Source organism: Arachis hypogaea, chromosome 7 (assembly GCF_003086295.3).
Source record: "Arachis hypogaea cultivar Tifrunner chromosome 7, arahy.Tifrunner.gnm2.J5K5, whole genome shotgun sequence".
Taxonomy (NCBI): Eukaryota; Viridiplantae; Streptophyta; class Magnoliopsida; order Fabales; family Fabaceae; genus Arachis; species Arachis hypogaea.
In genome coordinates, this window is record NC_092042.1 from 3684559 (window position 1) to 3755046 (window position 70488).

Genomic DNA, 70488 nt, shown 5'->3' on the forward strand with positions numbered 1-70488 from the left:
TGCGCTAGTGTCAGATACCACGCTCTGGGGGCTTGCTTAAGACCATAGAGGGCCTTGTGTAGCTTGCACACTCTTGTAGAACTCTTTGAGTTTTGTAGCCCGGAGGTTGCTGCATAAACACTTTATCTTCTAATTTGCCATTGAGAAAGGCATTATCAAAGTCAAATTGTCTCATAACCCAGCCTTGTGTTAATGCTATGGTTATGATTATTCGAATTGTGATAGGCCGTACAACAGGACTATAGACTTCTTCATAGTCAATGCCTTCAATTTGGTGAAATCCTTTGGCAACTAATCTAGCTTTGTACCTAAGGATTTCACCATGTTGATTTTTCTTTACTGCAAAAACCCACTTACAACCCACTATTGTTGCATTTGGTGGTGGATCTATTAGTGTCCAAGTATTACACTTGTAGAGAGCCTTGATTTTATTGTCCATGGCCTCCTTCCAATGAGGGCATTGTAATGCCTGTTGAACTGTAATTGGGGTTTCTTTTGTTAAATCAATATTGTTTACTATTTTGGCCAGAAAGGTTTTTGGCTTTGATATACCAGATTTTGATCTAGTGATCATTTGGTGGGTATTACGCTCTTTTGTGGTTGGTGGTGGTAATTGTGGAATGGGGGGAATGTTTGTTTCAAATTCAGAGTTTGAAATTGTCGTGGACTGGTGGTGTGTTTGTTGGTTAGCAGCAGAAGCTTGTGGATGTATAGTATTTAAATCAAAAATCATAGGTGGTGTATGTTGACTACTAGAAGTAATATCAGCACTGGTTGTAGGGGTTGTAGTATAGATGATATTGTTGAAATTAGTAGAAGTGCTCGATGAAGGCATTGTACTTCTTCTAAAGACAGGAAAGTATGAACTTGAAGCATTGTCAATGACATGCTTGGGAGGAGCTGTTGCATTTGAAAGATTAGTACTAATAATTGGGAACAAAGTGTGATAAGGAAACAAAAACTCATTAAACACTACATTTCTTGCAAGATAGATTCTGCCTTCTTTAGATAAACATTTGTAACCACTATGATTAGAATCATATCCTAAGAAAATACACATTTGAGATTTAAAATCAAATTTTCTTTTGTTATAAGGTGTCAATAAAGGATAGCAAGCACACCCAAAGACTTTAAAAGTAGAGTAATCTGGTTTGTTCTTAAATAGAACCTCAAAAGGACTTTTAGAGTCCAAAACTGGAGTAGGTAAGCGATTGATGACATAGACTGCAGTAAGAAAGGCCGAGTCCCAATGTTTAAGAGGCATTGAAGCAGTGGCCAAGAGAGATAAGCCACACTCTGTAATGTGTCTATGTTTTCTCTCTATAGATCCTTGTTGTTGGTGTGTATATGGACATGACAATCTATGGAATATACCATTGTTAGAGAGAAATGCAGAAAATGTTTTAGATAGAAATTCTTGGCCATGGTCACTTTGCAAGGCCTTGATTCGACAACCTGTATGATTTTCAATAAAAGATTTATATTTTTGAAAAGCTTCTAGAGCCTGACTCTTGTTGAATAAGAGAAAAATGCAAGTATATTTACTAAATGCATCTAAAAAACTAATATAATATTTGTAGCCATGATGAGAAGGAAAGGGAGCTGGACCCCAAATGTCAACATATACTAATTCTAAGGGTTGTGTATAAACAGATTCTGATGTCTTAAATGGTAATTGATGCATTTTTGCAATGGTACAAAACTCACACACTTTATGACTTTCATCAATTGGGGAGGTCTGTATGCCACACTGGTGCATGACTTGAGCTACTGTCCTAAGAGAGCTATGGGCAAGTCTTTTATGCCAGAGCTCTAAGTCATCAATTTTCTTATTATAAGTATAATAAGCCACATGATAATTCGTAGAAGGTGTTAATGATGTTCCTGTAGAAGAAGTAACAAAATTAGCATTAGATCCTAATGAATCAGGTATAGAAAAGTGAGAATTAGGTGTAGTATAATTGGATGGAAAGATAGAATCAAAGGTACTCTTTACTGCATTATTATTCAAGAAAGAACCACTATTAGTGTCAATATTGCTATTGATAGAGGAATTATTACAATCAGTAGCATTAATAGGATCTTCATTGCACAAACGTGATTTTTTATGATCTTTTGTACTAGCAAATTTACAATGTGAAACAAAATTAGACAAATTGCTTGTAGTAGGATTCAGATGAGATGTTGTTGGCACCACTAGATTATCAAAAGAGTAAATGCCTCCTCTAGCTATTCCTTGTAGGAGAATGTCCTTGGACACCTGATCACGAACCATACAAGATTTAGGCCATAATTCAAAATAGACTTTATTATCCTCAGCGAATTTGGACACACTCAAAAGATTTTGTGTAATAGAAGGGACATGCAGTAAATTATTCAATTTAAATGAAATATTTTGATATTTATCATAAAGAATTGTAGATCCATGATGTAAAATAGGTACTCCCTGACCATTACCAACAAAGAGTTGCTCAGGGCCTTGTGATGAATCGGTGGAATTCAGGAAATTGGCATGTTCAGCAGTAATATGATGTGAAGCACCATAATCTGGGTACCATGCACTGTCATTCATGGTGGAAGAGGTGGTCATGTATGCCCGAGGTTGATGAAAGGATGCTGGAGGAGGTGGTGGAAGTGAATTTGCATATGGAACTGCAGTCTGAGAAGATGTTGAAGATGATGGATTTTGAAATTGAGCATCAAACCTGTGATAACAATTTTGTACTACATGACCCATTCTACCACATAATTGGCATTGGGGTCTTGAATTCATAAATCTAACACCCCCTCTCATAGGTCTCCCAGCACGGCCCCTTCTTCCATTGTTGCCTCTTCCAAAGTTTGGTGGTGAAAATGGAGAAGCTTGAACCAAATTTGCTAAAACAATCCCTTGTTCAGGCTTTTTAAACCTCTCGAGCATATCTTCATAGGCAAGCAGAAATGATTCAGCTTCATGAATTGTGAAATTTGTCATTCGAGACATCACTGATGTGATGTAACCTTGATATTCTTCTGTGAGACCATCCAAGATAGCTTGGATGTGATCATCTTCTTGAAATGAGTAACCTATAGCAATGAGGGAGTCTACAATCTTGCGAATTGTAGAGAGATATTCAGCAATTGTTGTAGTTTTCCTGCAAGCTCTAAGCTGAGTCTTTAAACTTTGAATACGAGTTCTTGAAGAAACTGTAAAGATGTGATTAATCTTTTCCCACATTTAAGCAAAAGTAACGCAGTGTACCATCTTGTTCTTGTATGTACCGTTCATGGAGGACACAACCCACGTCATGAGTGCAAGGTCATTTTGCCTCCATTCTTTGTATTTGGATGAGTCCTTTTGAAATGTTGATGTAGGTGTGGATTTCGATGTTGCAGGGACCTCATCTTTTGTAACAGAGGGGGTTGGAGTTTGTTGTGCAGAATCTGAGCTTTTACTTTCTTCAACAATTGTAACTGATTCTTGCTGTGATGGGATTTTTGACGGATCGAGATGATCCTCAAGCTCTAGCGTCTGAATTGTTAGAAGGATGCTGTGCCTCCATGTTGAGAAGTTATTTTCTTCAAGTTTGTCTGCCAGAGGAACCAGTGCGTTCTTGAGATTTGTTGATGAAGTTGCAAGGGGTAGAGCCATGATCGTTTTCAACGTGCTCTTGATACCATGTAAGTGATCTTGCACCTATTGAGAAAGAACACTTATGCCAAAAAAGGAGAGAATGATGCAGAGAAAGTAATGACCAAAATCGATTAAGATCAGAATGAGAAAAAATGTGTTATTAGAGAGTTCTTATACAAAGCCACTTAGCTCCTATTTTATAGCTTAATAAAAACTGCACTAATACCCTCTAACAACCTCTAACAGCCACTCTAACTGAATTCTTCTCATAACAGAATTTTACTGACTTCATGTAATCTGTTACTTAAGTTGTTACTTAAGTTTTGACTTCTTCTCCCTTAACAATTATAAACATCAATAGAATAATTAAAGTTAAAATTATTTATTTCTAAAACTAGGAGAAGACATATACCGGTTACATATTTAATAATATATGAAAGAAAAAATATGTATACTATGTATATTACTTATAAAGTATGGACACTTCGTTAAGTTGTCGTATTTATGTGTTGGACACATTTTGAACACGACACTCATCGACATTCGTCTGATACGCGTATCTGTTGTGTCCAACCGTGTCTTAATAAAAAAATAAAAAAATTTTCTTTAGACACACTTGGACACCTAAATACTATCACGTGTCAACATATTCAGTTTTATTCTTAACATATATTTTTGAAATAAATTTAGTTATAGTATATATTATTATTTTTTAAAACAAAAAAATATTTTAAATACTTGATATATTTAAAATAAGACATTAAAAATAATTAAAAAAATAATTTATATTTTAATATCAATAAAATATTAAAATATCAATAAAATATTAAAATATCATTACGATTTATCTAAAAAAATACTTTATATTTCATATGTATGTGTATCCACGTGTCTTATAAAATTTTAAAATTTGTATATCAACATATCTCGTATCGTATTGTGTCTCGTGTCCGTGTTAATATCCGTAAATCATAGTATACTACTGAGTACTAACCGTTATGCACTGAGTATGATTAATGGGAGAAAACATAACAATTAGCTTTAGTTAACGTTCGTCCAAGCACTGATTATTACAAAGGGACCACTATACTCGATCTTGATTATATATATCGACTCTTTTTTATAATTATTTACCAAATTAAAGTGAGGAACAATTGAATTAATATAATGCAAATGCAAATTGTATAGAAATGAAACTAAACGAATATATAAATTAAAAGATATGAATATGATGACTGAATACTTAGTTATGTATATATGAATGATTTGATTTTCAATAATTTTCATAAACATCATCATTAATTCTTTGTAATCACATCATTATAATGATTTCTCACTACAAAAAATTAAATTACTGGAATAACGAAGAAAATTGGTCACTGAACTCTTAACGACCGATTATGGTAATTGTTAAAATTTTGGTCATTAATTAAAAAATAACGACCAACTCTTATCACTAACTACTAGTAATTTATTTTCACCTAATACTATCAAATTAATACAAAATGATATTTGTATAAAAAATAGTGATCGATTTAGCGACCAACTTTATTCTAGTTGTATATAAAATTTATTGATCGCTAGTTTAGTTGCAATTAGTAACTGATTTAGCAACTAATTTTTTCTTGATCCTAAAAATTATATATCAGTTGCTAAATTAATCGCTATTAGCAACCAATTTTTTCAGTCGCTAAAATCGGTCGTTATTTTGGTAATTTTTTATAGTGTCTAATTTATATATCTCTCTCTTCAATCTACTTTAATTTGTTTAATAATTAAGTGTATATAAATTTTATGTTTATAAAAATAGTAAGATACCATTAATATTAATTATTAGCACATACCACATAAAGGTTTAATAATAGTATAATTAAAAAATTTTAGATTAATTTGACATTAAAATGAGCTCAAAAGATATTTCACTAGATATTTATTTTTTTCTTAAGAAAAAGATATTAAAGTGGATTGTTTCTCTGGAATTAGATATTTTCTGAAAAACCAATTCCTTTTCATTCTAGTAATATTATTTTCCAATTGATAACCTAGTTTTTGTTGACTAGTACCTTAACGGATAATTACATAGTAATCGTTTTAATGAAAATTGTCGTTTTGTAAGTTTGTATAGTCACCAATTTTGGAACATACTATATGTATATATGTAACTGGAGATGTATAAGATAAGGACTGAATAAACTGAACGTAATAAAAACTTGATGGAATTAATTATTTATATTATTAACTCCGTTATATACACACCATTAATTAGAAAATATTCATTTATTATTTAATATTAGTTTTGAAAGTAAAGCACAATATATATTTATATGGCTATATAAATGCAATCAATATAAACACTTTTCAGTTCTCATTTTTATAATATAGTTTTTTATTCCAAAAATGAAGTGGTACCAAATGTAAAAATAACGATGATGAAATAAGATTCGGGTATAAATTGAATAGTTGCTGTATGCCTGTATGAAAATAACATAAACGAATGCAAATGCTTGAGAGTATACTTTACTTTTTCTTTCGTATATTATTGACGGAAAATATTTGATAATAAAAAAATTATTTTATTTAATATTATTAATTATTAAAATAAAATAAATTGTGATTATTTTTTATTTTTCTAATATTATTAATTATTCACAGGAAAATAAAAAAACCCTTTATTGATACGAAAATATTTAATAACAAAAAATAACCAAAATTTATTTTATTTAATATTTATTAATTATTATTAGAATTATAAATATTAAATATAATAAATTTAACTTTCTTTTACGTCTTCCTAGCATTATCAATTTTGATAATGGTCTTTCATATTATGATGTATGTAGTGCCATTTTCTCACACCAAAATTATTAAGCCTTGATTCATGACATTGTCCAAAAAAAAAAAATAACACTAATTAAGGTAAAGTCTCAATCAGCATGCAAGACAACATTGCGTGAAAATAGGTGATGGTCAAAGAACATTTCTCTAGTGAATTCACTTATTATTGATTTTGGATACACACATAATTAATAAATCATCATTAATTAAGCTTTGCAAAATATGTTTGGTAACCAAAGGAAATCAGCCAAAAACAGTCATAATTTGTCTTATTTAGTATTCATTAATTATTACGACAATTAATGAATGTTAAATAAAGTAAGTTCTGCCTATTTTTTTTTTTGTCTTCCTAGTATTACTTATTATTTGTTGCGAGACATGAATTTCAAAATAAAGGACATGCTGATATAAATAATTATATACAAAATATATGTATTTAGTATATTGTTAAAAAGTTATTATAATACAAATGTTAGATATGAGACATATAATTTTTTTTTTACTACATTTTGTTCCTTTAAAATTTTTAAAATTTTCTTTCTATCCTCATCACCTTTATCACTAACAACAATAGGAATAAAATTGGGTTTTAAAAACAAATGTTTTTATATTCTTTTATTTTTGCCTTAATTAACAATCAAATAAAATACATATGTGTATATATATGTCTTCATTGCTTTAAGACAGAAAATAAATGTAATCTTAGGTAAATGGAGTAGGAAAATATAAGACAAGAATAACAGTACATAGTATCGATCAGTGTAAGAAAATATGTATGCAAATTGAGACAATAAAATGAGAGAAATATACATATGTTTATGTGAATGATAATGGTTTAATAAGTAATACTTGCATTAAAGAAAATATAGTAATGCATGTAATGTGTTGCCATCCCTCTAACTAATTAATTAAACGAAAAGAATCTCAACAAATCAATCGATCAATTAATTAAGGTTATCCTTATTAATTATGACCCATAGGATAGGTTTTATAAAATGTACATTTAATTAGTTAATAAGCATAGTTGGAGGTGAGGTTAAGGTTAGGTGCTAATATATTTAATGTTTATTGAGAGAGGAAGAGCATCAAAGAAACATGACAAAGAAAAGTTAGGCAAAATAACTTGAACCCTCAAATCCAAAAAGTTAGCCAGGAAAATCTAAGATTATATTCTCTACCATGGTAATCTTTTCTTTTTATTTTTTTTCCTTCCCCAATAAAGCTTCCAAAGTTTTAAACTCTTAATAACTTTGCAGATATTTTTTTTTTCGAGATTCAGTCACTTTTTATTTTTATTGGTTTTAGAAAAATAATAAAATCTTAAAAATAGAAAATATTAAATTTAAAAATTAAAATAAAAAATAAAAATACAAACCAAATAAATTATTAACTTTCCAAAATTTATAATAACATTTTATTTAGCTAATTTAAGTTAGTCGAAATGATTTGTTCACTCGTCTACTTAAATAAGTATAAAAAATTTAAATTATATCTTAACACTTTTAAATAAAACTCAGATCCTTAACGAATTAATAGCATAGAAAATCAAAAAATAAAATGACATCTCAATAAAAAAATTATTATTTGAAAAAAAATCATAAAAAAAGGGTGGTATATGATATAAAATGGTATATATGTTATGTAATAAGTTATAGAAAAGCTTTTAAATATATTGGTATACCGGTATTTTAATAAATTTTAATAGTTAATCTTAGTTATATATATTATATATTTTTTTTATAATTAAGATCAACATTTAAAAATTATTGAAATATCAGTATATTGATACATTTAAAAGTTTTCCCAAGTTATAAACTTAAGAAAAATTTTAAGTGTACTGAAAATATTAATGTTCCAATTATTTTAACCGTTGATTTTAATTAATATATATTATATATATTTTTTATTATTCAAATCAACGGTTAAAACAACTGGAACACTAATATTTGTGATACACTTGAAACTCTTCCATAAACCTATTCTATGGGTTCGTTATTAATTATTATTATGAAGTGGTAGACAGCAAGAAAATCCTTGTATGTGAAGCATCCAAAGCAAGCATCCTCCATTTTATTCTATATATAAACCACACCTCTCATGCACCCTTCTTCATTGTTCATCATTCTAGCTCTCCAATCCCCATATATAACATAGAGAACAATAATGGAGGATTCCAAGAACAAGAACAAGAAAATAAGCAGCAGTAGTAGTAAGAAGTTGTGGTTGAAGAAGCTTGTGAAGAAGGAGTTATGGCAATTCACTAGATTATTCTCTTGTGCTTCCTTTAGAGGCTGGAAGCGCCTTGATATTCAAACCACCCTCGTCGACACCGTCGTCTTTAAGATCCTCTCTGCCGTGGAGGCCGTCGTGCTTGTCTCTACCCTCTGCTTCTTCTACCTTTGTTGTGGTTGTAACTTCTGAGTTTATTGTATTTGTATCATCATCATTCACTTTTTTGACCCCCTACCTTAATTCGTAGAAATTCAAGTGCAGTTAACTTCATATAAAGTTGATAGATAAGAATCGTTAGATGATAAGTAAGTCAAATATGTCAAATCTTATCTATCAACTTCACATCAAGTTAACTGCACCTTTGAGTTTCATTACACTTAGTTTGGTTCATTCTTTTTACATAGTCAATAAGGTTAACTTCTTGTCCCTTTCTTTGGTTTCTTGTTTTGAGAACAATAACACATTTTTTTATATATATAAAATTAAGTTGTAGATTTCATCTTCTAATAGTTAATGACATGTATGAGTATAATTGTGTTTCATCATATTGTGAATTTTCTTTTAGAGCTTTATAATACAACAGTTTAGTTAATCAGTTCAATGTACAAATAGAAATGACAAGACATATTAACACAATTCCAAGTTTTGGTCTTGCAATGAGAATAATAATAATGAGAAATTAAGCAAAAATGATGAGATAAAATTTGAGGAACAAGTGAACAACCTTTTCTTGTTCTTTTACTTTATTTTCCAACTTCTGAATATATCTTGGAGTGGTTTAATTAAGGTTATATCAGAACCATTACTCCAAGATAACAAATTTTGGTTGGATTGGTGAGTGTGAATGAGATTGGAGACAATTGTATATGATAGCAGGTTGCTTCTATTGTCTATTCTCCTATGAAAGAAAATATGTAATTAATGAAAACAGAATGGAAAATGGGAAAAAAAGTGCCAACTAATAAGTTAACTTTGCTGACCCAATCAACCATAACCGTTGCTCTAATTTTTTTAATGTTTAGTGGAAAAAGGTGAGCACTACCCTACCTTTTTTTTCAAGAGTGGAAATTTTTTTAAGAGTGGCTCCCATGCTTGATTATTATGATTTTGAATGGAGATCGTTGGACATACAAAATTTAAACCGTTTTTCATTAGCTTAATATCTTGCTTAAAAAGACAAGACCATAGATCATTTGAGCTAATTAAACAACATTTTCATAGTAAGATTCAATACTTAGTACTCTTTTGGTCATGCTAATTTGTTATATACAATAAATCAATAATTAAATTTCTCTCATGCCTTAAAACATTGTTTCACATGTCCCATGACAGAACAAAATTAAAGAGGATTTATACAAATCCATGAAATATAACATGATTTGTGACCCTTCCTTGTGATACATTAAAAGCAAATCTAGCTATGGTGTCAAGAAAATTCCCCAACCTTTACAACCAAGAAGAATAATTATTACATTCAACCAAGCCAGGCTTAACAAATAGATAAATATATGTTCTATGTATTGGCCTATTTGCAGAAAATAATGATAAAGGGAAAGAGGGAGAAAAGAAAGAAGCCCCCAAGTTATAAAAATCTCAGATTGAGGTAACAGAGTCTTCTTCACTGCCATCACTATCACTGCTACTACTACTTCCGCTACCGGTGCCACTTTCACTAGTTCCGCTTTCACTGCTACTGCTAGAACTAGATGTCTGCTTGTCCCTCCCCTCTGCGTTCACCTGAGCCCGGAGAGCTTCTGCAGCATTCGGTCCTTTGTCCACCTCGTCGCCGCTGTCATCCACATCGGCAATCTCATCGTCGGTGTGCGGGACATTCATGTCAAACCCAACATTATCTTTCTCTTCTTCAGACTTATTATCGTCTTCGGGTGTTGCACTACCAAATAGGTCTTCAATATCTATATCTTGATGTTCCTCAATATCATTTTTGGCAACTGGTGAGGTAGCAGAAATGCTAGGTGGTTCTGTAACTTCTGTTGGAAATTCGAATGGCCTCTTAGAACCAACTTTGAAGCCTGTCATGTGATAAGTACATCATCAAATTAACAAGAGCAGAAAAGCGAAAAAAGAGAATTGAAATGGAAAAAGAACTAAAAAGATAATCTAATACAAAGCTCAAGCTTTAAATATTAAAGTCATCTCACATTTTATCTTATCTAGGCTACCAGAAAATGAACCAATCTAAGAACTCAACACAAAGTACATCTCTGCAATTACAAAAGCCTTATTAACCATATCATGCATACCAGTATTCTCAGGTTCTCCAATGTCAATTCGTTCCACCTCAACCTGTCCAAAATAAAAATAACTGAAGGTATAAGGGAAATTGATGGGACAAGAGAAAAGTAAATGAAAAATTAACATGTCTGTTCACAAGATAAAAGAGAGTGTTCCTTAGGTACTTCAAATACATACATGTAGTGATGATTAAAGGGACTCGAGTCAACTACCAAAACTAAAATCATGCTAATAGATAGATAGATAGATGTTGAGCATTTACTGGTACTGCCTGAAATGTGTTCCTAACAGGAGGTGCTGGTTTTGTAGACTTCCCAACAGGGGATAACCGAGGATCCGAAGCTGGCCCAGCTGGAGCAGGCACTGCAGCAGTTGCAGCGGCTGCAGATTCACCGGGCATTCGCAGGTGCCGCAATTGCTTTACAGCCCTATGAAGCCGCTCCAGCCGAAGTGTCTGACCATCAAAGAAGAGTACAGCATCATTTTCCTTGTATTCCTCACTACTCCCCTCAAATGTCACCTTGGGTTTTCCTACTTGGTTGTTCTGAAATTCCACAGAAACCCTATTCTCTTTGGTCTTGCGTAGCAATCCCGGCTTACTCTTATCAACTGAAGCTGGCTTAAATTCATCTACACAAATGTCGAGTTATCCATAATTAGAACCCAAAATAGACATGAATAATGAAAAAGGGACATTAGTTAAATGTCAAAACCCAAAAGCATAAACACGACTCATTTCAAAATCAAGCATGAAAGTTCCCCCATACTAGACATGAAAAAAGAGGCAAAACATATACTTAACTACCATAGCCAGAGAAATATGAGGATTTAAAAGGGCTTTGCATTCAGTGACTTACATCGTAGAGTGCAGTATTTGTTAGAGGATTCATCTTTGAAGGAAGGGCCTAGGACAATGTCGTACCACCGATCAGAAGCAGGGGCAGTGTTAGGCTCTTCTTTAGCTTTGTTAGCCATGGAGGAGAACAGATTCAGCAACCTGCTGCAAGCCCATTTGGAACAACAAGTTAGAATTGAATTGAATTGAATTGAATTTGATTCATTTCAAAATAAACGAATCAGATAATTAAAAATTATATTCTAATGTCAGGAACATATGAAAATGGAAAAAAAAATTAAGAAACACGGAATTCAATTATATTGTTAATTTTGGTGCCCTGATAAGAAAGATAAACCCAATTAGAAGTAACAAACATGTATTATGTTTAGAATTGCGTTAAACAAATAGAGCCTAGCACAGATGCAATACAATACAGCAGAGAGAATGAAGCAAAGTTCCCAATTTTTTATTTGCAAAAGTAGGAATTAGCATTCACTACCTCAAACCGAAAGACCAATTTTCATGTGTCACAAAGAAAACATATATACACAATCATGGAAGAAGCTGAATAAGAAGAAGAGATTACACAAATTACACAACAAGGGTGAGTGGTAATGGGAGAGAAAGCGCGGTTGATTTGTTTGTTTTCCGTACCAGAAAATGTGCTGCGGAGAGGAATAGAGCGCCGCCGCGAAATGCTGGGTCCGACGGGGCCAGAGGGAGAAAGCGCGCGCCTTTTCTCTTCTCTGTTGTGACTTCCGTTTGTGGAAAGTTAGGGTTCAGTTCTGTGTCGTAAATTTGGGGATTTTTTTCAATCCTTTATTTTTTGGAAATTTTAAAAGAGGACATTTGACATATTGCTTAATAAGAAAATTAGAAACTCTAATTAGGATTGGCAATAATAATTAATAAACCTACGGGATCAAGCTCTTTTGAAAATTGAAACCAGAAAATTGGAAATTTTTCTGAAATAAATAAAAAGAATTAATATTTTTAATAATAAAATAACATAACATTATATTCCAAAAGAACAATTTTAAAAGACTTACAAAATTTATTATTTTTAACTAATAATAATATTTAAAATATAAATAAAAATATGTTATGAAATTATTAAATTAAAAAAATAGATTAATAATTAAAAAGACTAACTAAAAATAATAAATACTGTTTGTCTTAATTTTTTTTATTTAAAATTTATTTTTTTTGAATGATAAAAATTTCATTTTATTATGTTTAATACTCAATTTGACACTTAAAATTTGAAGTTGAATTCAGTTTGATCATTAAAAATTTAATAGACTCAAATTGGATTTTGGAATGTATCATCATAACTCACATTAACTCTTGAGTTAATTTCTGTTAACAACGTGTTAATTTAGTGTATTAATTTATTGTGATTTGAATTTTTCACCCATGTTTTATAGGATCAAGATTTATTAGAGTTTTAAAATTTTGATTGTTGCTCCAAAATTGCAAAATTTTTAAATTAAACTTGTTATTATCATCTTTACAAAAATATTCTAGAACCAATAAAATTTCTAAGAGATCTAATAGATTCTTAACAAGTTAACGTGTAAAATCAACTTATCATTTACAAAAAATCAACTCAAAAACTAACTTAAATTACTATTATAAATTTTAAAGACTAAATTGAATAAATTATAATTTTAAAAATTAATTTGAGCTCAACTCTAAATTTCACACTTTTATTTTTAAATTTGATAGGGGTAACTAATATTTTACTCATATAAGGTACTATTTGAATCAGATATTAAATTTAATATAAATTAACAAATAAATATTACGATTTGATTAGGATCATATCTAGAACTTACTAATATAGTAATATAAGATACTATTTGAATGAGATATTAAATTTAATATAAATTAGCAAATAAATATTATAATTTAATTTGATTTGATTAGGATCATATCTAGAGTTTACTAATATAAGTTACTAGTTGAAAATACACCATTTTTTTTAAAAGAATCTTTTTTATTAAAAAATTCTTCTTCATACCGCTAAATATAATAACAGGAAACACATATTTTATGATTTTAGTATTTGTTTAAATAATTGTTTTTAGTGCATGTTTGGACGCCATTATTTTGTTAAAAAAATATCTTTTTTCAATGAAAAAAGATCTTTTTTTATTTTTTAACATATTTAGCAAATTTCTAGTAGTAAAAGTAAAAGCACTAGTAAAATAAAAAAAGATCTTTTTTAAAAAGCTGTAATTTACATCTTTTTTTAAAAGATCTTTTTTTCTTAAAAAAAAGATGTTTTTTATATAATAAATAAACAAAAAAATACTTTTATATTGTTATACCCAAATATAATTGATAAATAAAAAGACCTTTTTACATAAGATATCCAAACATAAAATTACTTTTACTTCTCTATAAGATCTTTTAAAAAAAGATAATTCAAAAAAGATCTTTTCTTAAAAGCTCACCAAACAAACCCTTAATTTGACAGAGAAAATAGCAAATAAATTGTGCATGGCGGTTACAGTAGATGGATAGTAACTAGGAAAAGAAGACACTGACAGAAACCAATTTGTTTCATTGGTTCACTCTCTGAGGCAAAGGGACAGAGAAGGGAAAAACGATAATGGCGTCACAGTCACCGGCACCGCCGTCATCGGCGAGGTCACCACTCTCCGCCACAGCAACAGCATCTCCACTCCAACGGCTCTCCACATTCAAGACCCCTACCAGCGTCACCGCCCCAACCTCCCCTTCCTCCGCCCCCGCCACCTCCGCACTCGACTCATTTGCCTCCGACCCCGTTTTCTCCGCCTTCCTCTCCCCCTCCTTCTCATCCACCTCCTTTTCCTCCGCCGCACTCTCCTCCGGCTCCCCTGCCTCCACCGCCGAGAAGCTCCACCATGCCATCCGCCTCCTCGACAACCAGCTCCGCTCCGAGGTTCTCTCCCGCCACTCCGATCTCCTCGGTCAGCTCTCCTCCCTCCACCACGCCACCTCCGCACTCTCCACCATCCGATCCTCTCTCTCCTCCCTCAATTCCTCCGTTCGCCGCCTCCGATCCGAGCTCTCCGACCCTCACCGATCCATCGCCTCCGCAACTGTGCAGCTCAACAATCTCCACCGCACCTCCGAGCTTCTCCAGCACTCCGTCCGCGCCCTCCGGCTCTCCCGCAAGCTCCGCGATCTCGTTGCTGCTGCGCCAGATCCGGAGAAGCTCGATCTTGCCAAGGCCGCGCAGCTCCACGCGGAAATCTTGTCGCTCTGTGAGGAATATGATCTGGCTGGCATTGATGCCGTGGATGAAGAGCTCCGCTGGGTGAAGGAAACCGGCGATCGGCTCCGGAGCGAGGCTATGAAAGTTCTGGAGAGAGGAATGGAAGGTCTGAATCAAGCTGAGGTTGGAACTGGATTGCAGGTTTTCTACAACCTTGGTGAATTGAAGGTTACAGTGGAGCAGGTGATCAACAAATACAAGGGTTTAAGTGCCAAGAGTGTGAGTACGGCCTTGGATATGAAGGCCATATCGGGATCTGGTGGCGGCCGCGGCGGAGGGTTCGGTCCTGGCGGAATTAGGGGAAGTGGGACGCCGCAAATTGGAGGAGGGGCAAAGGCAAGGGAGGCACTGTGGCAGAGGCTTGGGAATTGCATGGATCAGCTGCATTCGATTGCCGTGGCAGTGTGGCATTTGCAGAGGGTGCTCTCGAAAAAGCGCGATCCATTCACCCATGTTTTGCTGCTTGATGAGGTCATTCAGGTATGGGTAATGGGAATAAATGTATTTTTGTGAATTTTTATGATCTTAGTAGAGGTAGCATTTACTCTAGAAATGATACTAGAGTGGTAGAATATCAGCTTGTAGAAGCACATGTAAGAATAGTAGATATCTTATGGAAGGTAGTTTGATGAATAGAGGTTGAGGAAGGCCTAGAAAAACTTGCCGCGAATTAGTTGAATTTAGATTTTAGTAGCTTGAATTTGGATGTGATTTTCTATAGGACATTATGTTGTTGTCTGGTTTATAGAGCTGTTTCTACCTGGTGGCACGATGCTTGGTTTTGATTGTTAGTTTGATTAAATTCTGTGTCTAATGTTTACTTGGACTGATAGCTTCTATATATGCTGGAATGATGATAGGTATGGAAGATAATATTCTGATTAATTTGGGTAGTGATACTTGAGAGGTCCATATATAATTAGTTAATTCCATTATGCGACAGATTCCCTTTTGCTTCTGTAAAATCCAGAGGTTTTCTCGGGTTAGTAGCTGAATTTAGGGGTTAGCCGTTAGCAAATTGAAGATGCTGCATTTGCAGATTTTACAAATGGTTTTGATGTGATGTTTAGTTATCGGATGGGAGCTATTCTTTTGTTTCTATACCGAGATGGAAGAAATGGATCATTGTTCCAGTTGAATGTAAATAAGTGAGTCAATTGCTATTGATTTGTATAGATTAGGCTGGATTATATCAGGATCGTATCGATTTTGGAACTCCACTCTCTATATATTCTTTGTGCAATGGAGAAATAGAGGATCAATAGTAGATGAACCAAGAAGTTGGATTGAATTTCTTTAAGATGCCTTTTACACATGGTTTTTCAAAAATTGTACAGCCATATTACTTTTGCAAAGATACAAACTCAATGGACTGGACATTTGGGGTTTTTAGAAATCAATATCTATATTTTGAAAGTATTGAGTTCCGAACTGGGACACTTTTTCACTCAAATTGTTTTGGTTTTACAATCATTTTCTCATTAACTGCTGTTTCGTAGGAAGGTGATCCCATGCTAACAGATCGAGTTTGGGAGGCCATTGCAAAGGCTTTTGCAAGCCAAATGAAGTCTGCTTTCACCGCATCAAGTTTTGTTAAGGAGATCTTTACAATGGGATATCCAAAGTTATATTCCATGATAGAGAACCTCCTTGAAAGAATTTCACGTGACACGGATGTCAAAGGAGTGTTACCAGCTATCAATTCAAGTGGGAAGGAGCAGTTAGTTTCATCAGTTGAAATATTCCAGACTGCATTCTTGGCTCACTGCTTGAGTCGCCTTTCAGATCTAGTGAATTCTGTATTTCCAATGTCAAGTCGTGGAAGCGTTCCATCAAAGGAACAAATATCAAGAATTATATCACGTATTCAGGAAGAGATAGAAGCTGTTCAGATGGATGCACGCTTAACTCTTCTTGTTTTGCGTGAAATTGGCAAGGTTTTAATTCTTCTTGCAGAACGTGCTGAATACCAGGTAAACCGAGGGGAAAAAGAAAGAGAGAGAAAAAAAAAGAACTTGTTATTGCATTTGAATAATTTTTTATTTTCTCAGAAAGTAATTGAATGCTAGCTTATGTTAAGTGTTCGATCTGTTCCTTTGTATGAAAGAATATTTGTTATAAGAAAAGAAGGGTCATAAAAAGATGGAAATTTATGTTAACTACAATTAGTTGGAACATTGTGAACTAAAATCATATTTACCAGTGGCTGATAATCGCATGTTCTTTCTGGTGACTTTTATGATTCATATCCAAACTCGATTGATGAAGTGGTCTAGTGCATGACAAGTTTTAACTTTAACTGTTGTGACAGATATCCACTGGACCTGAATCACGTCAAGTAAGTGGTCCTGCAACGCCGGCACAGCTCAAGAACTTTACGTTGTGTCAACATCTCCAAGAAGTTCATTCACGAATATCTTCTATGCTTAAAGGAATGCCCAGTATAGCTGCAGAAGTGTTGTCTGCTTCACTAGGTGCAATATATGGTGTTGCATGTGACTCGGTGACATCTTTATTCCAGGCAATGCTTGATCGTCTTGAGTCTTGCATATTGCAAATACATGATCAGAACTTCGGAGTGCTTGGGATGGATGCTGCCATGGACAATAATGCGTCACCTTATATGGAGGAGCTCCAGAAGTGCATTCTGCACTTCCGCAGTGAGTTTTTATCTCGCTTGTTGCCTTCCAGAGCTACTACAACTTCAGGAACAGAGAACATATGTACTAGGCTTGTCCAAAGTATGGCTTCCCGTGTTCTAGTATTCTTTATCCGGCATGCTTCTCTTGTCAGACCTCTTTCAGAATCAGGCAAGTTGAGGATGGCTAGGGATATGGCCGAGTTGGAGCTAGCCGTGGGCCAAAATTTGTTCCCTGTTGAACAACTCGGTGCTCCATATCGAGCTCTTAGAGCATTCCGTCCTCTTATTTTCTTGGAAACATCCCAGTTCGCATCGTCTCCTCTTCTTCAGGATCTGCCACCCAGTGTCATATTTCATCATCTGTATACCCGAGGTCCTGACGAATTGCAGTCGCCGCTGCAAAGAAACAAACTAACACCGTTACAGTATTCATTGTGGCTAGATTCTCAAGGGGAGGATCAAATCTGGAAGGGCATCAAAGCAACACTTGATGATTACGCATTAAATGTGAGAAGCAGAAGAGATAAGGAGTTCAGCCCTGTTTATCCTCTTATGCTTCAAATGGGTTCATCCTTGATTGAAAAGGTTCAGGCTAACCCAAATTCTTGATCCCGTAAATAATCTGTAGTCTTGTGAAATTGATTAAACCACACCAGTGACTTTGTGATTGCTGCTTGCAAGTTGTTGAGAAGGGTTTAGTTGCGGAAACATGAGGAAGAGGCATGCTAGTTTGGATAGAAAACATGATGTACAAAAAATTTTAGACGATTTAATAGCTGTTTTTTCCAATATATTTTTTGTTGAATTAATTTTTGTTGGCCAATCTTGAGTTTATTGATTATTTGTGATTGGTTGTATTAAATGTAGATAAGGTGGCAAACGGCTCGAAATATGTCGAATCGACCCGTTTAACCTGCCATAAGGGCACGCTGAGCTTAAAAAATGAACCCACCCGAAAAAGAAAACTTGCCTAACCCGTTTCGCTTAACTTGCGGACATGGGCAGGGTGGCGTAGGCAAGCCACCAGGCACTTGCCTAAAAGAGTTTAGACAATTTAATAGCTTTTTTTTATGATTCTTAAATTCATATTTCTTAGAAAGTCAGAATATAAATTGAACATGGATTGACTCCAAGGCTCTCATATATGAATTGGTTACTAATCATTCTAAACTTATAATACTCAATATCATGCCAATATTAGTCTGCTTTTAATATTGAATTTCGATAAAAATGCTTCTAACTTTTAACATTACCAAACTCTTAAATTCACATTCTTTTGAGTTTTATGATTTAAATTTACAATGAATTCTCGAAGTTGATTAGTTTACAAATTTCAGTTTTATATTTGGACAGTTGATGGTGCAACTCGACAGCCAATGCCAAAATTATACGTTTTAATACGAGAATGACAATGACATGAAAAAAAATAAAAAGAAAGAAAAAACAGTTTTTGGTTTTCACTCAGTTTGCAACATTTTATTATTATTATTTTGAATAAGAATGAAAGGTACGATTATTGGAATTTATATGGATATGTTAATGTTAATGCTACAATACCAAAATGTGAAAGGTATGAATAATATTTCAGTGTTATTTGAAATTCATTAGTGTCTGCGAAAAGAAAGCATTAGAAAAAATGAGAAAGGAGTGTCTTAGCGGTAAGAGTATGATCTCATTAAGACAACAACCTCATTATTTTTAATCTAATTAATTTCCTTTTGTCTAATTCTGTCACTGTACAGATGCTACTAGTTATAATGAAGAATAATTAATATATTTTTCCTTATTTTATGTTAATTGATAACTTGAATAGTAAGCTGCGTGCCCTCCATGCCCATCTACTTCATTCCATATATATCTCATTATTAAACGTCATTGTTATTTGAAAAAAAAAATTAATTTATATATTATTTTATTATATTCTATTTAATTTCGGTTGAATATGATTGAAATTTTGAACTTCTAACATCATCAGTTTATAATCGGTCTAATTTTTAGAATCTTAATTATTTGAAAAACTCTGGCCGTTGGACAATATTTATATTTGGATTTGTTAAGTACAAAATACATAATTTTTTTAAGAGTAAGGTTACAATTACTCAATTAGGTCTCTAGTTGATCTCAAATTAAATAGCCTCTTGAAAAAAAATATTAATTAGATCTTTTAAGATAACGAACAGTGAATATAATAACTCATCAAGTAAAACTTAACGGATACTTATATATATGTCTATTTATCGAAGATCGTTATAGAAATAACAATTTTTAGAGTAAAATTTTACGTGTTTTATTGGGATTCATAGTAAACAAATAGCAATCGATGAGAGTTTTATAAAAACTCAAAAGATAAAGAATGCTTTGCTGTCTAAAATAACATCGTTCGCATGTTCATGTAATAGAAATGGGACGCGTCACTGTAGATAATTGAACACATGAACAATTCTATTTTGTGTCGCACTATCTATTGACAGAAGAGCATAACGTGTCCCTATTTACTATCGTGGAGGACCTAATTGATATATTTTTTGTAGAGATTAATTAATCCGAAGTCGAAATGTTCAGAAAACTAATTATCACTTTCCTTTAAAACAAAAAACAAAAAAACAAAAACACTAACTTCAAATTTCAAAACCATCTCATTGAATTGACCTATATCCACATCTCCATGTAAAAACAAAACTCAGTACAAGCATTAATTTAAGGAAATAAATGAATGGAAATTTCAGCATCTAATGCTTTTATTGTCTTGTTGCATGTTACAGTTCTCACCTCCCTCATACATATCTATCTATCTTTACATATTTATACACACACCTCTTCCTTGAATTCTCCGAGAGATTGTAGTTGATTCCAAGGGTGCCAGTTGTATCATAGAATTTCACATTGGAATCATCATCATGGTTAAGAATTTAAACAAAAAATCTTCACACAAACTGTCCAAGAATCATGAGAGACAACAACAACAATTGAAAAGCTTGATCAATGTTTTGAAGCCAAAGGTGTACATCACTGACACCTCAAGCTTCAAGCAGTTAGTTCAAGAACTCACTGGCATCAACAATGGAAGTTCAAGTTCAAGTTTTGAACAAACCATTATAGGTTCTGAGGTTCAAAGAAATCATCCTGATAGTGATACTAGCTTTGAAGCTTCAGTGGAAACTGAAGCAACAACAAATTCACCTTCTGAGTTATGTTATAGTGCAGTTCCAATCTTGAATGATGAAGAATTTGATCAAGTTTGCAATCAGATGATGTTTATGGAAGATGTATTCTTAGAAAACACCATAGCTAGTACTCAAAATCCTGTTCCTTTTTCGACATATCAGAATCTCGAGTCACTACTTTTTGATGTTGAACCAACTCATCAGTTCTACAATTCTTATGAACAGATTGATCAAGGTGTCAGCATATATGACTACGAGTTGTCCGGACTACTATGAACAAGAAATGTTTGAAGTGCGAGTTGGCTTGATAGATCAAGAATGGAAAAGCTTAAAAATGATGAGATTTTGTTTCTTTATTTATCTTTCATGTTTATACCTTGTATATCAGAGAATGTTACTGTTTTCTATGTATATACTTATGTATATAGTAACATATTGGCCCCTTTTTTTCATTGATGTATATGATTCTGGAATTTTGGCTTTGATGAACAAAAGAAAACTTAATGAAATTAAATCTTTTCAGTGAAATGAAGTGAATAAGGTTATTAAGAACAGCTTATGATGTAATGTAATGTAATATTCTTTAATATTTATGTCATCAACTTCATCCTTATCTTTTCTTATTTGTATTGAATGAGAAAAAGGATAGAATATCAATTAAATGAAAATCAAGAAAACTTAATTGTTACTATATAATATATAAGTCTGTTTAATACCTTCATTTTTTGAAATTCTTGGTAATTAAAACATGTCATTACACAAACCATATCAGAGTAAATCCAATGTTACCATGGCTTTCCATGAGTTGATTGTGAAGATCTAAATTTGCTCAAGAATCTGCTGTTATGGATAGCGAGTCGAAGAACTGCATCACTCGACCAGCATTGCTCTAAGCCACAAGCCTTTATGAGATTATTGGCCAGGGTAATAGAAGGTGGAATGAACAAATTTGTTACTTGCACATCAAGTTTCCTATTCTCTGCATCCTTTGACCTCCATTGTTCCAGGCCATGAAATTTCTGTTTCTCCTTGAAGGCGAAAAACAACTTTGCCGCGATTTGCACATTTAAAGGATCATCAGTGCTCTCCCTATCAACCATATTCTCTTGTATGACAGGAACTGATTTCGCCACTCGAGAACTTACACTTGAAGTCTTCTCTGCATTATTGCTGTCTTGAAGTCTTGGATTAAACAAATGTGCTAATTCGCAAGAACTCGAATATAGATACCGAAGTTGTTGACTTATGAATTTGCTACTATGGATAGCTTTCTGAAATTCTGCATCACTTGAAAACCATTGTTCAACTCCTTGAACCCCAAGAAATTTCAGTTTCTCCTTGGAGACAATGAAGAAATCTTCTGATGTTTGAGCATTTGTAACATCAATGTTCTCCTTGTAAATCATCTTCTCTCCTACACCATACAGATGATGAACCCATTTGGCTGCTCCGGAAACAGAATCCTTCAAACCAGACAACAGAAGAATCTTGTCTGCATTGTTGGCGATTCGAGCCTTTGTATTTGAAGGAAACAATGATTTGAATCTATTCCAAATTTGGCTGACTAGAATTTCGCCACTCGAGCAAAACATATGATGAATACTATTCCAATACCAAAGAAATTCTGCCTTTTCTGCAATACCACTGAGACTCATTGAAAGCAAAACAGAAGATGGATCGAATAAACGATAAACTTCCTTGGGTGAGATAGCATATAACAATCTAAGTTGCTGACTTGTGAGTTTGCCATTATGAATAGCCTGTTGAAGTTCTACATCACTTGGCCACCATTGTTCCAAGCCGTGAGCCACAAGAAATTTCAGTTTTTCCTTGTAGACTACAAAAAACTCTGTAGGAACTGAAAAGAAAGAATCTTTCAAGCAAGATAACTGAGGTGTCCAATTCTCCAAGCATACAATATACTGAAGATTATTCCTCAATAGCGAAATAGATTTCGGATAAAGTAAACATGTTACTTTTAAAAACGAAGCAGCATCTAAAGATCTAAGTTGCCTCCTCATGACTCTAGTGCTGTGAGCATCACTTGACCACCATTGATCTAGGCCATGAGCCTCAAGCCATTTCTGATTTTCTTTTGAAACAACATACAACTTCGCCGCAATTTCTCCATCCGCAGAGCTTGTATTGTCCTTTTCGGTGTTCTTCACTCCTATGCTACCATCAGGATCAACATAAAAGCTGCAAATCAAGTCATTTTCATTGACATACAGATGAGGAACAAATTTGTCCACCCGAAAACTGGAATCCATCAAGCCAGATAGATAAGGTATCCTACTGATCAATTGTAATCTAGCACTCTTCTCTTCATCATTGCTGATTTCAACTTTGCTATTTGACACCAGCATAGATTTAAGCATGTTCCACACATATTCTGCATATTCTCTAGTATTTTCAAGACTCAAGGCTAGTGAAACAGAAGGTGGATTAAACAAATGTGCTTCAACATAAATCCCTTCTTGTGCTAGTTCCTTTCTCAATTGAAGAGCAAATCCAGCACCCAAGGAATGTCCTGCAATAATCACATTCCGGCTTCCATATTCATCACAAAGTGATCTTAATGCATCCATAGCTACTTTGAACCTAGAAGAGCCCTTCAAGCTTTCTAAGAAGAGAAAGCGAAGGTCATCTTCGAAATCTCTTATTATTGTATGCCTTTTGATTAATGTTCCTCTGAGTGCTAAAACAGCTTTGGGGGTACCAAGAGGCCTAATTAGCACCGAGTCTTCCAATGCTGCAGATCGATCCCATTCGAATATTGCTCCGAAAATGGATCCATCTCTTTCATCAATCAATGTCTTTGTGAGCTTGTACTTGAAGGGAATCAACCACTTTGGAGCCAAAGCATTCTCTTGTGTTCTGTTATCTTGTCTATCAACTTCGAGTGCGTAAGCTGCCCGTGTAAAGCAGGATATGGCAGCTTGTTTATAATATTCATCCTTCCTATGTCCATAAAACAATCATTAGCACCATACTTACATGTAAGAATGTGATTAATTTTAATTTAGGATGACAAATGAAGAGTAAAGAATGTTCCCTTTGTTAATGAAAACAAGAAAAACTTTGGAAATTAAATGAATATTAGAAACAACCAGAAACATCTACTAAATAAGAAAAGGCTAAAATAGTAACAAATACGCAAAGTCAGAAACTTTGGAAACCCATTTGGTAAAGTTTGCAACTTTACATTCATATATCACAACCAGTTTGCTGCTAAGATTTTATGAACTGGTCATCAAAACAGAAACCATGCATGCTACTAGTATAGATCTCTCTCTCCACACATATCTAAGGCAGTTAGTTATACACTGACCAAGTGGAATTGAAGTTGTTTCTCCAATTAAGCGAAGGCAAGTTCTCAGGGCCAGAGACATGAAAAGCATATTTGGGATCTTCATGGTTTGCCATCAACAGAAGTTAAGAATCCAGACACTGTTTGTTTCTTGATTGAGTTGCTGACACAGTGATGCTGTAAAGCCCTCCTTTGTGTAAAAGTGCTAATTTTCCATTGTAGAAACTTAACCACAGTAAATGGCAAGGAAAGGGTAAAGCAAAACAAGAATGTAGACTTTATTAGACTGTCCATTTGAAAAGTAGCAGAAGCTATTTTTTCTGACTTTTGAATTATAAAAAGTCACGGTACGCATATTTGATATTATTTTAAAAAAAAATTAACTTTTGAAAAAGTTAATTCGTAACTTTTTGAAAAAAGAAGAAATATATGACTTCTTCTCATCGATAAGTTATTCTATCATTTTCCTTAAAAAAATACCTCAAAACAAAGAAAAATCTACATTCTTGGTTCTGTAAAAAATACTGGAAATACGGCCGCCCACCACCATTTTCAACCAAGGTTCCATCTGCTAGAAGCATTGGTCTTTCACCATCAATTTCATGTAATGATTTATTTGCTGAAAATATTGACCCTCCATCAATATTTTAAAGCAATGTTCCATCTGAACCACCTATTGCATATATTCTTTCAAGTTTTTTTTAATCATTTTATCACTCTATTTATATTATTAAATTTGTATTTAACATTATGTATGGTATAAAATCTCAATTTTAATTTTATTTTTTTCCATGTGATTTTATTTTTATAAAGCTGCTATTATTTTTATAGTTAGTTATAGCAAGTTCTTTACCCCAATAAAATAGAAGGAAATTATAATAGAAATAAAAAATAAAAAACAGTAATAAAATATACATTGACACACATTTTACATTTATTTTTTATTTTTATCTACCATATCATACACAATAAAACAGCAAACACTAACTACACAATAATTTCTTTGGCATTGTCATCAAGATTATTGTGAATTAAAATTTTATTACTATTTACCACATACAAGAACACCGTTATGGGTGAAGATGAAGTAGAAGAACCAGTTTTTACTTAAAAAATGGAACTAATAAGAGAGCAAATAAAGAATTAATTGCCTAAACAATTGTAATATTAGTAATTAGATTATAGAAAATCAACATTCAATATTGAAAAGTATTTGTTATTATCATTGTTTTAATATTTATTTTTTGTGAAAAAAAATGTATTTTTTAAGTTATTTATCCAAACGCTACAACTTTAAAATAAGTACTTCTATAGCTAAAAATCCAAATACAAAATAACTTATTTATAAGATACTATTAATAAAAGTTATTATATTTTAAACTTTTTTTTTCAAAAAAATTTATTTAAGTTGTTTATCTAAACTGAACCTTAGTTGAGTGGACTTTTCTATCTTTCATGCGAAAAGTCTTTGTTTTATAGCCAAATAATCGCACTAATGTCTCTGTAATTATCCTGTTCATAACTAGCATACTATAATGTATCATAAACTGTATTCATAATTGTTTGTTTCTGTACATACTTTATTAGTAACTATATTTTTAGAAAATGGGTATTTAAGTTAGAAAGAATGCCTAATGAATATGAGAAATTAATATTAAATATCTAGACCCTTTATTTGTGTTGATATTACTTTATTGAAAAAAATTCTCTAAAATGAAAACCTTAGACCTTAGTACAGTAATAAAGTGATAAATCAATTACTATTGAATTTATAATTTTTTCATAATAAATAAGTTCTATCTTAGTTAAAAGGTAATTAGACCTTCACTTTTTAGCTTTGTCAACAACCAAAATTAAAGAAAGTTAGAAACAAAATACCATTGCTCTTAGCATATGATACTTCATGATAAATAAGGCATTTTATTTGTGGCATGGCAATATGTTGAAAAAAGCATTATATGCTCTAGAAAGTAGAATCTTTGCACAAAATTATTCTCCATTTTTAACATTATGGGAGGCTAAAAAAATAATAAAATAAAAGCAGTGAGCCTTATAAAAAACTTAAAATATCCTCAAGTAGTAATCTAGTATAATTATAAAACTTTTGCTAAGTTAAAAAGAACAAGTTACAAAACTTGAATTAAGAATGAACACAAAATCAGGTTGTTATTAAGATTGAAAATGATTTACTTCAGCTTAAAATCTGGATTATTACACTGGTTTTATCAGTGTTACTTGTGAAGGAGTAACATGGTATAGAGACCTAAGTTGCCTGCTAATGACTTTGCTATTCTGAATAACTTGCTGAAGTTCTGCATCACTTGACCACCATTGTTCCAATCCATGAGCCTCAAGAAATTTCTGTTTTTCCTTTGACACAACAAACAACTTCGCTGCGATTTGCGCATTTGTTTTACTGAGATTCTCCTTGCTGCTGATCTTCACTGCCGTGCCATCAGGGTCAGTATAAGAGCAACATATATAGTCATTGCTGTTGATATAAAGATTTGGAACCCATTTTCCGACAGCAACACTATCCTTAGAACCAAAACTAGGTAGTCGAGGCATCCAACCCTTTGACAAAGCTATGCTCGATGTGTTTGTGTTTGTGTTTGTGTTTGTATTAGTCTTATCTCCTTCAGTGCTTGCCTGTGCTTCGCCGCTCAAAGGAAGCATAGATTTAAGCCTATTCCAAACAAATTCCGCTTTGTTGCCAAGATTTCTGAGACTCATGGCTAGTGAAAGAGAAGGTGGATTGAACAAATGTGTCTCCACATAAATCCCCTCTTTTGCTAGCATCTTTCCAACTTGAAGAGCAAATCCAGCCCCCAAGGAATGCCCTGCAATACATACATTACTTCTTCCATGCATGTCACAAACCGATTTCAGTACCTCCAAAGCTACCTTAAACCTGACAGAGCCTTTCAAGTTTTCCCAAGCAAGAAAGCGGAGGTCATCTTCAATGTCTCGCCGCATCGTGGGGCTTTTGAGTAATGTTCCTCTGAGTGCTAAAACAGCTCTTGGGGCACCACTAGGTCTCATTACAATCAAGTCGGCCCGTGCTGCGGATCGATCCCATTCGAATATTGCACCAAAAATTGACCCATCTCTTTCATCAATCAAGGTTTGTGTGAGTTTGTACTTGAAGGGAATCCACCAATTCGGAGCTAGAGCATTTCCATTTGTTCTGTTCTCCTGCCTATCAAGTTCAAGCAAGTAAGTTGCTTGTATAAAGCAGGCAATGACCGTTCGCTTGTACTTCTCATCCTTCCTATATGCAAAAATAAGATCCATCAGCAACATACACATCAAACAAGTGCTAAAAAGTTTCATCAGATTTATTATGGCAAATGAAGCTAATATGAAATTAAATATAGCTAGGTCAAAATTAACAATGAAGGCTTCCACATAATATGGAACCACTTTCTTTTCTACATAAGCTAAGAAGTTAAGATTATTTATAGTTCCAAGTCAACTAGTAAAGCAAAATCTTCATTGCAGCTAAAATTCAAGAAAATTTGATTATGGAAAAGCCCTTAAGTTCTGTAATTTAGATCTCTAATTAAATATCCAATCAACCCTGCTAATAAACTATGCTATATTATCTTAGCTTATATATCTCATTTTCATGCTAGATCCTTCAATAAAAAAACAGTAACCTAAAGAACCCTACATACAGATTAGGTAAAAAGTACAGAACTTTACACTCATATGTCACAACCCATTGTGCCAAAATCTTCAAAATCAATACTTTAAACAAGAAAAAAAAAAAAACAAAGTTGTTCTCTTTCAAATGCCCAACAAAAAAGTAGCAAACTTTTCACCCCAAACCTCAAACATAAACAAATTGTACCCTACAAATCACCAAATCCATAAATGAAAAAAGCAAAATTCATGAAAAATTGAAATGGGGTTGTTGGTGTTATCGTTTACCAAGTAGAATTGATGAGGTCCTTCCAGTTAAGAGTGGTCAAATTTCTTGGGCCAGAGACATGAAAGGCGTAAGGGTGAGCTTCTTCACTGCGTTTTGCCATCAACAATTGGTAGCAAAAAAACACCAACTCACCCTCAATGATTCTTAGTTAAAGTAGTAACCTTTGCATGGTGATGATGCAATGAAACTGAAGAAAAACAATTAGCAATGAGAAAGAGAGAAATAGTAGCTTGCATATATGGGGAACAAAAGTGGTGCCAAGTTTCTTTTCCTTTTCCAATGTGGAAGCTTGGTGGCAAAAGTTGGCAACTTGGTATCGAATTCAACATTTTTTTTAATTTTTTCCTCAACGAATAATATAAAGGCACTGTTCATAATCATATCTTTCGGATCGAACCATTGGTCCATGACGAATGGTTGGTTCTCAAATCTCAATGCATGTATGTAAGCAATGCTACGCTATCTATTCTTTTTAGAATTTTTTTTTATTAAAGATACTTGTTAAAGTTACCTGTAATAACAAAAATTTAAGTACAATATTTTTCTATTAATCACTTTAACTGTTTTTGACTTTTTGTTAGTTAAGGTTAGTAATGTGAAAGATTTATATAGAAAAATTATTAAATTCAAGTTTTTAATGTATAAGTTATGCATTTGTTAAAATAATTTAAAATTTCTTATTAATAATAATTTTCAAAGAATAATATTAAAAAATTAGTAAAATTTATTATTTTTAATAATTAATTAGCTAATAATATTTAAAAATATTAATTAAAAATATATTATTAGATTATTAGACTAAAAATATTGGTAAATATAAAATAAAATTACTAACTCTTAAACTTTTTTTCATTTTCAAATATACCTTAAATATCCGTAATACTAATAACAAAATTCATATAAGTTTTGTATAATAATTTGTCATATGTTGTTGATTTTTTTTATCATTAATTTGGATCCCATCCTATTTGGCTTCTTCATCAAGGATAAAAATTCACATTATATAACAAAGTATTATTTGGTAAAAAATCCTATTTTTGTTTATCATTAGATTGTTATATTTTTCTAGAATTTTTTAGCAACGCACGAAAATCCATTTTAATTATAAGAACATAATTTACAAATGTTTAAATTACTTAGGAATTTTGTTTCACTATTTCGTCGTAAAATAAATAATAAACTCTTTTTTCGTCTCTTAAAATATAAGTTTTGAATAAACTACTAAAAATCTCTTCAAATATCTATTAACAAAAAAAAAACTTTCAATTTATGATAACAACAAAAATATTTTTAAAATATTAAAAAACACTAAAAATACTTAAATATTATCATTTATCACTTCAGTCATTTTTGTTAAAAAAGACATTTTTTATATTTGAATACTTTTATTTTTAAATATGTTATTGTTATTTAATCATTATCGTAAATTAAGAATATATTTTGTCAACAATTAAATTATTCAGCCAGATATTTTACTAATTTCCCCTTAATAATTAATAAACTTCAAATTTTTGTTGTTTTAAACCTTTAAGAAATATGAAGAGCAACTACGGCTAGAAAAACTAGAAACCTCTACTTTAGTCCATAAATATTATTTGTGGCGGTTATTCTCTCCCTTTGGCATTTGATGAATTAAAATACTTTTAACTAAAAAAATGCAAACCTCACACATCAAAAAACCAAAACACAGTGATGTTTGTTGTTAAGTTCTCATGAAGCAAGATTCCATGGCTTTGAATATTACCACCACTGCTTCTCTTCATCCAAAACCTTCCTTTGTCACAAGAAAACATAACAACCTCATCAAATTCTACCATCCTTCTTCTTTCATCAGAACAAGTGCTCAATCAGAAAGAACTGACACTGGAGTTTCAGAGGAGGATTCTTCTTCTGGTATCTCAATTATTACTAATAAAATTTATGTCAATTATGATGTTTGTATAATTATAATTATAGTTACTGTGTATTTAAATTAAATTCTTATATATTTTCAAAGTTTAGATTTTTATTAATGGGAAATTAACTGATATGATTTTTGGGGAACCCTGTTTTTTGTTATGAATGCTTAGGAACTTTGTCTTCTTCTCGTGCACAATTGGATCTTTTAGATCAACTTACATCTACAAGCTCAATACCTCTCAATGGTAAGTAACTAACTATACTTATTACTCATCATTCTCTTCATTGTCATGCCACTAGAGGAGTGGAATGTTTTTATATTTCTGGAAATTTTGCATTGAAAAATCATGTTGAAGTAAGATTTTTAGTGGAAAATTTCAAATATTCTTTGGATGATGAAGTTGAGCAGAAAGCTAAGAGTGTTACATTTGAAATCATAGGAGCAACTTCAATGGAGTGCTTTTGGTGTTTCAAATCTGACATGTATTGGAAGTGGATGGTTTTTAAATTTCACTTTGCATTAGAGATGATTGATGAAATGAGACTGGTCTCAATATGAAGAGACGATTTTACTTTGGTAGAGAAACAATTCAATTCTGTCACCTTGTATGAAGTTTAAATTGAATTAAAACCAAATATTAGAGTGACAAATCTCATATTTAGTCTCAAATCACTTTTTATGACATATGATTCCACAAATACTGATATGGTATTTTGCAAAACTCAAAATGAAATTGAACTGAAACCAAGTATTGGAGATGTTCTAAGATTTAAAATGACCATGATTTTGCCATACTACTAAAAACATGAATCTGTAGCACCTTGCATTGTTGGTTTAACAAGTATGCAAACATTTTTGGTTTCTAGGATATGAGAGTGATGGCGGCTCGCGCAAGCTCACGATCCGCGAGCAGCTTGCTCAACTAGTTGGAGAAAGGGATGATGATTTCACCATACTCCTAGGCAAGAAAAACTTGAAGAAAGTGAGTGCAAAGTTCTTAACCATTTCACAAAGGAGAAATATCAGGAGACAAAACTACCTAAATGAAGTGTCTCAGAGAAATGATTCAGTATTCTTTGCAACCATAGGAGCATTTGTGCTTCTCCCACCACTTATAATACTAGGAATTGCTATATTAACCGGTTATGTACAGCTTTTTCCTTGACACATATAGATATATATAATCTATAAATGATGATTACTCCAAATTCTTAGTTTTTAAGTTATTTTATAGTGTTCTATATATGGTGTCTGTCATAGGAATAATTTTTGTTTCAAGTGATTTTAGGAGTAACACTTGTTAGTCATTAGTACATAATATATACACCTTTATGCTTGAAAATTAATACTGAGTGAAGTTTTGGGTAAAAATTAGTTTTGTTTTGAATTATAAACATTGACACAGCATCTGCAAACAATAGTTTGAAACCTGAATTTTGATATTCTGCTTTTGGAATTAGTTCTACAGCAATATTGTGCAGAAAATCAAGTGAACTTAATAGGAACATAAGCATATCCATGCTATCATAGCATTATATATAAATGGTTAAATTACTCTATTAGTCCATGTAGTTTCACCAAATTTATAACCAAATGTCTACACTTTAAAAGTTTTTAATTGGGTCTCTACACCAGTTTTACATTTATAATCGTATCCTTACTGTTCCAAAAATGTTTAATTTAACGGAATATACTGAACATATTCGCTAGTAGTGTAAGATAGTTGGAAACGTTTTACAGTAAGAAAGGATATATATATATATATATATATATAAGGACCTAAATTTGGGAAAACGATAAGGACTAATAGAGTAAGTGATATATAAAGATCTCATTGGTAGTTTAGTTGGTTAAGTGATATATACCTGAATTTTGATATTTTTCTGGCTGAAATTTTATCTATTGATATGAAAAAGGAATTAATATAAATAATCTTAAATCAAAAAATAAATTCTCATTCATCAATGCTCAAAGATGTTTCAAAAACAAGTATCCTTTGTAAATTTCAAGATCAATAATGGTAAAGCATTGGTTCATCTTTCCTTAAACAGATTCTGCCTTGAATCCCTTCTTGTTATCTGAACCAATTTCTTGCAAAGAGGGATCCAAATCCAATAGTTCATTGCCTAAGGCTACTCCTTGTTTTCTTATGTAGTCCCATTTTTCTTGAACAAGGTAGAAGAAAACAATCAAAGATATCTGAACAGTGAAAAGAATGTTCCAAGCTGTTATGCTTCTTGATGTTTTTTCTTGGTAGGCTTGTAAACCAAGATATACATTTATAACACCTAATAAGGACATTGCAGTTCCAATAATCCAGTGTGCAAAGAACCACATGCTTCTTGTTCTTGATCCCCTGTGAGGAGGAACAAGAAAATAATCAATGCACTAATTCCTTAATAGAAAAGCAATTAGGTAAATTAAAATGTTCTTTCATGAAATTAGGTGATATTACATACGATATTCTTTGAATTGTTATATTTATATTAACTTCGCTAAAGCTGTTACACTTTATAAAATAAGGTAAATCACCAAAAATGTACTCGAATTATCTTGACACGGACAAAAATGCTCTTGAATTTTATTATTGACAAAAAGGCCCTCACTCTTTTTCGTTGATGTATAACGTCTCAGTTCACGGGTGTGCATTTTTGGCACGTTTTAAAATTATTTGACGGTGTTTTGTCAATAACAAAATTCGGGGGTATTTTTGTCAGCAACAAAATAATTTTGAATCCATTTTTGGTGATTTACCCTATAAAATACAAGAAAATTGAGTATCATGTAACTTAAATTTCAGATGAAATTATTGTATACTTTTAATAAAAGGAAATACTTTGATGTATATAATACCTTTGTGGCCTAAAAATACCAACTATGACTTGGAGCCATACAGCACCATATAATGCAAGCCCTAGTCTTTGATGATTGTTGTTAAAGGAATTGTTGAAATTCTTTATGGACATGATTGCCCCTGCTGTGGCAATAAGTACAGCAGCCTTCTGCTAAACAGAAATTAAAAAAAACTGTTAGTTTTGTTAATGATGGGGTTAACTATATTCACTTATGGAATTAACTTTCCTGAGCAGAGATTTTAGTTAATGTCATAATTGCAATATTATTCTCTTCACATGCACTAATTCTTGAATTCAAAGTATTCATTATGATACTCTTCAATAACCAACTAGGCAATATCCCTCCCTTGATCTTATGAAGTAACTAACAAGCATTAAGAAAAATAAACTAATTTAGCCACCACAAAAAGAGGTTAATTAGTGGGATAATTGACCCTTGAGAACTAATTTTAGAACAATAAAAATAGTTGTTGTTCTTATTGTTTTTCAAGTAAAGGGAAAAGAAAATAAGCTAACAAAAAATGCACATGCAAAATCTTGCATTTGAAAATTATGATGTAACAGAAGTTCAGAATACACTTGCCTGCAAAATTGCATGAACATAGAATGTAACTCTAAGCCTCCTTTGACCTCTTTGTCTGTTTGAGAATCTAATTGCTACTATACCAAGAGGCATCAAGAATGCCATAGAACCCCACAGAAGAAATCCATGCAATTTGATTTCAAACTCAAGTCTAGGATTCATCTTCATATGCTAGCAACCAAAATAAAACATGTTAGCTTCACATACTTTGTTCAAGTATTCGAGATCCGATAAGGCGCATTGCCCTCTAAACACCAATTTTTTCAGTACTCAGGACTATAAGAAGAAGATACTACCAACTTGATTGATAAAAATTTAAGGACTATAAGAAGAACATGAACTAGGAATAATGGATTCTACCTTAATGTTGTGGCCTCTGTTGTTGCTTGCATGAATGCCTCTGATTTTCTTGTGATCTTGTTCTGAGCCAACAAGTGGAAACATGATGAACACAAGACTTGCTTGGAAGAGCAAAACAATGAGCCTTTGCTGAACTCTGATTCCCCTTTCTTTTGTTGAGAATATGAACATTTTCCATTCTGAAGATCGTGCGTCATTCCCCATAAGTTGACCAAGCTAAATATTCTACTTTTCCCTTGTCACAGATGACACAATCACTAAAAAAGTAAAAAGTTGTCACCAATTCAGAGAGAATGAGATTAATGTGAGGGAAGGGAGAAGGTAGATACAATTTGAGCTTAAGTTAATATATATTATGCATAATGGCATAAAATAAACATGTGGGGTTAAGCATTTGCAGCCTTTTTCTAGTTTTTATATATATATATATATATATATATATAGAATGGCAAAGATATAGACTTTCTTGATAAACATTAAAGTTCAGCCTGAATCAAAGATTGAAAACTCTCTATCACATAGACATAAGCTTCTAGTTCATCTCATTTCATTTGATGTTGCTTTTACTACTAACTACACTTGATATTTTCACCTATGTTTAAAATTTGTTTTACTGTTTTTTACTTCCTATATTTATACATCACATATTCTTGGCAGTGGTAGGTGACAAGCTAGGATGATAGGCTATGGAAAACACAACAGAGACATAACTCATATCTATGTTATGTAGTGCATTCAAAATTTACAATTATATCCCCACTTGCACTTGCCAAAATTAAAGAATAGAATGAGTAAAGACTAAAGAGTGAACAGAGGCCAATAAGGTTGTCTTTATGAGTAGATCCAAGAGTGCCTTGTTGAAAGCACATGTGGTTCTCCTTCTTGGAAAATACCATATTGCTGTATACATTTGGAATCTCTAAGCTAAGAGAGCACATAATCCAATGCTGTTCTTCATTGCTCATTTGCTTGCTACAAATTTCTTTATTAAAACATGCACGGTTTAAGTTACATGGTAAGCTTATTTTAATTGAAAAAAAAAATTAGCTGTTTAAGCAATGATTTGATTTGGATTCAGATATTGGTTTGAATAATCTAGAGAGTATGCAGAACGCAAACCAATAATAAAGATACAGAATTTTTTTTTTTTTTTTTTGTGTCTGATGAAAGAAGAAACAAAGAGCAACTAAGATGGAGATATCATCTCCTTCCTAATGATCTGATCAATAACACTACAAGAAATTAAGAATTCAGTGTAAAGACGAGAATGACTAGCCACTGTTTTAGCTAAACAGTCAGTTACCGAACTAACTTTCCGCATCTGGGATGAATCCTTTTTAATCAAGAGATAAACTTCTAGACAGTCTGTTTCGCAAATTACCTCCCTGTGACCACTTTTCTACCATTTTATAACTTTTCCTAATATCTATATCGACATTGTTGTTACAGTTTTCAGAGTAAACTTTGTTCAGATTTAATATTACACAAAAACTTAAGTATCGTTAATCTTACTCCAAGGTTGAATTTCTGGAGAGATTAACAATTTGATTTGTTTGTAGTTCTGGCTAGTCTCATTATTGTATTGTAAACGATAAGTCAACATTCAAACAAAACGTAATTACTAAATTGGAAACCAACCTTAAACAAATACATCAGGAATGGAAAAATAGAGTACTCCGGGTGAGAAAAATGCAAAACAAAATTGTCAAAAGAAACCACACTCTGAGAGTTAAAGAGAAGAAAACTATGTCTGCGATTCCAGGTAATCAGGTTTGTTACTGCTTAATTACCCTTCTCTAAGTGATCCCTATGTTTTACTGATGAATCCAACAGCCTCAAAATGACAAGCACAGAAAACAAATCAACTCGAATCACATGAATAGGTTGGGTCTGGTTGCTTTGTAGGTTGTCTTCAGCTTCCTGGTTGGGGGCCTCACCTTCTTGAACACCAATGGGAACTTGATCTTAGAGTTGTGGAACTGCTTGGTGCTCTCCCTTTTGCACATCTTGGCGGGGACGGTTGCCGTCTTGATGATCTGGATGCAAGGAAATCTGACCCTATGACGCGACGCCATCTCATTGTACATTTGTTCAACAGCACCGTTTAAGGTAGTGTCTCGGAATTCCTTGTACATATTATGATAACCGGTGCGACTCTGATATCGGAGCCAGATTCCATAGTTGTTTATCATGGTAGGATTTTTCTCGAAAATCTGCAATCAGTAAACAAAATTTCAATTTAATGCAAAATGGGGTTGCAATCTAAAATACAGATGAAGCTAACAAACAAGAAAATATCATGATCCAACCAATAAATTAGGAAAACATCTTTCACCTCAATTAGGCAGTTATAACTTATAAGCAAAACAATTGCAAGCTATCGGAGGCAAGGTTTTAAAAAATGCATGTAAAAATGTTTGGCTATTATAAATGCTTAACCTAATGTTTAGTTGATTAGGAACTAAATTAGCTATAATCTGTCATTTACTCTTATAAAAGCAGCTCTTAACAGAAACTCCAAAATGCTTGTAACCATAAATGATGCTCCATTGAGACCTATTAACAGCTAAGTAACTAGCTAACTAAACATCAAAGTAATTTATTAAAGTGGGATAACAATTAACTCATGAGAAATGATCAAGGGTCATAAGAATTTATTGTTTTTGGCCATCACTTTTAGCCATCAAACTAATTTATTTAGTCTAGTAATCCAGCAACATATTTTTAGCCTACATTTTTAAACATTGATGGCTAACTACTAGCCAAAAATAATAAATTTTCTTGGCCCTCTAGCATTCCTCTTAACTCATAAGTGCATACCTCATTGATGGCCAGCACTTGCCCATTGCTCTTCTTGACCTTCTTTAGCTTTCTCAAAAAGTACCTAAAAGAAATTAACATGAAAATAAAGATGCAATATAACTGGTTATTCCTGGAGAAATGGAAAACATCTAAAACAACATTTGCATGTCATCTACACAGAATAGCATATCAAAATTAAAGCTTAAATGTACAAATTGCTTCTCCCATAAAGATTGAGAACAAGACATCAAAATAGTTCTTCAAAGACATTTTAAAATCAATTTGAAACTTTAGTAATACAAAATATTCACCAATTTAACAATCAAATTGGTGCATAAATATACATTAGATGACTCAATTTATGTCAAAAATCTCTGGAAAAGGATCTTCTAATGGGAGAGATTGGTAAAGTGATAAAGTGAGAGAGTCAATCACCATTGAATTTATAACTTCCATCATTTTGATCACTCTACTAACCTCAACAGCTTGATATAGAGAATATGTGATTTAAGTACTAACTTTAGCATTTAAAATTAAAAGCAGAAAATATTGGAGATGCAAAAATATGTGAAAAATCAGAACACAGAGATCACATACCAGAACTTGGATTTGGCACGAACCTCATTGGTGGCCCAAAGCTTCATGCGGTAGATCTTAGGGTGCTCATCTTTCTCTGTGGGAAGAGCCCTACCCACCACCTGGTATTGGTGAAACTGCAACCCAACAATTCCTCAAATTCAGTTCAAATTCAACATTGCAAAAAAATAAAAGGTGAAATTGAAATGATAATTAGAATTACGGACCCTGAAAGTAACCATTTTCAGCGCCGGACGGAGAAGCTGAGTGAGCAGCAGTGTTGAATCACGAACCGGCGCGTACGGAGTCCCAATTAGGTTTTAGCCTCAACTATAAAACGAAGAAGAGAGAGATATACAAAGCGTACGAAAAACCCTAACACTGGTGGAGTCTTGGGCCATTCAAAACCCGCTTGTTTGGCCCAATTCAAGGCCCAATAGTGTTACGTTGGACCATTTGCACTTTGGCCCAATTATTTTATATCGGAGGAGTTCTGCCCCATTTTTAAAAATAGCTAAAGATCCTCTGACCAAAAAGCTAAAGATCCAACTCAAATAAAAAATTTAAGCCCGTCCAAAATAAATAAATATATAAAAAGTTTAAGGTTTGATTATTTTGTGGTCTCTATAGTTAGGTACTTAGGTCTTTATACTTTTATTCTTTTTAATTAGATCCTTATATTATATCAGATGTTGTAATTAAGTCAAGTGTTAGACATATCCATTTTGTTTAACGAATATTTCGTTAATTCCAGTGTTTTTGTCACAACGGGAACTTAATTATAAAATTTGATATGATATAGGGACTTGATCAAAAAGAAAAAAAATATAGAGACTTAATTGAAAATTCAGTAAAACTATAGGAACCGACAGAATAATTAAACCAAAATTTAACTAAAGATGATAATTAATATATTAAAAAGTGTTATTTTAAATAATTTATTTAAATATATCATACTATCTAATGATTCTCAAATATTAGCTTTACTTCATGTGAATAGTCATCCTTTTAAAATGTATAAAAAATAAGAATTTTCCCTATGTATTTATTATGTATATATTTTTGTAAAATAAATATTATTCAAAATAATTTAATTTAAAAGTACTTTCATATAAAAAATCTTTAGATGTGTATTCAATTATATATTATTGCATGATTAAAAATAACTATTATTCTTATTTACTTCATAATTAATTATCTGAATAAACAAACATAATTGAATGACTATTTAACAAATTTTACACGGTTAAAAATTAAAACTCTTATTCAAGAACTTGCATCGAGATTTTTCAACTTTGAACATGGAATAGTGGAAGTGGAGAAGAGGAACATTCCACACTTGATTCACGTCCAACGTATGCAAAGTGGCAAACAACAACTTTGAATCCTATTCAAATTTAAATATTAATTCTAAGAACCTGCCTAGTCACTTCCACCAACATATCTTAGAAAAATGAAAATGCAAATATATAGATGTAGTGTTTTTATACATCCAATCTTAATTCAACACAACCTCTTCTAAAGTAGTATTAGTGTGTGAATGAAATATATAGAGAGATTATGTTTATAAAAAATTTATCTTGCCATGTATTTTTGATAGAGTTTAAAGCATTATGGGCATCTACAAAGATATAAAATTAATAAATAATTGGATTATTATGTAATGAAATTGGTGTATGTGAGATCATAAGTCAAAATTTGTAGGCGAAAGTGCAAAACCGGATTATTTTTGTTTTGTAAACTAGACACTTTACACTACAGATTAAGCTTTAAATTTGACAGCCAATTATTATGGTGATGATAAATTTTAAAACTTAACCTAAGAAGAAAATGATTATTTAAGGAATTCTCTAATATAATGAAGTCAATAGTTTTATGGGGAAGATGGTTCCTCATTTATTTTCTGTTACTTTTTGGGACAGAGGTCTTAAATTGAATTATAAATACTTAAATAGTTATTTGATATGTCAGGGACTAAGTTTGAATTAACCATATTCTTGGTGTCTAAACGAGTAACATGAGCTGAATGCGGATTGGATCGAAAATGCCCAAAATTTTGGTTAAAATTATTGGATCTAATATTTGTAGTTTTTTAATTTGGATCTGTACAGATTTGATTGAATATTGGATATATCCGCAAAACATAAAAATATTTTTAAAAGTTTATTTTTGTTAAAAAGATATCAATAAAATTTATTTTCTCCATTCTTTTAAACATGTTTACTCTTAAAATAATATTAAACATACTTTTCTCAAATAATAAATTAATATAGTACAACATATATGATAATTATTAGTTGAAATAAACACAAAAAGAATATTTACCTATTTATTTTTTTATTTTTGCGCATACACGAATATACGGATACTTACACAAAATTCGCAATCCGATCCTATTAGTGTGCAGATCGGATCGGATCTTATGGATTGGATCCATATCCGCAATTTTCGAATCGAATTCGGATAAACACCGCAAACATGCGAATCGAATCCGATTCATGAACACACAAACATGGCCATATGCTAGTTCTAATAAATTAAATAAAATAAATTATTTATCTTAGAAAAATTGCAAAGTTTAATAATATACCATATAATTTTGAATCCGAATTTTATATGGTTAGAGCTATTTTCTCCTTTGAAACTTTCTTTTAGTATTACCACTAAACCAAAATATATAGTATAATAAATAAGAATAAATAAAGTCTATTCAAGAAGAGACGAAAAAGTGCAAGAATATATTGAGTAAAGTTTCAGAGAATGAACGAATTATTTTATAATATGATTAAATTATCGGAGACAATAGAAAAATAATGGCAGACTTGTATGATATAAAATCATAGAACAACATGGTTGACCCATTCTTTCTTGGAATCCATGTGTTATTTTTTATTAAATAAATTTTGCAGTGTACCTAACAAATTGGCCTTTGAATTGAATAATATATTTATGCCACATAATGAAAATAACCAGAGCCATTATTTGATCATGTCTTCAGACTTCAATCTAAAGAACAGGAACCAAAAATTAAAAAAAAAAATAAAAAATATTAGTCAGGATTCTGAGCTTGCAATTTTCCTTTTGAGATTTGAGAATATATATATATAAACCAGAATAAGAACCAAACATGATAATCAGTCCAAGGGAACACCATATAGAATTGAAAGAACAAATAACTAAAAATAAACAATAAACACAAAAATTGAAGCAGTTAAAAAAATGTGTACAAAACAATGTCATGACCCTTTTTTTTTCCCTTTGTAATTGCTTACCTGATTCCTAATTCTATAAATAATCTGAAAAATCAAAACCTGATCTTTCTTTTATTTCTTTCTTTTCTATTTTTCTTCTTTTTTTTTCTGTATATACCACTATCCAATTTTCCATCTACAGAATCTACCTCTCCTAAATTGCCATGTTTACAATTGTTCTTCATTTCTTTACCTTCCAACACAAGCAAAAGTTCACACATCAGCACACTTCCTTGGTGCATAACCAAGCCTTGATTTCTTCATATCATAGAGGATATGGAAATTCTGCTGCTGATAGTTTCCGATGATCGAAAGGGCGTGCCGGGGAGTCCCTAAGATCGCTAGACAAACGACATCTGGATCTATCTGGATGAAGTAATTCTCCACAGGGAAGTTCCAAACTGCTCCATCTGAAAACAAGATCCCAAAATCTGGCAGCTCCATCTGATCAATCCCAGACACATTGTAACATGGCTTTAAAGGTGGAAGGCCTTCAACAATTGGATATCCCTTAATTTTCTTCACAAATGCATCCTTAATGATGTCATAAGCAGGATCAGCAAAATAAGTTAAAGTGGTGCCAGAATCAATGATTGTTCCACCAGCACCTTGTGCTGATAAGTTCCAAGTTTCCTCAGGAATATCCAATACCTCACCATCAACCATCAAAGATTTGATCTGAACATAGTAAAATGTATCAACTGAATTATCTTTGCCACCAACAAATGAAGTGTAGTTCAAATTAGGGTGGCCTAAAAGCTCCTTATCCTCACCAAATATCAATTTGCTGCTAACACTAGAATTGCTATTCCTATCCACAAGGCAATAGGAAAATGAATGGCCATAAAGGGATTGAAGCTGAGATGCAAATGACAATGGCCCTCTCCCCAATCCTAACAACCCTGCAGCCCCATGAAACAATCCTCTATTCCAATGTCCACAGCCAAACATCACATTCTCCACATGCTTTAGCTCGGATTTCCCTGAAGGCGTGGTGAGGTTAACTGTAAAGGTCTCGAGGGCGAAATCACCGGTTGTATTCGAGCTATCTCCATACCAATAGAAGTATGGACAACTCTGATCCTTACCCTTGCAAGGCCTAGGTGGATCCGGCGAGGTTACTAATTGGCAGCGCGGATCACTACAGCTAATGTTCTTAAAGGAACTAGATTCTCTAGGATCATAATAAGGACCAGTTTGATCAAAACATGCTAAACAAGGAACACATTGAATCCAATTAAGGTCACTACCAGTATCTAGTATTAGAGAGAAATGCTTAGGAGGTGTACCAATAAACACATCCATGAAGTACTCTCCAGAGCCAAGACTGACACCAGATTCCAAGGTTGCCACAAGCTGGTTTGCAAGATAATCCGGTGGCGCAGCCGCCGCGGCCGGAGACTTCTCCGGCTTGTGGTGATGCTTTGACTTTGGTCTGGATTTCTCCTGTGCCTTTTGCAGCCTTGAGAAGGTGTTTTGGTTCTTCTTCTCCATGGCCCTTCTATGCAGGGTTTGAATTCTGGTCAAATCCCTTGATGTGAAATCAACATCATCATCATCTTTGTTCATTGAGTGTCTCAAATGAAGCTTCACCATTTCCTTGTTTGGCTTTGCTTCTAGAAAAGCCTCACCTTCATCATCACTATCACCATCATCATCATTGGTTTCTTCACCTAAATTCATGGCAGAACTTGTGAAGCTACACCCTGTGTCGCCAGAAGAAGTCACAGCATTGAAGCTTGGATGATTAGGGAACTTTATGGCTGCAAGAGAGGAACCATTCTTGTTGATGAGATCATGGTTCCTACTTGAAAAGGATTCTACAACAGAGTTGCATATGACAAGTAGAACCAGAACCAAAGAAACTTTCTTCAAAACCATAGTAATCAGAGCTTCACCCTTGAGAAAGTCACAACATCAAACACCTTACAGACACAGAATTTCAGAGATGAAAATCTGGGACGCAATAAAAAACCCAGAAAGAGCAGAACTTTATCAAACTTTCTGAGCTTGGCAAAGATTTGAAAAAAATGGGAAATCTAACCAAAACCAAAAAAAATGTGAACTTTTGAAAACCCCAAAGCTTTTTTTCTTTCTATTCTTCTGAGAAGAGGAAGAACAAGAAGAAGAAGATGGTTCAAAAGGTTGAGTTTGTGCGACTTTATTAGTAGCAATGAGAATTGAAAATTGGAAACAAAGACCTGGAAATACAAATGTCAAGTCCAGTGCCCAAAAACGCGGTTTGATTCACAATAAAGTTGTAATCCTTTTATATCGATTTGGTTGGTTTAGTAGTTAGTTCATTAGTTCGCATGAACAAAAATTTGGGATTTGAATTTCTTTTTCAACATACGGCAACTTATATTGGTTAGTGACAAATTTTTAAATAAAGCTCTGATTAACTACGAATAAGTTTTAAATCTGTTGAATCGATATATACTGGGAGCAACTAAAAAAAGTTGTAATATTTTAGAGTGTGAAATAAATTTTAATAATAATAATAAATTTTTTAATTTCATGAGGCTTTTGAAATCATATATTTATTGCAAAATGATCAATGTGAGGGCAATAGTTAAATTAATTAATTAGTAATAACAATAAATAATTAAAAAGTATACCTGGTCTTGTTCTTAAAGGGGATTTTTCCTATCTGCTTCCTGGGTCATAGGCTCTTGTAGAATTATAGTAATAAGAATATAGAATTTCTAATATTATTTCTACAATTTTAAGCTATTGAATAACTTTGGGTTATAATTTAAAATATGTGAATATGAATCACAAATTTTTATTCTGTCAACTAATCTAAGTTTTTGCAAATAAATAAATAAAATCATATTTCTAAAATTTATATTATTATTATTATTATTAGAACAATTTTGATATATAAAAGTAATATTACTATTGTAATAATATTGGGAGATTTGGGCAAATGAAAATGCAGCTACCAAAAGTCAAAAGCAACGAAACACATTGTCACTAATACCCATTTGCAACAGTGCAAAGTGATGATATAATAAAATAACTCACTCTGGTCTCTGGTCAAAGGTTTGGGTTTGAATAAGTCTTGTTCCTTCTGCTACAGTAGTGTTATTACTACTAATAAATGGAAATTCAAATATTTTATTTTGTTAATTTTATCTCATAAATAAATTGAGTTAATAATATGCTTTTATTATTATATTAAATAGAATGTCAAATTTAAATTTGCATACAATATATAAGGTGTATAAATATTATTTCTCATTTATTATGTATATTGACTCATTTATTATGTATATTGACTCAGTATATGAAAAATAAATACATTTCAATGGAAAAAGAAAATAGAAAAGACAACTCCAACTTCTTCTATATTTTGAATAATTAAAATTGTCCAACATTCTATCAATAAGAATTAACAAATAATAATACAAGCTCTTTCACATATCAATATTCCCAAGTGCCAACACAAATAAAAAGCCATATCAAATTTTTATATATATATTTAATATTTTTTACTTATTTATTCGGATATACAAATTTACTAATATAATTCAGATATGGGAATATATATATATATATATATATATATATATATATATATATATATATATATATATATATCCAATGCTATTTAATTTATTAGTTATGCAAAGTATACTTTTATTCAATTAGAAGAAATCAAGAATTTGTCATATTTAAAAATAAGATCAAAACATATTATCCCTAGGTTACGTTGGCCATAGAGTATTCCGTAGAAATTCTATCAAAACAATGAAAAAAAAATTCCGGCTTTACATATTAATAATATTTTTAAGCAGATAACTAATTAATTAACTAGTCAAAAATAAAAATATAAAAAAAAAATCGATTGACTGTTTCATCTGTAAAATTTACGCAACTGAGTTATGCATCACTTAATAATTAATTAGTTTATAACTGTTTTGGACACGATGCAATTTGATTAAACATACGACGGCACGTCAATTTTAAAGTTTGTAATTAATATGTTAATATGTGTAGTAGTACAGTATACTAAATAACAAACAGTTTCCACCTAACCCTACCAACAAAAAGATTTGATAAAATATATGTTTGAATTCAATTTTATGTTATCACCTTTTCATAGGCGGCTATCATACATAATGCCTCGTACATTTTTCTTTAATTTGGAAAATAATGTTTCATTTTTTTTTCTTTTCACAGCCTATTAACTTACACTATTGGTTATTTGTGTACATTTTGTTAAATAACAAATAAATTATTTAACAAAAAACTTAACTTACGGTGACAAGTTTACACTAATATTACGTGAAATTAAAAAAGTAAATTAAAAACGTAACATATAAAACGTAAAATTTTAATAAAATTTAAATTATAAAATCATCAAATTTATTGTAAATTTCGTAAAATTGATAGACTCATTTTAAAATCGTAATATCAGAAGATTTTAAGAATTGAATCGAGATTCTAACTACTATGTTGGTTATAATTTTTTAAAAATGTCATATTCTACTTATCAAAAAAACTATTATGTAAATAACATTTTTTATAGTAATTTTTCAACAAATTAAAAGTACCATATATATTATAAGGGAAAGTATGAGAAGTCAATGAAATATTTATACAATGTGTACAATAGAGGTTTAGAGAGTATTAGAAATATAATTATTATCGCAGATACTCGGATGGTTACTCTAAATAAAATGAAAGATGTTCATTTTATAATTTAATAGTCTATTATACATATTATATAAACACCTCATTATTTCCTTAGCGGGATCCATATTATAAATATAAATTTTTGCAAGAATATAATTACATCCCATAATCTAGCTATTAGTGTAAGAAATTCCAAAACTTGTATTTCATCAATATATGGCCTACTCCATACTCAATGACACGAATATAGAATATTTAATACGCGGGAGTTGAATTTATAAATTTTTTAATTATGTTTTTTGTGTTATTTTTCATTACAACAAAAAATTACAATTTATGCATAATTTATAACTGCTGAATTGTTTTTTTTTTAAGTTTTATCAATATATATAAAAAAATATAATTTTTTTAATAACTTTATTTTTGACATGAGAATTACATAGGAGAAATATAATAATATCAATAGTACTTTATAAAATTACAAGATATCAATATTTTTATAATATATTTAATTAGTTAAAAATTTGTTACATACATTTTTAATTAATATTAGTTCTTTTAAAAGTTTTAAAAAGTTGAAAATAAATCATAAATGATAAATTATCTCAAAAATACCGGTATTTTTATAGAATACAATAAGATACAACCCTCAAAATAAAATTATAGTCAAAATAAGTTATCATAAAAAAATAATAAGGTACAAAATTTTTTTAACAATATAAGTTTAGAAATAATTAGTATTTATTTTAAAAAATATCTAAAATAAACAATGTGATTATTAAAATAAAATGATATAAATCATTATCTCTATAGAGATAAGTATATAAAAATATTAATATTTGATATTAAATTAGTTAAATAAAAATATTAATGATTAAAATTTAAATTCATCACGTTATTAAAAATAATTATATATAACACCATTAAATATTTAATACCTAAAAAATCTAATAATTTGCTAGCAGTTTAAACTTCTATATATTTAAGGTCTTTCGCTGGTAAAATTTAAATTTTAATAATTATTTAAATAGATGAGTGAACAGATTACTCAATTAACCTAACTTGATTTTATTTTTATTTATTTGAATAATATGAATTGTGGTTGAAGGAGGAGGGGACCTTTTGGTTAGAGCATGTGATGCATTGCATTGTAATATGCAATAATGGCATTGTAATATACAGTTTTGAAGTGTTTGTTTTTGTATTTTGATATTCAAACAAAGACGGCAATACCCATAAAATTAAATCTCACAATCACTAATAATAATAAGGTAGTGTGAAGAAGCAACTTTGAGATCTCATAGAAATTAAAAATGGGTTGATGATGGATTTTTATGCCAACATACATGCCCAGAATTTCAGAGATATATACATTACAATCTGGGTTCAAAGTTAGAAAACATGTGTATCATCTAACAACAATAAGGGCAACATTATTTCAAGGTTTCTTTTCTTTCAGTACAGCATACGGAAATATTTGGTAACAAAAAAAATATTAATAAAAAATTATTAAAATTTATTATTTATCTTTTGTTTTATTTAATATATTTTATAATAAATAAATACTAAATAAAATAAATTTAAATTAATTATTTTTGTCTCTTTAATATTATCATAATATTTAATTAACTAATTACATGTATGGCCAAATAAGTAAAATCCTCCAATAATTATGTATACCCCCAAATTCCTATACTCAGTACACCTTTTTAGATAATTAAAGGGTACGGTAGATTTAGAAAACAAATTTAATTCATTAATTAACTAAGTTCTCATACTTTGTGCATGGCCATTTAGATTTTACCATATGTTATCTATCCTCCATGTGATATACACTTCTCTTATTGAAAACAGTAAATTTTGACTCATAATGGTGTACAACTTTAGGGTTTTGAAGGAATTAATTAAGATGCGTGCTTCATAAGGTCATTCATTATTTTGAGGCATACTCTATGACTAAGAATAGCATACTTTTTATTGATTATGATGATGAGATGAGCACTTACATGATTCATGCCTTTGAGTCAAGGACTAATAAAATAAGGTATCTATTTTGATATATAGTAAATATGTTTAAATAAAATATAAAAGTTTAATTTTCATATACTAATAATAGAATAAGGTGGATACTACAATGAAGATGGCAAAAATATCTTCTCATGAAGATACTTTAGTTAAAAGTGTGGTTTATTTATTTAGCCACACTTTAAACAAAAACAACACTTTTATAAATATCAAAATCTAACCATACAATCCATCATCCAAAGGTCAAAAAGAAATATACTCATATGAAGACAATTATGCCATCTTCATTGTAGTATCCACCATAGAATAAAACATTTTACACAATCGTATAATTACAACCGTTTTTTTATATGACTATTTATGCGATTAATATAAAAAATAATTATTTTTGCTAATATTATATTATGTGATTAAATGTGTGTATAAAATAATTTTACATCAAAATTAAATTCAAACTATAATTACAAATATATTGTATATATATTCTCCCTTATATCTTATGTATATATTATGATTCTTTACGTAAGTACTGTTTATTAAATAATACACAAAAATATAAAATTTATCTATACAAAAATACATAATAATGAATTTTAATATATAAATAATATTTTTTAATTTTATAAAATATAATGTAAGTAACTAGTACTGTATAGTATATCAGGCCTGCTATACATACAAGCAAAAAAGGTTTATAAGCATTACAAGTTAGCCCAGTCTGATAACACTACACACGCACTCATTCCCTTTGAATAGAGCGTCAAGGTCACGCGCATCACTCAACCGTTACGCATCGCAAAAAGCGCTCGTTATGGTGCACTCTTACACTTCTCCTTCGAAGAAAACACAAACCGTCAACCTTCGAGCAACATTCCAAACTGAAGAGATAGAACTCGTCGCAAAGATTAGCAGAAACCATCAACAAAAGATAGAACTCTCCATCAACAATTTTCAGAAAAAACGAAGAAATATTACTCAACGTACGTTACCATTTTAAACATCTTGAAGATTTTTCACATTTCGAAATCGAAGAACTAGGTTTTACTATTCTTCTACGTTCTTCTAGGTTTTACTGTTGTTCTTGTTCTATCTCTCATTTTACTGTTTTTAATATTCTTCTTGTTCTATGTTTTACTGTTCTTCTTGGTTCTAGGTTTTACTGTTCTTCTTAGTTGTTCTAGATTTTACTGTTCTTCTTGTTCTAGTTCTTCTTGTAACTGATTTTTAGGAGTATATTGCGTAATTTGTTGGGTGTATATGGCATAATTTGTTGGGTCTAAATTTCTGAACTGATATAATGTAATATAATCAACTATTGCTTGTCCTTGTAGTATTGCTTGTCCTTAGATGTATATGGCATAATTTAGTCGGTGTATATGGAGTAATTTGTTAGGTGTATATGGCATAAATTGTTGGGTGTATATTTCTGAACTGATATATTGTAATAGTCAGCAGTTGCAACTGTTCTTATATTTGCTTATCCATGGGTGTATATTGCTTGACCTTGTATATTAATGCATGTTTGAGTGATATCTGACTGATATATATGGGTGTATCTGAATCATATCTATGGGTGTATCTTACTGATATATATGGGTGTATCTGACTCATATCTATGGGTGTATCTTACTGATATCTATGGGTGTATTTTTCATTTCAAAAAAAATGGCAATGAGAAACCAAACTGAAAAAAATGTAAGAACAAATATATGTCTTAGATGAAATCAGTTTTATATAATAGAAATATATCTGACTATAATTTTGTTTTTGTTTACAGCAAACCAAAGACCTTAAGTGTGCAACACATTTATTAAGTGAGAAATTCAGAAACATGAGTGAGGAGAAGAAAACGATTGTGAGGGATTTGGAATTCAGTGGCTTGATGCACATCCCGCCACTAAGGGTGCATCACCAAGTATTAAGGGAGTTGGCTAACAACTTCAAATTAGGGGAGAACAGACTGGAAACCGGATACGGTTCTTTTAAAATAAGTCCAAAAACAATAGGTGATGCGCTTGGCATCAACGCATCAGGTAACTCGCTAAAAATTACAGGTGTATATTAACTTATGCTTGGGTGTATTTAAGTTTATGCTTGGGTGTATTTGAACTGATTTTCATACTATGTTATTTTCCTTTTTGTAGGAGATTTATTTCCTCAGAAAGTCAATTATAAGAAACTTTCTGAGGATGATAAAGAAATTTTTAGAAGATTCCAGGGTAAGACCCTCAAAAATCTTACAGATGAGATGATGGATATTGGCGTTGGTAACGAACAGGATCGCCTAATGTTCAAGAGGATTTTCATCCTCTATATACAGATGGCATTCCTTTTACCAATGACAATAAACAAAATCTCACATGTGCACCTGGCCTCAATTTTTGAGATGGACACTATAACAGAGCGAAACTGGGGAGGGCATGTTTTGAGTTTTATCATCAAGGGCATAACCGATTACAAGGAGAAAAAGAAAAAGGCAATTGATGGCTGCCTCTTTGCCCTGATGATAATTTACTTTCATCTTTCTAAAAATAAAGACAAGAAGAGGGCAGAAAGACCTCCAAAATCCTGGATTGCGAACTGGAGTAAGGAGCAGTTGGTCAAAGGAATGAGGGCAGAAATAAAGGAAAATATGGTAAGTGAACATAATATGTTGGGTGTATTTTATTTACCTGAATGCTGCTAACTAAAATTTTTAATTTTTCAGGGGGTTGTAAAGATGGCGGAAACAAGAGAGAAAATGAAAAGAATAGAGAAAAAAAACAAAAAATAAAAAAGGAAGGCAAGTTCAACATCGTCTTCGGAGACAGAAACAACTGATAGTGACAGTTCTACCTCTGAGTCTGAGACTCAAGAAGACTTAGAGGATTCACCAAGAAAATAACCCAACAAAAAAGGAAAAAGTAAGTACCATACTTGGGTGTATTTTCTTTATCAAGTTAGGTGTATTTTGTTTATCAAGTTGGGTGTATTTTGTTTATTGTGTTGGGTGTATATTGTGCATTCATTTGGATGTATCTTGTACATTCATTTTGGTGTATTTTATATCTTTAGTATGTGTTAAATAATGATTGTTTGCCTTTCAGAATGGACTCCAAAAAAAGAAAGAAGAGTCAAGAGGATTCTGATTCAGAATCTGAATCAACTGATGAGTAATGTTCTGAAATTCTTACTCCTTTCTTTTAGCTTTATGATCAAGATTTCATGTATTAACAGAAGTGTCTCTTATTAACTTATAGAAGTGAAGAATCATCACCGGTGAAGAAGCAAAAAAAAAAAAGACACAAAGAACACCAAAAAAGTAAGCACTTCTTTGGATAATATTTTGTGATAAAATTAATTTTTTATTTCTGATTCATACTTATTTTTTTCACCATAACACAATCCAAAAAGAAAAAGGTTGTTGTTGAGCATTCATCTCCTGAAGAAGATCAATCCTATCATGGGTACAGTACTTTGTAAGCTATATTACTGTCTATCATCATGATTATATTTGTTAACATGTTCTTTTATGAATGTACTGACAGATCTGAAATAGGAAGTGAAGATCTAGATGAATTGTTAAGGGAAAACAATGAAAATTCTGCTGCACAGGGGTATGTCTTGTGGGGGAGTATATTTCATATTTTAGCGTATTTTCTTTGCTAATAATTGTTTCTTGTCTCACAGGGAGAAGGAAGCTGACCTGCGATCGACGGAAGGTCACTATGTCTCCTCTGAAACGTAAGAAGCTTTATTTGATAAAATCTTGTTATCATGATTTAACTGTATGATATTTTGTCTGAATAACATGAACTCTGTTTAGAATACCGGACGTAAACTTGGGAAGTGATGATCCTTCCTCTCAAGGACACACAGAACAAAGTAGCGTAAATAGACCGGCAGAGAGCATGTAATTTTTCTTTCAAATAACCGTTACGTTTGTTCTTTTATTACCTTCTACTTCTAATTCTATATATATATTTTTTAGAAAAAAAGTCATTTATTGTTTTATTCGAGAAAAAAAGGCAGGAAAAAAACCAAAAACTACAAGTACGTAAGTTCTCAAAAAACAAAGCCTGTCTTTCTTTTGAATTGTTCGGGTGTATTTTTTACTTTCTTTGGGTGTATTTTAGGTTGAGTCTGGTTGAAGAGTCAGCCAGTGAGCCGGCTGATTTGAATATGATGGTTGTGAGGAAAGAGACACCGTCCGAAGGGCTTGTAATGTGAGTTTTTCAAGAATATTTCAACCTTATAACCTTTTTATTTTCAAAGGCATTGTTAACCTTTCATTTTTCTTCTTGTTTAGAGTTTCGATTCAAGTTTGTCTACCAGTGTTCCAAACAACCACTGGGCCGGAATTTGAAGAAACACCTGAGACAGAATATGAATCAACCCCTCTGCTACAAATTGAAGGAACTACAAAAACGTAAGAAATAGTATTGGGTGTATATTTGTTTATAGTTTAGATGTATATTGGGTTACAGTTTCGGTGTATATTGGGTTACAGTTTGGGTGTATATTGCCCCTTAATAATTTTTTTTTACGTCATGATTAATTTTATGTGCCGTGCAGCACTCCTGAACCCCCCAAGAACTTGAAGAAAGCACACCCACACTTCCCCCAGCTCCATCTAAAATATAAGTTCATTAGAGTAAAATCAATGTTTTGGTTATCATCCGTATATTCTTATTGTTATAATATGTTATACATGATCACGCAGTAATCCAGCCCCAGAAGACGCTGCTGCATTGATGATGATGGCACGGACAGCATCGTACATTCCTAAAAAAGATTTGTTGCCATCATTCAGCCTTGGCTTCACTGATTCCAGCCAAAAAGAAACAACAACGCAGGAGGGGGCGTCAACGCAAGATGTATACGTGGAGAAAACTCCAGAAACCCCAAAACTGCTAGAACAATTAGAGGATCTGGTACATAAAATTGCAAGTGGTGGGGTGACAAAAGAAGAAAAAAGTCCGTAGATTCCAAAGGAGAGTGGGGCAGAGAGTTTCGAGAAGTTTAAAACTCCTGTCAGGCCGAATTTAAATACTACTGACATGAAACAGAAATGCTACCACTAGGCTATACGAGTGAAATCCTACTCAAATGGGCGAACTAATGAGTTTGATAACATCTGCATACTCCAAGCCCAAGATATATACACTCTGTCAAAATTTCACCTTGCATCACTTGCGCCTAAAACGCATATAGAAGTTGAGGTAGTATCACAACAACATTAATTTTTTTATCACCAAAATCAACTATAATCCTGATTGATGTAAAATTGATTTCGGCATCTTTTTCTAGATTGTCTCTGCCATGTGCTTCATTGTAAACCAACAAAATATTAAAAGGTTTCAAGAAGAAGTATACTGTCTCCCCCTGATATTGTGGTAAGGGTTGCTTCAACGAATTTTGGGTGTATTTTCTGCATTCCTTAGGATGTACTGTTTTCCTTACATTGGGTGTATTCTGTTTATTCATTTGGGTGTACTTTCTGTGTTCAATTGGGTGAGAGTTGTTTATTCGTTTGGGTGTATTTTTTGGATTCATTTGGTTGTTCTCAATTTTTGCAGAACATGGCCCTTGCAAATCATCCAGAGGGGGTATTCTTACAGCCTAAAAACAATAAGCCATTCAGGGTGGAAGACTACCCAATGTTCATACCCTTCTTGGACCTTCAAAAATTAAAATCGCATCGTTATGTGAGTTTTCATTTCTAAAACTACTTATTACCATTTTTTACTTATGTGCCAAATAAACTAAAACAGTGTTCAATCTGAACATATTTAAGATATTTACACCTGTTTGCCATTCACATCATTGGTGGTTATGCATCGCTGATACAAGAAAGAAGAAATTTTATATAGTCGACCCATTACACAACAAATCTCCTTCCGATGCGAGATCTGTGCTGAATACATTTGTTGTAAGTTGGTTCTGTGTTCTGTATATATATATATAGTTGGGTGTATTTCTGTTTAATATAAGGGGTAACTATTAACTCCTTTGGGTGTATCCTTTTATTGAAATTATTCATTTATTACTGATTTATTTTGTGTTTTAAAGGATACGTAATATCACGAATTAAAGTATATGCTGGGGCCTGGGGGGCACCTCTGAAATCAAAGGACAAGGACAGGAAAATTGTAGCACTATACCTTCACATCTCGGGCCAAAAGACAAAGTATAAATCTTTTACTCTGAAAATTAAACTTTCCTATATGTAATTTATAATTCATTTTTCTGTTTTCAGCTATGACTGTGCTATCTACGTAATGAAGTGGCTTGAGATATTTGAGCCCGCAAACATTAAGAGGCGAAAGTATGAGTGGGACAATTGGACTCAGGTAAATATGTTTAAAACTAAATAACTCTGTATTACATTACTCAATTAATATGGTTGATTAAACAGAATATTCTTTTTTACTGTAGGACGAGGTGGACCACTTTAGAGTAGAATATGCTTCCCGGATTCTATTTCATGACATGAATCTAGACAAACATGAAGCCATTAGGAGAAGTAATACAATCAGACTGCTCAAGCCATCCTCGTTGTTATTGAGTCCATATTGTCAGATAGATTCTCAGAATGTTGACACTGCTTAATGTAAATGTTATATAGTCTTGTAACAAATGGAAGACATGTTGTAAATATTTGAAAATTATAATGCAGTTTATTGTGAAATTTCTTTCAATAATTAAACTCTGTATGCTGTATTCAAAATGTATGAATTACAGGTACTAGAATATGAAGGAAAACATCAAATCAAATATACACCCATAACCTACCATTTTTTACACCCAAAGAAAGTTGAATATACACTTTGAAATCTATCCCCCCTGATGCTTTGTGCCTAAAACCCTGAACCCTAAACGCTTAAAACCTAAACCCTTACCCCCTAACCTGTAAACCCTAAAACCCTAAACCCTAATACGTAAAACTCTTAAACCATTGTAAAAAAAAACAAACAGTATTTTATAACAAAAAACAAGATTATGAAGTATATATATGTATCTATATGTAAAATGTGAATCACAATAAAATTCAAAAAAATACACCCAAAAGAAAAGTGCTTTTGCACCCATATTTTGTAACTATACACCCAAAGAGTTGTCCCTTGCTGCTGGTACCCTAAATTGATAATTCATAACATGTCCTTGATATTGGCTGGAATTTGAATACACCACTGATATAGCATCAAACAGGTTTATCTGAATATAACAAACTCACATATTAGCTAAACTATTAACGAGAAAAATAAACTCAATCACCACAAATTTAAAGAACATCACTTTTAGCTCGCTTAAAACTTTCGTTTTCTTCTTCTTTGTGGCATTTGCAATCTATTTGTCCAACTTTGAACCTAGCCTATTTTTTGTTCGTCCTCTTGTTCGAATCCTTGGGGGCTTTGAAGCTCGTTAACGGATTCCAAGTTGGCGTCTTCGTGAGATAAAGAAGATGTGCCCTTTCTTTTGGCTTTCAATGATTCCATCTCAGTCATGACGTTATCGTACGTACGGTGCAGAATTGCAGTCAGCTCCTCCAATTCGGATGCAAATTCGCAAATATTTTGCGAATAAAAAACCAATTGGTCAAACCTCTTGCTTATTGGCTCCAACAGTGGCTCGTCGTGGCTGCTCTTGATGTGTGTGTGTCGCCTCTTTACCTTCTTGCTCTATCGTTCTAGTATATATCTAGGTGACACTTGGCTTACTTGTTCAAAGCTTAACACGCTTAGTACGTGACGACACAGTATCCCTCTCGACTCGAATAATAAGCATTGGCATTTTACATCGGCTGCAACTGAGTCGTAAGTAACCACAAACTTGTTGAATATTGAGTTGGAAACTTGTTCTCCAACCTCATATACTGAATAGCCTAGAGCAGAATTTGTTAATCTAGTGATGCAATTCACCTTTCCTCTGAATTGCGCTTGGACTTTCCTAAACTTTTGATGAGTGTACACATCTTGAAACTGAGCTTCAATGGAGGATTTGGTTGCACACGGTATGACCGTATGAAAATCTGCAGCATCTGATTCTCTCTCTGCTTGCTCCCTGCTTCCGAGGCAATTATTGTATTATTTGACGAATTGAATAAGCGAGTTGTTCTGGGTAATAAACTTGTTAAAAAATGAATGCATGCTCTCGCTCCTTTGTGTGCTTCTCATCCCTGCCCAGAAGTGGTGATCCAGATAGATTGGAACCCATATATGACGGTTTGCATAGAGATCTGCATAATACACCCAACACAGACTATAAATACACCCGATAAAAATTAAATTTACACCTCTGCTGCAGATTTTAACCCAACACTACCTGAAAGCCACTTGTTGTCCACAAGACCAAAATTTAGCAGAAAATCATTCCAATTCCTATCAAATGAGTCTTTGCTATGAGAGTTCCAAACAACTTGGCTCATTTGTTGTTCAATATCTGCATGTCCCTTGTACCCGTTTAATTTGCTTGGAATCTTCTTCATGATGTGCCAAATACACCAATAGTGAATTATTATTGGCATAGAGGCCTCTAAAGCCCTTTTCATTGATGCGCATTGATCGGTGAGAAACCCTTTCGGAGCATTTCCTCCCATGCAACGAAGCCAACATTGAAATAACAATTTGAATGATTCAATTTCTTCATTTTTTATCAAAGAGCATCCGAGAAGTGTTGACTGACCGTAGTGATTCACCCCGACAAAAGAACCACAAACCAAATTATATCCGAAACAAATTACCATAGTGTAGAATGGAAAATCATTAGGTACACCCAACAAATGCTTTATATACACCCAAAAACAGCCAATATACACCTCTCCTGTGGATTCATTAAAAAAAATTAATTTAGCATCATAAACAGAGACAGTTTGTTACCTGTTTGTATTGTAGGTGGTGTCAAATGAAATAACATCTCCGAAATACTCAAAGGTAGCTCTACTTCTTGCATCGGTCCAAAAAGCAAACTTAATCGATTGATCCTCTTCGAGTTCAAGCTCAAAAAAAGAAATTCTGATTCTTCTTTTTCATTCTTAACAAATATTTCCCAAATTCCTTTACATCTTCTTGTTCGAAAACATTCCGCACTTCCCTGGTAATGTAATTCCTCACATCCTTTTCAATAAAATTTAACTCGCGGTGACCCCCGGCAGCCGCAACAAATGATTGGTAAGTTTTGCTTGGTCTGATACCAGCCTCCTCGTTATTCTCTATTGTACAACGAATGGACATGCTTAGTTCCCTGTGCTGTTTGAGCATCTCTGCTTTACTTGGACAGCAATGGTGTGAATGATCTAGCACAACCTTTGAAATGATCCAAGCACCAACATCCTTCAATGTGTGTATATAAATTCTTGCATGATAGTTTAAACCGGCTGTCGGATTTGTCTTCTCGATCAGAGATATTTTAGATTTCTATTTTTCTTCTCTAGTCTCTGCTACATGTAATCAATTGATTCTTAATCTCATTTCCCTTCCTATTTGTGCTCCGAACTCTTGTAGAAAAACTTGTAGCCTTGGCGTAGTTCCTGTAAAATTTTCCAGCATCTTCAAGGGTGGTAAAGGTCATTCCAACCGTCGGAACAAACTGGTCATCAACAACAGAGAGAGGTGGCAGAATATACCATGTCAAAAACTATAAATACACCCAATCATTGCTAATATAATACACCCGAACGGCACTAACTCAACTAAAATGACAATAAAAGCCATAAGCTGTAAATACACAGGCTGCAGAATACACCATGACAAAAACTAAAAACACACCCAATCATGTCTGATATAATACACCCAAACGACAACAACTCAGCTAAAATAACAGAAAAAGCCATAAACTGTAAATACACCCACACTCCCGAAAAAATACACCCAGAATAGTTTTGATCTACACCCGAGCGTCTGCTATAAATTCCAGATAATCAATCAAAACTAATACATTACATTCAATCCACATATTTATGTTGACGTGTTAGTCTCACAGTCAATGTTCACGAATTATTCAGCTACACAATGCTATACAAATTACTGCAACAAAATTCAGAGTAATCGTATGTAAATCAAACCTCAGGAACTTCGTTAGATTCAAATTCATAATCCACTTCGCCCTGATTCAGTTGAGAATCTGAGGTTGAATCATCCATTATCTTCAAAACAAGTTCAAACTTTGATTTCAGAAAACAAAAAATTGATAGAAAACGAAGCTGCAGTTACAAAGAGAGAAGAACGAGAAGAAGAACGAAGAAGGAAACAAATCTAGAAATAAGGAGAACGAAGAAGGAAACAAATATTTTAAATTTGGTAGTTAATTAGTTATATATACGCGGGATCTTTATATAGCGCGTGTATTGGACGTAGACCTTGTAGCGCGTTTTGCGGGTTTATTCGTTAATGAACTTGTAAAGTATACAAGCCCTAATGGCTTGTATGCAGAGCTTTTCTATAGTAATTCTCCACATACAAGTGATTTTCAATACAAGTCATACAAGTCATTTATATTTCCGTCATTTCACGTTTTTTTTTGTGCCTCTTCTTCCTCTTCTTCTTTCTCTTCCTCTTCCTCTTCCTCTTCCTCTTCTTCCTCCGTGTCTCTTTTTCTTCTTTTTCGTAATTTTTCTCTCTCGTTATCATCGTCATCAACACCACCTCTTCCTCCCTCTTTTTTTATTGAAATTTCTTTTCCTCTTTTTGTTTTCTCTTTCTTCTTCATCAAAATCACCAGAAAAAATGAAGAAACATTATTCAAGGTACTGTTTTATTGTTCTTCTAGATTTTTTTTAGATTGTCTCTGTCATGTGCTTCATCCTTAACCAGTAAAACATTAAAAGATTTAAAGAAGAAGTATACTGTCTCCCCCTATATTGGGTGTATTTCTTAAATCCTTTGAGTGTATTTCTTAAATTCTTTGGGTGTATTTTTATAATCCTTTGGGTGTACTTCTGTAATCGATTGGTTTATTTTTGTAACTGTTTGGGTGTATTTTTGTAATCGTTCGAGTGTATTTCTGAAGTTCTATCATCTTCAACACAATTTCAAAGCTTGATTTCAGAAACCATGAAAATCGAAAAAAACAGAAGGAGATCGAATGCAAAGAGAGAATGCTTTTCCATACAAATCATACAAGTCATTTATATTCACGCCGTTTTCACGTTTTTTTGTGTGTCTCTTTTTCTTCTTCTTCTTTCTCTGTGCTTCCTCTTCCTCTTCTTCTTCTTCTTCTTTCTCCGTGTCTCTTTTTCTTCTTTTTTGTAAAAAATGAAACGAAGATGAAACACGCGAAGATGATTCAGTAACGCGCGTGTTAGGCCCAACTTGTAAGACTTATAAACAAAAATGACTTGTGTGTGTAGCACTCCTCATAGTATATATATATACACAGTAGCAGTTCACAAAGAGAAAAATGGCCACCATTAATTCAATTTGCCATAAGAAAGAGTAGTTTCGTACATTGACACAAAACTAATTAAAGAAATCTAATGGCTTTTTGGGTTGTGAGTTTTGAGTTGTGACATTCCCAACACGCAACAACTTTAGTTAGGTATGCTAGAAAGATAAGCTAATGTATAATTAATTCATGGATCACATTAAATTAATTAAGTAGATAATTATTATTTTTCTCTTTTCATCCCAGTTTCAGCCAAGGAAGTAAAACTCCCTTCTATTTTCCAAATTTGTGTTACAAACTTTACGTCGTACATGTCACTTTGCATGCATTTGTCAAAGCTCTCTTATCGTTTTTCTTAGACTTGGAAATTAAAATAAAATAAAATAAAATAAAATAATTTTAATCAAAAGATTAAAATGGAATAATTATAAATCATCCTTATCAATATTTATTATTTTCAGTCCTTTTCCTAGCTATTGATTTGTCCATATTAAAGTATATTTTCAAATTAACCTACATATACGGCACATGACCAAATGAGATGTTAACATATATACATCATCGAATGATGACTTCATTTCTTTGATTTCGATCTTCAAAACAAGTAAACTAAATTTAGCACTTAGCTTTGACTTATGTCAGAGGTCTATCTGTCACCACGAAGGAGAAGAAACCAAATTAAAAATGACCAATATTAAAGAGCAATTTTTCCATTTTTTTAAAAAAGATTAGAGGATAAATTCCTTCCTATTGTATACTACTATAGGATGATAGATTTATTATGCATATTTTTTATATATGAAAAATAAGGATAATTCACGTAAAAAAATGAAATGTAAACTAATATTATATAGATGTCTTAATAAGGTGAATGCTATCCAACCCCCTTTAAAATAATATGTAAGTTACCCTTCATTATGTGTTACATTGTAATTGGTCCTTATCTTAACCATAGTTAGGTTATTTTATAATTTATTATTTTTAAAATATCAAAGCTCCACTCCCGTTAATTGAAGCACATTTCACTCCTCCATTTTGTTCATCACTTCATCACCTAGATTCGGTCCTTTCAAGCACCGTTGCGTTCGTGACAAGAAGCACCAACGTCATCGCCATCTACTGCCTTCCCGCACAACCTCTATTTCTTTAGTGCATCATCCCTTAGTCACGTCGTTGAATTTCGTTGCCTATAACTTGTCCTTCCCAGTACAGTCAGCGCTTCTTTTTGCCATGTATCACTGTTTATCCATATAATTAATGGTTAATTTTAGTTATTAAATTTTTTTATTAAAAAAATATATCTTTATTTAATTACGTGATGGAACATATATTTATATGTAAAATATAATATAATAAAATAAATCTATTCAAAGTATTTAAAATTATAATTAAAATTATGAACATACAAATATAATAATAAAATTTGTACTCCAAACAAATAAACATATTTTTTTATCATACATATATTATTTAAAAAATAAATATATTATTAAAATTAATAACAGAAATTTAAAATAATAAAATTTAATTTTCTTACTGTATTTTTTATAATATTTTTATTTTTTAATTTTTAATTTATTAGTATTTTATTATTTAATTAAAAATTAAACAAATTATTTTTATAAAAAATTATTTTTTGTATTATATTAGAGAAGAGACCAATATAGTAGTTTAAAAAATAAATTGTATAAATATTTAAGAGATAAATATGAAATACATACCTAAAATAAATAAAACAGACAAAATGGGAGTATAATTATTTTTAGGCATGTATTTCATATTTATCTCTTAAATATCTATCTGTATAATTTACTTTTGTATTTAAAAATTTTAATATTATCTATTTTTTATTTAAAAATAATTTTTACATTATTTTTTAGACTGTTATATTGGTCTCTTCTTTAAGATAATACAAAAAATAATTTATCATGAAGATAATTTATTTAATCATTAATTAAATAATAAAGTACGAATAAATTAAAAATTAAAAGAATAAAAATACTATAAAAAATACTTGTAAGAAAGTTAGATTTTATCATTTTAAAGTTGTGTTATTAATTTTAACAATTTATTATTTTTTAAAATAATTTATGTACAATAAAAAATATATTTTTTCTGATTTTAATTATACTTTTAAGTACTCTAAATAGAGTTATTATATTATATTTTACATATGAATATATGTTCTATCGTGTAATTAAATAAAGATTTATTTTAATAAAAAAAATTTAATAACCAAACTAAACATTACTTAGGTATATATTTCATATTTATCTCTTAAATATTTATACAATTTATTTTTTAAATTGTTATATTGGTCTCTTCTCTAATATAATATAAAAAATAATTTTTTATAAAAATAATTTGTTTAATTATTAATTAAATAATAAAGTACTAATAAATTAAAAATTAAAAAATAAAAATACTATAAAAAATATGGTAAAAAAATTGAATTTTATCATTTTAAATTTCTGTTATTAATTTTAATAATATATTTATTTTTAAATAATATATGTATAATAAAAAAATATGTTTATTTTTTCGGAGTACAAATTTTATTATTATATTTGTATGTTCATGATTTTAATTATACTTTTAAATACTTTGAATAGATTTATTTTATTATATTATATTTTACATATAAATATATGTTCCATCACGTAATTAAATAAAGATATTTTTTTAATAAAAAAATTTAATAACCAAATTAACTATTAATTATGTGGGTAAGCAGTGATTCACGCGAAAAAGAGGCACTGGCTATACTATACTGGGAAGAGAAGTTGTGTAGGAGGGCATGGTGACGATATTAGCGCTTATTGTCACGAACACGACGATACTTGGAAGGACCAAATCTAGGTGAACGGGAGTGGAGTTTTAATATTTTAAGAACAATAAATTATAAAATCACTCAACTATGGTTAAGATAAAGACCAATTATAATGTGACACATAATGAAGGGTAACTTACATGTTATTTTAGAAGGGGTTGAATAGCATTCACCTAAAAATAAATATTTTATATCCGAATTTAGAATATATTTTATGTAAATCGAAACTATTAAACTCGATTTAGTAACACTTCATTTAAATCGAATAAAATAAAGTCGATTAATACACATAGTAAATCGAATTGAAATAGATTCGATTTATTAACCCAAAAGATGCAATTCATAATATTTAATTAAAGGTGTTCAAAGTATATTAAATAAACTAGTTTCGATGTCTCTAGCAAATTATTAAAATATATATTAAATTAGTTATTAAAATAGAATATTTATTAAAATATAAAATATATATTAAAAATAAATTAAATTATATATATTTTTTATATAAATACGTTATAAATAATAATTTTAGTAGTTAATTTTAATATGTAAATAACATTTTTGTATTTACGTTAAGATTCTTTAGTAAGATTCACGTTATTTAACCTATGAGTCAACCAGTAATTGATGTTAATTGATTGGTATTAGACACATAAATGTATGTATGAGTATTTGAGAGCTCTTCAATAAATGAATTTGTTAATTTGGGAACAATTTAATTACTTGTTTCAACGAAACACTACATATATATATTAGAACTTACTAATATCTTAGTAAATAATCATTTTTCACTATAAAAAATTTAAATGCTGATAAAATTAGTTACGAAAAAAATTAAACTATGTTATATTTATGAAAGTTGAGTTTTATCTGATAAAAATATTTAATCGTTAAATTTGTATTGACTCCATTAAAAAAATAAGTTAAAATTTTAAATTATCTTTATTATTATCATTTCTAATATAGATTAATCTTAAAACACTAACTATTTTTAACATCATCTAAAAAAATCAAAACTCATCTCTTAATACAGAAATCCAAATCGATCATTAGTGATGAAGAAAGAGGAACAAAGAAGATTTAGATCTGAATCGATGCGATATCTTGCTTTGACTCTGGCGCATGAATACTAGAGTCTCTAATTTCTTTTTCATCTTAATTGTATTATTGGGTTTGTTTTCTTTGATTCAATTTAATTTTATTCCTTTTTATATTCTGAAGTTATACTATTATTTGGAACTCAGGAGTTGAAACACAAACTTTGCATAGCGAGTGTTTTTTTTTTTTCTTTTTTATATTTGTCCATAAAAAATAAATATTTTTATCAGACATAATTCACTTGTGATGGATATAATATTAGTTTAATTTTTGTATGGTTAATTTTATCAATTTTTTTAATAGTAAAAAGTAATTATTTATTATTAAAAAGATTGAATAATATAAGTCAAGTAAATTAAAGTTGGTTAAAGAGCTAGGTAGGAATGCACATGATTCAACTCGACCCGATTATCTGGCACGAATCTAAATAATTCAGAGCTAATTTGGTGTTATTTTATCGAATTTAGGGTGGGTAAGAATCTAAAAAATAGACCTAATCATTATTTAGAGTCAAATTCAGGTCAAGACGAACACAGTTTCACTCGATCTATGTGCACCATAGGAAGACTAAAAAGGTATATATGTTTTAAATTAATTCTAATTTTATGTTATATTAATTATAAGCTTATTGTTTTATTTTTAATTATATTTGTTGAATTAGAAAATAAATTAAAAAAGTATAAAATTAGAATTTATGAATAAATTCAAGTTTAAATATGTTTATCAATTTTTTTATAACAATTTTTTTTATAAATGAGTGCATCATAATTTTTGACATAAAATTTTATTAAAATTTAGATTTTATTTTGTGAGATAAAAGTAGTGTAATTTTATTAGATTTAAAATTGAATAAAAATCTCAAAAATAGATTGAATTATTATTTTGGATAGAATTGAAGGCAAATTCGTTTCACTTGTGCACCCTAAAAGAAGGCATGAACGAAAACCAAATACTAAATTCAACATTTATAGTATAGGCCCAGTGTGGCAGTGTGTGTGGTTTTGTTGAGTTTTTTTTTTTTTTTTTTTGTCACAAGGTTTTGTTGAGTTTAGCAATGGCATTAATGGATAACGCCATAACGGGCTTCTACAGTATTATCTTATATTAAAAAGAAAAGCAAACAAATTTTATGAATCTCTTAAAATAAGTGTATTCGGATTCAAAATTTGACTATGTCAAGTAGTGAATACTGAATAAAACTAATTTTAGTTAGTATAGTAATTAATTTATTAATTTATTTAAATAAGTAACATAAATTTGTTTTATATATAATAATTTATTAGTCAATGATAAATTTTTAAATAAAATTTTAATTCATTATAAATTAATTTTTAATCTATCAAATTAAAAAATATAAAAAAAAGTACATAAGTAAACTTAGAAGTTAGAAGTTAGAATAGAACACAAAAGATAATTAAAAAAATTAAAAAAGTAGAAGTAGGTAATGAAAATACTAAACAATGTAAATAATATATATATTGGATGTTCATTTCACTAAATGTATGAATAATTATTTTAATATTAAAATTTATATAATTAATTTAGAGATATAATATATTTTTATTTGATTGGTGGTTGTTCGTGTTATTTAAGATGGTTATTCATTAATTAGCAATCTCAAAAAGATTATTCACTGCACAAAATAACCAAATTTTTTCCATAACCATCAAAGATTTAATTTGACATCACGTTTTAGATTATGCAATGTCAACTTGGATGTTAACAGAAAAACAGCGGTTAGTTAGCTTATGATTAGACTTGTTGCATGAATCTAACATTTGATCATTACTGAAAAATTATTCATAAACAATATTTTGATGGTAAATTTGGTATTTTATTTCACCCACTCGATATAATACGTATATATAAAAAATTGATCACTAATTTAAAATACAAAATATATGTAATATATATGATTAATTTAATAACTGATGTTAACTAACATTGTTTAACTCGATATTTTTTTTTTCATTTTCCCCCAATATTAATTGATTAATAGAAGCGTGATTTTAATTTGTTTGAATGAATGAAGAAAGGGAGGGTAACGCTTACGCTGCTGAAAACCCTTGGAACCTGCAGAAGACGATTCCATAAAACCCCCAACGTTGCCGCCACTCACCGCCATCAAACAACAATGGAGGAACAACAACTCCACTCCGATCGATACTCCTTCAATCCAACCCTCAAATGGAATCCAGAGGTGCATAACTACTTCGCCAAAGCTTATGGCGCCGATCGCTTCTCTCGCATCTCCATCGCTCTAACGTAACTACTTCTCTCGCATCTTAGTAGCTCATTAGTTAGTTAGTTAGTTAGTTAGAAGCGGTTAAATTTAGTTATAGTGGTATTGCTAGCATATGCACGGTTAAGGTAGGAAGTGAAACAAATGAGGCTGAGTTTGTTGATTGCTGTGTTCGACTCGATAGCTTGTGAGCTTACTTGATAATGTATATATGATCAAAATTGCTAATGTGTATAGTAATCTGCTTTTCAGTAATTCAGCACATGTATTGAGAGGTTTAAGGTTGATTTTGAATTTTCAAATATGCTAATGCTACTTGTTGTTATGTTGTTTTGAAATTTTGAGTTGTAAAGTTAGGTTTCTTGGTTATGTATTGCAGCCGTCCTTCTAGGTACTCTTGTATTCGGGTTAACACGATGAGGTCCACTACTGATGCTGTTATTGAGAAGCTACGGGCGATTTTGAAGGAGTCTTCCTCAGGTTCTGGGGATGTCTCTGAGAATGGTGCTAATGGGAACCTGGCATTGGTGGAAAGCGAAGATGGAGATAGTAATCCTTTAAGAGGGGATTGTCTTGGTGCTGGTGCTGTTTCTAAGTGCCAGATTCCTGGGATGGAATATGTGGTGTTTGTTTGGGGTTCAGGGCCTCGTCACATCAATTATGGTTATGCACCTGATTTGCCTCCTCCCAAGGAGGTCATCGTTAGTAGGAAGTGTGCCGAGGCTGTTCTTCGGGGTGCTCAGGTTGTTTCCTTTTCCACAGTGATAGTAGGAAGCTCCTGTATAAGAAAAGATGTGCTTGTTTGAGAATTCTGCTATTTTCAGTAATAGAGTATACAAATATGTCATGCCAAAATGTCTTTTCTCTGATTTTTTTTTTCTTGTACCCTTCTATACAGTAGGCATAAGTTGTCTACTTTCTCTCCCCAAAACCAAAATGTTCAAAGCTTCTTGCCTTGATGTGTACTTTAATATTTGAAAGTATTATTATAAGTTTTCAGTTTCCCTAGTATGCAAAAGGTTTGGTTTGGTTTGGTTGTAGGGCTTTCTATCTTATGGTAAATACTTATTGATGGTATTTCACTGGTTCCTGATGCTAGTTTTCGTTTAGGCATATGTTCCTGGTGTAATGGCTTGCAGTGCTCATGTTGAGAAAGGAGATACTGTTGCAGTCTCAGTTGCTGTGGAGCAGAAGGGTGTGGATGGGGGATGGGGTATTGGTATGACACGTGGTACTGTTCTCCAAGGATCACAAGCAGGTAGGAAGTGTATTTTTTTTCCCCTGGATTCTGGAGATGATAATTTGTAGAATCCTCTTCTAAACTTGGTCTTCAAAATAAGCTTAAATAGGAAAATATTTGGAGGTCATTTGAACAAATTATGTTTATGTTTTATTAAGGTAGTTGCTTCCGTTGAATTTAACTGTCAAGAATATGGTTGGCAGAATTTCTTATTTGTTTGTTTTATAGATCCATATTATTTTGAACGGAATGGGCTTTATATTGGCCAAGGAACAGCAATGATGTCAAGGGCTGGACTGTTTCGGGTTCCTGAAGGAGTTGGTGTGGAGATGAAGAACAGAGTATATGAACTTCATTCTTTTCATAGTAAATTTCACCCTCTCTTTTATATCTGGGATATATTTTATTTATCGGGAAAAATTATTTCATTTAGCAGTTCTTCTATCGCTTAATAAGATCATGTGGCTGCTATATTACTGTTTCCTTTTGGTTTCCCAGATGTTCTTGAAGGAGAAATATTTCTTCAAAACCTGCCAAGTATTGTTGCTGCACATGCTCTAGGTACACAAATTGTGGTCTCAGTTGTGATTTACAATTACTATGGCCTATTTGTTTTCCTTGGTTGTAAATGCATTTTCATTATGATTTTCAGCAAGTACTACAGATTAAAACCCAGCTAGGTCTTGCTATGATCCCAATCATCCCATTTGATACTGCCAAATTGAACCATTATAGCATGTGATTCATAGTAACATAGCTCTTTTACTCTGTGCCGTTGATTTTTCCCTCGCTTTCTTCTTTGTTGTTTTGAATTTTCTTATGTTGAGGAGGATTCATAATCACTTAGACCTTTACCTCTTTGTAATTTAATGTATAACATTATAGATTGATTTTGTAATATTCAGATCCACAAAAGGGTGAGAGGATACTAGACATGTGTGCTGCACCTGGAGGGAAAACAACCGCAATTGCAATACTTATGAAGGATGAAGGAGAGATCATCGCAACTGATAGATCTCATAACAAGGTGGAAATTCTGAAAGGATACAGATAATCTTGTAAATTCCTATCTAGTAGTTTGTGTTTGATGACTGTTATATCATTACATGTGTGTGTGTGTCTCTGTGTGTGTGTGTGTGTATATATATTCCTGCTAATATTACCATGTAAGTCAACCTTTACATATATACCTACATCTATTTAGGTTGCAAAAGAACTTCTAAAATTAACAGTGAACCCTGTAAATTTATCTGATGAATGATGATGGCTGTCTAGGTGCTGGATATTCAGAAAAGGGCAAATGAAATGGGCTTGAGTTGTATAAAGACATTTAAATTGGATGCTCTTAAATCTGTTAGTCGAGGAAACCATACTAACGCTTCTATTGGTCCAAGCTCTTGTGATGCCAATAATGGTATGGCAAATAAAGTGTCTGATTCATCAAATGTGCAAGGAGAAGGAATCTTGTCTATTATTGAAGATAGGTTAAAAACCGAGGTCATGGAGGAAAATGGTGGGTAAGTTCTATTCCTTAATTTTTCTTCTTTGCTATTATCTTCTTTTTCTTTCCTGTTTTGTATTTGTTATACCTAAATGTTATTTCTGCATCATCTATTTACAAATCTATTGTTAAATAATCTGACAATAGGTAATGGTGAAAAGGCTAACGGAAAAGTTTATTTGAGCAAAGCTGACATCCGGAAGAGTATGCGAAGAGCACGAAACGGACCTGGAAGAAATCAGAGCTTAGGTGGCAGGGTTGATGGTTCAAAAGGTTTCTCTCCTAATAGTTTTGATAGAGTTCTTCTGGATGCTCCCTGTTCTGCCCTTGGTTTAAGGCCTCGGTTATTTGCTGGAGAGGTAGAAGTGGCTCCATTCAGTCATTCACATAATCTTTCATGTACTTTGATTTATATTTGTAATGAACTATAATCTTAGACCATTTTTCATGCTGCAATACGATAGAAAATGGGACCTGATTGTATGGAAGGAGAGTTAGTTCCTCTACTATTCATTGCATGATGAGTATTTTCATGGATAGTTATCTACTATGAAAACCTGCCTCAGCACTTGTATATCTAAACAAATGCCTAATATTATCTATGGGAGTCTGTAGAAGTTGTGGTTATTTCAATCTAGTTCGTGCAAGATCCTCTGTACTAAAATTTATCATACTTGCCCAGAAAATTAATGCATGAATTTGACCAATTAGCATGGATTATCAATGTATTATTCCATTGCCATCTGAGTGTCACTGTTAGTTTGGTTTGTTATTGTTGTTTTTTACCAGGAAAAGAGAATTCACTATGTGATGCCTTGTCTGGCAGGAAACAGTTGAATCTTTAAGAAACCATGGAAAATACCAGAGAAGGATGTTTGACCAGGCTGTTCAATTGGCTCGACCAGGTGGAGTAATTGTCTATTCAACGTAAGAGTGCACATTTTGCTGATCACATTGCTCTTTATGCATGTTTAACCTTATTGTTATAGAGTTTATCTTAAAATCTGCTAGTCTTTTTTATTGGATTCCTTGCCTTCCATTTCCTGTCGTGCTTAGATGAAACGGTTATTGATTACATTGTTCTTTCCATATGATAGTTGTACAATTAATCCCGGTGAGAATGAAGCTTTAGTTCGGTATGCTTTGGATAAATACAAATACTTGTCATTGGCACCACAGGTTTGATGTCCTTTCCTTAGTTTCCTATTTTGCCCTTTTGATTGATTACTAGATTTATATCCCTCTAGTATAAAACTCGTTTTCATAATTTGGTTGAGTAATTAAGATTTGGTATTTTATTTATTTCAGCACCCAAGACTAGGAGGACCTGGACTAGTTGGTAGTTGTGAATTTCCCGACGGATACCTGGAGTAAGTACTCACCCAATTGAAAACCTTAGAAGTATACGTATTTATTTCAAAACTCAACAAAACTATAAAATAGCAGATTGTTTAATTAAGAAGTTCATATGAACTTTATTTTTCACAGGGAGTGGTTACGACCTGGAGAGGAAAACCTAGTTCAGAGGTTTGATCCATCATCCCCACTTGATACAATTGGATTTTTCATAGCCAAATTTATTGTTGGGTCTAAAGATGGTTAGCCAGAATCTATGTTTAGTTCACTTTTGCGCTTTGCGGTTTGACTTCGAGGATTCGAGCAAAGCTTTCAAAGACTGGCTTGTGACTCGTGAGTTGTGACGACAATCAGGAGAACGAAGTGATATTATGAATTCCCTTGCACTTTAGTCAAATGGAACAAAGGTTATACCTTATAGAAGAAAATTAAAGGGGGAAAAATTGCCGGGGTTAAGATTTTGAAAAAAAAAAAAAAAAGAAACTGGACCAAATATTATGATTCTGCTGTGTACTTTTTGTTACCCCCTCAACATACACACTGCTCTGTCATTCACCGGTTCTATTTATGTGCAGTTTCACACTGCTTCTCATTCCTTTTATGAACTTATTAATCAAATGTGGAAACTCAAGTACATTCGACTTCACGTGAAGTTGATACTTGAGAGCCGTTAGATGATTTGATTGATTTGACTAAATTTTCATCTAACGACTCTCAGATATCAACTTCACGTGAAGTCAACTTCACCTGAGTTTTCACCTTAATCAAAATGAATTGTGTTAGAGCCAGGATAGAACCAAGATTTTAAAACCTGATCTGGACAGTGACAATGTATGTGACATTGAAAGAAGCTGCTGAGTACTTATATTTGTCATGTCTAGTAGTTGTTGAGTTTTAGTAATGATAATTGATATATAGTTTAATTAGGGTTTTAGTAATTATTATTATTAGTTTAAGGATAAAAGTGGAAGTACCAAAGTCATATCATGCGTTGTAACTGAGATATTAAAACTAAAGGTGAAGGTGAAGGTAAATTTCCGATTTCAGACTAAATTCACAAAGAAACTTTAAGAAACTATTACAGAGGATAGTTAGTATGATATCATTTCTAATATATACATATAACAGAAGTAAATGGAGAAAATTACTGGAGCTGTAGATGAAAAATGCATATCTATAAAAATCAGGCTATAAGTATTCTTGAAATTAATTATAGGACATGGACAAAGTCACAAATTTTGTTATGCTCCTTAAGTTTCTTGCACTTCTGCCTTACAGAAACAGTAAGTTACTCCTGGTAAGCTATATAGTTTACCTTTAGCTATGCTTCTAAAATTTATGCATTATAAGCTAAAATTATTTCACAAGTCAGCTACTTATGCAAATTCTTATTCCTGCTTTCCTTAATTCTAGACCTAGCTATATAATACCAAACTCTATTATATGCATCTAGATATCATAATTTTCCCACAGGCAACAGTTGTAACTCATCACTTCATTGGAGACAAACCCTTCAGACATTATTGAAGAGTAACTATATTCTCCATTACCGTAACCTAAACCAAAATCTATCATTCCAAATATGTCATCATCATTATTATTATCTGAAATCCAATTCATCATTATCACATCATCCAGAGGATCATTACTAGCCTTTGGCTCCACCGTCACCACGTCCATCATGTTCAGCCACTCGAAATCATCGATCGGGTGGCACTCTTGTTTCTTCCGCTGCTGTTTTTCTTGCTCCACGTCGATCATGTCATTAGGGTTAACCTT

At 31.7% G+C, this 70488-nt stretch overlaps 9 protein-coding genes across 13 annotated transcripts; 3 read left to right on the top strand and 6 right to left on the bottom strand.

The window, feature by feature from the left end:
• Positions 1-9938: 9938 nt before the first annotated feature.
• On the bottom strand, positions 9939-12642 carry LOC112702051 (uncharacterized). Of its 3 annotated transcripts, none has more exons than XM_025752920.3 (5): positions 12429-12642; positions 11794-11936; positions 11199-11566; positions 10945-10987; positions 9939-10713 (listed from the first exon to the last, which is right to left on the bottom strand). In XM_025752920.3, the coding sequence occupies exons 2-5, from the start codon at positions 11909-11911 to the stop codon at positions 10274-10276; spliced, it is 969 nt and encodes a 322-aa protein (XP_025608705.1). In that variant the 5' UTR covers positions 11912-11936; positions 12429-12642; the 3' UTR covers positions 9939-10273. The 3 variants fall into 3 exon arrangements, with proteins under 3 accessions (XP_025608705.1, XP_025608706.1, XP_025608707.1); XM_025752921.3 differs by having other exon boundaries at positions 11794-11933; positions 12429-12602; XM_025752922.3 differs by having other exon boundaries at positions 12361-12588.
• A 1614-nt stretch (positions 12643-14256) lies between these two features.
• LOC112702052 (conserved oligomeric Golgi complex subunit 5) lies at positions 14257-18506 on the top strand. Its single transcript, XM_025752923.3, has 3 exons — positions 14257-15522; positions 16542-17015; positions 17354-18506. Exons 1-3 carry the CDS (start codon positions 14392-14394, stop codon positions 18290-18292), a joined length of 2544 nt encoding a protein of 847 aa, XP_025608708.1. The 5' UTR covers positions 14257-14391; the 3' UTR covers positions 18293-18506.
• A 3003-nt stretch (positions 18507-21509) lies between these two features.
• On the bottom strand, positions 21510-24444 carry LOC112702053 (uncharacterized). Its single transcript, XM_025752924.3, has 2 exons — positions 24179-24444; positions 21510-23808 (listed from the first exon to the last, which is right to left on the bottom strand). Exons 1-2 carry the CDS (start codon positions 24271-24273, stop codon positions 21633-21635), a joined length of 2271 nt encoding a protein of 756 aa, XP_025608709.1. The 5' UTR covers positions 24274-24444; the 3' UTR covers positions 21510-21632.
• A 1853-nt stretch (positions 24445-26297) lies between these two features.
• On the bottom strand, positions 26298-28566 carry LOC112702054 (GDSL esterase/lipase At4g10955). Its single transcript, XM_025752925.2, has 2 exons — positions 28091-28566; positions 26298-27428 (listed from the first exon to the last, which is right to left on the bottom strand). The coding sequence occupies exons 1-2, from the start codon at positions 28189-28191 to the stop codon at positions 26369-26371; spliced, it is 1161 nt and encodes a 386-aa protein (XP_025608710.1). The 5' UTR covers positions 28192-28566; the 3' UTR covers positions 26298-26368.
• A 1054-nt stretch (positions 28567-29620) lies between these two features.
• On the top strand, positions 29621-31199 carry LOC112702055 (uncharacterized). The gene is made up of 3 exons (XM_025752926.3): positions 29621-29984; positions 30161-30235; positions 30858-31199. Exons 1-3 carry the CDS (start codon positions 29804-29806, stop codon positions 31154-31156), a joined length of 555 nt encoding a protein of 184 aa, XP_025608711.1. The 5' UTR covers positions 29621-29803; the 3' UTR covers positions 31157-31199.
• A 726-nt stretch (positions 31200-31925) lies between these two features.
• Positions 31926-34311, bottom strand: LOC112702056 (cytochrome b561 domain-containing protein At2g30890). The gene is made up of 4 exons (XM_025752928.3): positions 33790-34311; positions 33430-33600; positions 32845-32993; positions 31926-32347 (listed from the first exon to the last, which is right to left on the bottom strand). The coding sequence occupies exons 1-4, from the start codon at positions 33991-33993 to the stop codon at positions 32035-32037; spliced, it is 837 nt and encodes a 278-aa protein (XP_025608713.1). The 5' UTR covers positions 33994-34311; the 3' UTR covers positions 31926-32034.
• A 1080-nt stretch (positions 34312-35391) lies between these two features.
• On the bottom strand, positions 35392-37616 carry LOC112703985 (large ribosomal subunit protein eL20y). Its single transcript, XM_029287841.2, has 4 exons — positions 37395-37616; positions 37189-37304; positions 36610-36673; positions 35392-36002 (listed from the first exon to the last, which is right to left on the bottom strand). Exons 1-4 carry the CDS (start codon positions 37407-37409, stop codon positions 35661-35663), a joined length of 537 nt encoding a protein of 178 aa, XP_029143674.1. The 5' UTR covers positions 37410-37616; the 3' UTR covers positions 35392-35660.
• Positions 37617-40301: 2685 nt separating this feature from the next.
• On the bottom strand, positions 40302-42662 carry LOC114924202 (aspartic proteinase nepenthesin-2). The gene has a single exon (XM_029287842.2). The coding sequence runs from the start codon at positions 42297-42299 to the stop codon at positions 40632-40634; it is 1668 nt and encodes a 555-aa protein (XP_029143675.1). The 5' UTR covers positions 42300-42662; the 3' UTR covers positions 40302-40631.
• A 21703-nt stretch (positions 42663-64365) lies between these two features.
• LOC112702057 (rRNA (cytosine-C(5))-methyltransferase NOP2C) lies at positions 64366-69304 on the top strand. Of its 3 annotated transcripts, none has more exons than XR_011863596.1 (12): positions 64366-64635; positions 64992-65355; positions 65723-65870; positions 66081-66218; positions 66351-66413; positions 66758-66879; positions 67128-67365; positions 67501-67712; positions 68143-68280; positions 68451-68532; positions 68662-68723; positions 68842-69304. XR_011863596.1 is itself a non-coding variant. In XM_025752929.3 (12 exons), exons 1-12 carry the CDS (start codon positions 64397-64399, stop codon positions 68954-68956), a joined length of 1884 nt encoding a protein of 627 aa, XP_025608714.1. In that variant the 5' UTR covers positions 64366-64396; the 3' UTR covers positions 68957-69304. The 3 variants fall into 3 exon arrangements, 1 of the variants encoding a protein (XP_025608714.1); XR_011863597.1 differs by having other exon boundaries at positions 68187-68280; XM_025752929.3 differs by having other exon boundaries at positions 68180-68280.
• Positions 69305-70488: the final 1184 nt, after the last annotated feature.

Excerpts from the sequence above, each read along its gene's own strand:
- LOC112703985 (XM_029287841.2), bottom strand. Across the intron at positions 36,674-37,188 it reads CGTGCCAAATCCAAGTTCTG|GTACTTTTTGAGAAAGCTAA; the intron begins GTATGTGATCTC and ends AATTTCTTTTAG. Across the intron at positions 36,003-36,609 it reads AAGTGCTGGCCATCAATGAG|ATTTTCGAGAAAAATCCTAC; the intron begins GTATGCACTTAT and ends TACTGATTGCAG.
- LOC112702051 (XM_025752920.3), bottom strand. The coding sequence starts at position 11,911 with ATGGCTAACAAAGCTAAAGAAGAGCCTAACACTGCCCCTGCTTCTGAT. Across the intron at positions 11,567-11,793 it reads CAAATACTGCACTCTACGAT|ATGAATTTAAGCCAGCTTCA; the intron begins GTAAGTCACTGA and ends ACATTTGTGTAG. Across the intron at positions 10,714-10,944 it reads TGGAGAACCTGAGAATACTG|GCTTCAAAGTTGGTTCTAAG; the intron begins GTATGCATGATA and ends ATCACATGACAG.
- LOC114924202 (XM_029287842.2), bottom strand. The coding sequence starts at position 42,299 with ATGGTTTTGAAGAAAGTTTCTTTGGTTCTGGTTCTACTTGTCATATGC.
- LOC112702054 (XM_025752925.2), bottom strand. The coding sequence starts at position 28,191 with ATGGCAAAACGCAGTGAAGAAGCTCACCCTTACGCCTTTCATGTCTCT. Across the intron at positions 27,429-28,090 it reads GACCTCATCAATTCTACTTG|GAAGGATGAGAAGTACAAGC; the intron begins GTAAACGATAAC and ends TTTTGCATATAG.
- LOC112702052 (XM_025752923.3), top strand. The coding sequence starts at position 14,392 with ATGGCGTCACAGTCACCGGCACCGCCGTCATCGGCGAGGTCACCACTC. Across the intron at positions 15,523-16,541 it reads TGCTTGATGAGGTCATTCAG|GAAGGTGATCCCATGCTAAC; the intron begins GTATGGGTAATG and ends GCTGTTTCGTAG. Across the intron at positions 17,016-17,353 it reads CAGAACGTGCTGAATACCAG|ATATCCACTGGACCTGAATC; the intron begins GTAAACCGAGGG and ends CTGTTGTGACAG.
- LOC112702056 (XM_025752928.3), bottom strand. The coding sequence starts at position 33,993 with ATGGGGAATGACGCACGATCTTCAGAATGGAAAATGTTCATATTCTCA. Across the intron at positions 33,601-33,789 it reads ACAGAGGCCACAACATTAAG|CATATGAAGATGAATCCTAG; the intron begins GTAGAATCCATT and ends TTTGGTTGCTAG. Across the intron at positions 32,994-33,429 it reads ATGTTCATGCAATTTTGCAG|AAGGCTGCTGTACTTATTGC; the intron begins GCAAGTGTATTC and ends TCTGTTTAGCAG.
- LOC112702053 (XM_025752924.3), bottom strand. The coding sequence starts at position 24,273 with ATGGCAAACCATGAAGATCCCAAATATGCTTTTCATGTCTCTGGCCCT. Across the intron at positions 23,809-24,178 it reads AACAACTTCAATTCCACTTG|GAAGGATGAATATTATAAAC; the intron begins GTCAGTGTATAA and ends TTATGGACATAG.
- LOC112702057 (XM_025752929.3), top strand. The coding sequence starts at position 64,397 with ATGAAGAAAGGGAGGGTAACGCTTACGCTGCTGAAAACCCTTGGAACC. Across the intron at positions 67,713-68,179 it reads CTCGGTTATTTGCTGGAGAG|GAAACAGTTGAATCTTTAAG; the intron begins GTAGAAGTGGCT and ends CTTGTCTGGCAG. Across the intron at positions 68,533-68,661 it reads ACTTGTCATTGGCACCACAG|CACCCAAGACTAGGAGGACC; the intron begins GTTTGATGTCCT and ends TATTTATTTCAG.
- LOC112702055 (XM_025752926.3), top strand. The coding sequence starts at position 29,804 with ATGAAGCAAGATTCCATGGCTTTGAATATTACCACCACTGCTTCTCTT. Across the intron at positions 29,985-30,160 it reads AGAGGAGGATTCTTCTTCTG|GAACTTTGTCTTCTTCTCGT; the intron begins GTATCTCAATTA and ends ATGAATGCTTAG. Across the intron at positions 30,236-30,857 it reads AAGCTCAATACCTCTCAATG|GATATGAGAGTGATGGCGGC; the intron begins GTAAGTAACTAA and ends TTTGGTTTCTAG.